Source organism: Rhinoraja longicauda, chromosome 6, assembly GCF_053455715.1.
Source record: "Rhinoraja longicauda isolate Sanriku21f chromosome 6, sRhiLon1.1, whole genome shotgun sequence".
NCBI classification, from domain to species: Eukaryota; Metazoa; Chordata; class Chondrichthyes; order Rajiformes; family Arhynchobatidae; genus Rhinoraja; species Rhinoraja longicauda.
Window position 1 is genome coordinate 39,296,654 of NC_135958.1, and position 72,089 is coordinate 39,368,742.

Here is a 72,089-nt window from a genome sequence, read left to right on the forward strand (position 1 = left end):
CTAATTTACTGGGACAAGCGTAAGATTGCCAACATCATTGCACAGATGCCCTTTCGCTGAAGGATTGTCCCCCCACTCCCCCCCCCCATGTGGTCCTGGATTTTCTTACCACTGTAAATGGAATAAACCATGTGACCACATGAGTGGTCACTGTCGAACCTGGTGTAGTCCCCAAGGCTGCACTCGGTATACATAACAATAATCTGTCTGAAGGATACAGTGTATGGGGTGGTAGCAGGATTCGCAGATACTTGTAGAATCTGACTAGGACCGTGACGAGAACACTCCTGCTATGGCCACATGGATCATATGGAAATGGAGTCAGATTGGAACACTGACAGTCCAGTCTATCTCGGTGTGACTCTTGATCGATCTCTGACCTACAAAGCACATATCACCAAGCTTAAAGGAAAAATCAGTTCCAGAAATGCTCTTCTTAGTAAGCTGAGTACCTAAAAATGGGGAGCAAATTCTAAAACCATTCGATCAACAGCTTTGGCTCCCTGCTTCTCCACTGCCGAGTATGCCTGTGCAGTGTGGGAGCGCTCAGCTCATGCAAGGAAGATTGATCCTGTGCTCAACACAAGCTGTTGCTGCATCAGTGGATGCATGAAACCTACCAAGACTGACAACATCTACCTACTCTATGGCATTGCACCTCCTGGAATCAGAAGACCTGTAGCCAGTCAAAATGAACGCCTCAGACAATCAGAGGATGAAAGACATCCTTTGCTACCTCAGCGTTTGAAATCACACAGAAGTTTCCTTTCTTCTGTCCATCCCCTGGATTGCAGTGCATTGACCAGAAGGCTCAAACTCTGGGAAGAGCGACTAGAGAAATCTCTGGAAGACACTCACATGGCAATCGATCCCTCTGAAAAACTTCCACCAGGTTCCGTCCAACCGTGGATAACCTGGCGCAGTCTCAACAGACTGCAGACAGGCATGGGGAGGAGCAAATCAAACATGCTGAAGTGGGGATACACTGAAGATGCGGCAGACTGCGAGTGCAGACGGGGCCTCCAGACTTTGGAACATCTCCTGAGCTGTGACATATGGTCAAATGCAGTGAAGTATAGGTATAATGACAGTCTTGCAGCGTCACGGGCACACGTTCATCACATAAAACCATAAATTACATATTCATTCTGCAAGAAAATGAAAATAAAAAAATTCTGCAAAAATAAGAAGTGCAAAATATAATTAGGAAATAAAAATAAGACTGAAGCATTGCTAGAGGTGGTCTATGGTCTTCAATTGACCAGGTGGAATTAGAGTTGAGGAGAAGGTTGGAGTCCTGAGGTTCGGAGGTCGTATAGGGAGACCACCGAGGACAAAGGGGGGCCCGGAGTGGAGGGCTGTCGAGAACAAAGGGGGATGGGGGGAGGGGAGGGGAGAACCATTGGGGCAAAACAAAGGGGTACTTGTAACTTTGTCGCCCTTTACATGGCGACTCTTTGGATGCCTTGGTATGCAAATCAAAGCATCTCACTGTGACTTGTCACATGTGACTGTGAAAGTATTCATGTCATCTAATCTAATCTGACAGTTTTAGGGAAAGTAATTGTTCCTGAATCTTTTTTGCTGTGCAACAACAGGCTTCGGTACCTCCTTCCTGATAGTACAAGTGAGTAAAAGCCCTCACCCGGATGGTGAAGATCTTTCATGATAGATGCCGCTGCCCTGAGGTAATGCATCATGTAAATCCATACAATGGTGGGGAGAGCTGTCCCCATGGTGGATCAGGTCGAGTCCACCACTCTGCAGCCTCTTGCCTTCTGCTTCATTGGAATTGCCAGACCAAGCCACAATACAGTCAAAACACATGCAATGAATGGAATGTCAGTAGAAGATTGTTGGGGCATTCTGTGTCGCACTGTATCTCTTTAAACTTCTAAAAAAGTAAAAGTGCTAGCCCAGGGCAAGTCATCCACGTTGTTAACTACCAGGAATTAGAAGCTGCTAACTTCTCCACTGCCAACCCATCAATGAAAAAATGGTGTGTGGTTTCCTGATTTCCCCTTTCTGAAGTCAACAATTAGTCTCTTGGTTTGATTGATGTTAAGTGAGAAGTTGTTGTTGCAGCACCCATTCAGCCAGGTCTTGTATCTTTCTCCTGTGCGCTAACTCATCACCAGTCCTGATTTAACCAATATTAGTGGTGTCATCACTACATTTATAGATGGCATTGAAGTTGTGCTTGGCCACATAATCATGGGTATAAAGAGAGTCTAGCAGGGGGCCAGTGTTGCCTGTGTTGATGACCAGTGAGAAGGAAATGTTGTTACTGATCCACACTGATTGTATTCTGCCAATGAAGAAGTTGAAGATCCATCAACAAATGAAAGTACAGAAGCCCATTTCTTGGAGATTAGTGATGGGTTTGGAGAGATGATTGTGTTGTATTGGTGTTTACTTTTGTGAAAGCCGCACCATACATCAACTTCCATTTCAATGCCTCAGAAAGAAAATCAAGGCTTTCACCTCAGAATAACATGGGACAAGATCATTAAGCACCAGCCAATGGTTGGGGATGCTTTTCTGGCTGGGAGAAAGGAAAGTCACAGATCGACAAAGTTGAACAAGTTCTCAAGAAATTCAGCACCTCCATTGGCAGCTGGGAGAATCCAGCTCCTGACCACTCAGTCTGGAGAAGCTCGGTCAAGGATTGTTGCCGTCAATAGTCAATTTATTTGTCACATACACATAAATGTGCAGTGAAATGAAAAATTACCCGCAGTACAACAATAAGACCAATAAGAATAATCAATAAAAATGTAATAACATATACAATCATAACCAACTGCAAACAAAAGAAACATCCATGACAGTGAGTCTCCTCCAGTCACCTCCTCGCTGTGATGGAAGGCCAGAATGTATTTTTCTCTTCCCTGCCGTCTTCTCCCGCGGTCAGGCTGTTGGAGTTGCCACGTCGGGGCGGTCGGGGCTCCCGACATTGAAGCCCCCGCCGGGCGGAGAAAATCCCGCGGCCTATTTAAGGCCCCGCCAGACGGTGAAAGGTCCGCGGCGGGCCGACCCAAGCCCCGCGATTCGGGGCGGGCGAAGATGCTGCCGCTGCCGGAGCTCCCGATGTCGGCCCCCACCCAGGGGCCTGCGGGCTTCCGACGTCCAGGCGGCCCGCGCCGGAGCCTCCGGAGACGAGTCGCAGCCGCTCCCCCAGCATCCGAAGGCAGTGCACTCCATTTGCCATCTTGCCTCTAGCAAAGTTGCTCACAAAACATGTTGTTCTCACATCGTTGCCAACTGACTGACTTTCTTTCATCTCCCTTCATTTGTGAAGATGTATAAAATACTTTTAGTGTAATTTAGTTTAGTTTAGAGATACAGCGCAAAAACAGGCCCTTTGGCCCGCCGAGTCCACACCAACCAACAGTCCCTGCTTATTAACAATACCCTACACACACTGGGACAATTTACATTTATACCAAGCCAATTAACCTACAAACCTGTACGTCAATTAACGCACAAACCGAAGATTTCGGAGAAAACCCACGCGGTCACAGAGAGAATGTACAAACTCCATCCAGACAGTGCCCATAGTCGGGATCGAACCCGGGTCTCCGGTGCTGCAAGCGCTGTAAGGCAGCAACTCTACTGCTGTGCCACCAAGCCGCCCTTCATTTTGTGTTCAATGGCACAACTCAATTTGGCAGCAAATTGACCATGTTCTCTTTAACCTTCAATCTAGTCCAAATGGGTAGATTTCTGAAGCCTAGTTTTATTTTTAATGAGTTCTCTTTGTACACAATCCCAACAAACTTTCACATCCTTTAAAATGAGGGGTACAATTAGGTTCTTCCACAATAAAAAGAGAAAAAGCTGGAAACACTCATCAGGTCCGGCTGTATCTGTGGAAAAATAAACTTAATGTTTCAGGTTGAAGACCCTTCCTTAGTCTGATGAAACATTAATGCTGTTTTCTCTTTCCACAGATGCTGCCTAATCTGTGTGTTTCCAGCAGTTTCAGATTTTTAGCATTTGCAGGTTTTTTAATTAATTTATTGTTCAATTCCTGCAGCTTGTTTCTCGTGCACATTTCACACATGCCATTAACTGCATCAATGTGGCCTAGCTACGTTTTAAATCCACCCAGTGTTGCTTAAGTTTTGACGTCAATGACCTGCAAGCGTATTGACAGCCCACTTGGGTCCAAGCAGCTCAGTCTGGTAATATCAGGCGCACTACAATAATTCAAAGGGTCAAGGCCAGAGTACATCAGCCATGGATTCATTGAATGGTGCTTCAGGGGTTGATTCCTAGTCCTATTTTCTTATGTTCTTCTGTTTCAATCAAACACAATAAAAATGAATCTTTAATTTCTCCTTTCACAACCATGTGCTTCACACAGGTATTGATTTTGTGGAGTTACAGAGAATTATTGCAGCAGACACAAATATAAATGAGACCAGCAAAGTATTATTCTGTGGTGGTGCCCGGGGATTAGGCCACTCCCTGGGTCATTCCCCTCGGCACTGAGTGGACAGGGCTGGGGAGGGGTCTGGAGCTATGAGGTTTACCTGAAGGGGCTAGAGTTTACTCGTGCGGGAAATTGAAGGGAGTGGATGTTCTGATGCTACATTAAAGTTACTGTTAATCCTTACCTGGCATCTTGCCTGATTCCTGCTGCGTCCAGACCCACTACAATTCACTGAAAAGGGCTTTGGTTAGAGCAAACTTGCTTAACTGAGGAAACAGATGGGGCTGAAAGACATCAAGGGCAATCTGGAGACGGACAACTTTGAGCTGAAAGTAATTCTGGAAACATTTAGTAAAAATTCAGTAGGACTTTTGAAGAGTCCCTCTTTTTGCACAAATGAAATGATTTTTACAATTTTCACCTGTATTTTTTAAATCCCTCTAATAGACAATAGACAATAGACAATAGGTGCAGGAATAGGCCATTCAGCCCTTCGAGCCAGCACCGCCATTCAATGCGATCATGGCTGATCACTCTCAATCAGTACCCCGTTCCTGCCTTCTCCCCATACCCCCTCACTCCGCTATCCTTAAGAGCTCTATCCAGCTCTCTCTTGAAAGCATCCAACGAACTGGCCTCCACTGCCTTCTGAGGCAGAGAATTCCACACCTTCACCACTCTCTGACTGAAAAAGTTCTTCCTCATCTCCGTTCTAAATGGCCTACCCCTTATTCTTAAACTGTGGCCCCTTGTTCTGGACTCCCCCAACATTGGGAACATGTTTCCTGCCTCTAATGTGTCCAATCCCCTAATTATCTTATATGTTTCAATAAGATCCCCCCTCATCCTTCTAAATTCCAGTGTATACAAGCCTAATTGCTCCAGCCTTGCAACATACGACAGTCCCGCCATTCCGGGAATTAACCTAGTGAACCTACGCTGCACGCCCTCAATAGCAAGAATATCCTTCCTCAAATTTGGAGACCAAAACTGCACACAGTACTCCAGGTGCGGTCTCACCAGGGCCCGGTACAACTGTAGAAGGACCTCTTCGCTCCTATACTCAACTCCTCTTGTTATGAAGGCCAACATTCCATTGGCTTTCTTCACTGCCTGCTGTACCTGCATGCTTCCTTTCAGTGACTGATGCACTAGGACACCCAGATCTCGTTGAACATCCCCTCTTCCTAACTTGACACCATTCAGATAATAATCTGCCTTTCTATTCTTACTTCCAAAGTGAATAACCTCACACTCAGCCCTCTCATTCTTTATCATCTTTGGCCTTAGAACTCTCCAAGGTAACTGTACTCTAATTCCATCTTCCTGATCATTCTCAAGTTGGTCCATTGTATTTTCAACTGCACTCGTCCTGCTCTGTGGAACTCCCTCTGTGAACTTTCCATTTTCCCTCCTTTTTAAAACATCTCAAAATCTACAGCATCAGTCCTAATTTATTGTGTGTCTTGATGTTTTTGTTATCTGTAGGGGTAGGGAGAACATTTTCTGATGGATAACAAAAAAATGCAGATACTTTTACAGCATCTGGCAATGACACTAAAGCCGTGATAACACAGCAGTCGACTCCACTATGAATTCAACGTAAAGTTCAGCTCATCAAAACGAGAGTAGTTTGCTTATGATTGTATCCTTGTATCCTTGTATGAAGGAGGTGGACTTGTTTTAGACTTCTCTCACTATCCATTACAGCTGGCAGCTTCCAATGAAACAGCAAACAACAACGCCATCAGCACAACTCCCCTTGGTCCCAATCCACCTCTGGCCATACACAGACAACTAACATTTTACTACTTGCCAGAACAAAGTCAGCAAGTGCAACCCATCTCACGGCAAACTCAATTCACCGGATTCCATGAGAGGAACAAGCTTTATTTACCACAGAGGAGAAATGAAGAGAGGAGAATTTCTTCAAAGTAGACATACCTTGAGGAGAAATGAGGAGAGGAGGAGAACTTCTTTAGATAGTTCCTCTGTCTTTAACTTTAGATAGTTCCTCTGTCCCTCTCTTCCCCTCCCCTTCCTAGTTCTGCCACTGTCTTCCTGTCTCCACCTATATCCTTTCTTTGTCCCGCCCCCCCGACATCAGTCTGAAGAAGGGTCTCGACCCGAAACGTCACCCATTCCTTCTCTCCTAGATGTTGCCTGACCTGCTGAGTTACTCCAGCATTTTGTGATACCTTCAAGTTTTATTTACCGACACTCTTCGTAAGAGCAAGGTCATTTGACCTGCTTGGCCAAATGGCTTCCTTCCATAATAAAGACCAAACATGTTGGAAAAGTACTTATTAGGTCAGGCGGTATTTATGGAAAAAGAAGCAGAGTTAACTTATCAGACAAAGATCTATCATCACAGTTCTGAGAGTGTACAGCATTTACTGTGTTTATTTCAGATTTCTGACATCTGCAGATTATTGTGTTGCATTTCTTGGCCTTTTCTCAGATGGTAATTATCTGTATGATTTTAAGATATGTAATAATGGACTGCAGAATATGTTTGTATCGGCAGTACATCTGCAAATGCAGATAGAATCAGAATCAGAATAACCTTTATTGTCATCCAAAAAAAAACAAGTCTTTTGGACGAAATTCCGTTACCCACAGTCCAACATTAAGAGCAATAAAAATAAGCAATAACACACACAATCACAAACCAACACAAAACAAAAAAAAGAAACATCCATCACAGTGAGTCTCCTCCAGTCACCTCCTCACTGTGATGGAAGGCTAAAATGTCTTTTCTCTTCCCCTGCCGTCTTCCCCCGCGGTCAGGCTGTTAAAGTTGCCACGTCGGGGCGGTTGGGGCCCCCGACATTGAAGCCCCCGCCGGGCGGAGAAAATCCCGCGGCCTATTCCAGGCCGCGCCAGACGGTGAATTCGGGGCGGGTGAAGACGCTGCCGCTGCCGGAGCTCCCGATGTCGGCCCCCACCCAGAGCCTCCGAAGGCAGCCAGCTCCACAGTTGGTAAGTCCGGTCCGCGGATTCCGCGAACCAGAGCCCAGGCGGTCCCAGCTGGAAGCCGCCAGCTCCAGGTGTTTGGCCGATGGTAGGCCGCAGCGGGAACGGATACAAGACCCAGAAAAAAAGGTCGGGTCTCCGTTCGGAAGAGACAATTTTACAGTCCCCCCCACACATAGTTCACAACCACAAAAAACTACATCACATCTGAACACTACAATTAAGACAAAAAACAACAAAAAACACAAAAGACAAACGGACTGCAGGTGAGCCACAGCTGCTGCACAGCGCCGCCACTTCTTGTTCTGGAAATCACTGCACTGCACTCACATAGCAATGTGATTTTAGTGATTCAAATCTAATTATAATGGAGCCAATATTTTTGTTTCTATTGAAACTTCGTTCTCAGCCCATGGTTAAATGAAGTACAGTAAGATTCAATAATCATATTTTCAGAAACCTGATGGTTCAGCTTCTGCCTCACAGGGCGCTCCATTTTACTCAACGGGGTTATGGTTCCCATATTCCATTTAACATACTGGGGCCAGAGATTCTCAGTCCCATTAACAGATTGCAGCTTGGTTTCTGTAATGTTTGGAATTTACTTTCCAAACGCAAAGTAATCTCTGGATCTTGTCCATGTTTGCATCATACTTGACCAAGGTGATAATTTGATCTTTAGCAATGAGGACTGTGTGAAGATGCATGCCCAACACAATTTCAACAAGTACTTGGCACAACCCATCTACAGTGCTTGCTTCATCTCAATAGGATACAAAGTGCTGGAATAACTCGGTGGGTCAGGCAGCAACTCTGGAGAACATGACAGCTATCGTTTTGGTGGGGACCATTGTTCAGAACTGTTTTGGTCTCCAAATTTGCGGAAGGACATTCTTGCTATTGAGGGAATGCAGCGTAGGTTCACTGTTATTTCCCGGAATGGCGGGACTGTCGTATGTTGAACGACTGGAGCGACTGGGCTTGTATATTCTGGAATTTAGAAGGATGAGAGGGGATCTTATTGAAACATAAAAGATTATTAAGGGGTTGGACACACTAGAGGCAGGAAACGTGTTCCCGATGTTGGGGGAGTCCCAAACCAGAGGCCACAGTTTAAGAATAAGGGGTAGGCCATTTAGAACGGAGATGAGGAAAAGTATTTTCACTCAGAGAGTTGTGAAGCTGTGGAATTCTCTGCCTCAGAAGGCAGTGGATGAGTCTCTCCAGTCTTTCAACATACGACAGTCCCGCCATTCCGGGAATTAACCTAGTAAACCTACGCTGCACGCCCTCAATAGCAAGAATATCCTTCTCAAATTTGGAGACCAAAACTGCACACAGTACTCCAGGTGCAGTCTCACTAGGGCCCTGTACAACTGTAGAAAGACCTCTTTGCTCCTATACTCAACTCCTTTTGTTATGAAGGCCAACATTCCATTGGCTTTCTTCACTGCCTGCTGTACCTGCATGCTTCCTTTCAGTGACTGATGCACTAGGACACCCAGATCTCGTTGTATGTCCTTTTCCTAACTTGACACCATTCAGATAATAATCTGCCTTCCTATTCTTACCACCAAAGTGGATAACCTCACACTTATCCACAATAAACTGCATCTGCCATGCATCCGCCCACTCACACTACCTGTCCAAGTCACCCTGCAACCTCATAGCATCTTCCTCACAGTTCACACTGCCACCCAGCTTTGTATCATCTGCAAATTTGCTAATGGTACTTTTAATCCCTTCATCCAAGTCATTAATGTATATTGTAAATAGCTGCGGTCCCAGCACCGAGCCTTGCGGTACCCCACTAGTCACTGCCTGCCACTCTGAAAGGGACCCATTTATCCCCACTTTTTGCTTTCTGTCTGTCAACCAATTTTCTATCCATGTCAGTACCCTACCTCCAATACCATGTGCTCTAATTTTGCCCACTAATCTCCTATGTGGGACCTTGTCGAAGGCTTTCTGAAAGTCGAGGTACACCACATCCACCAGCTCTCCCCTGTCCATTTTCCTAGTTACATCCTCAAAAAATTCCAGAAGATTAGTCAAGCATGATTTCCCCTTCGTAAATCCATGCTGACTCGGAACAATCCTGTTACTGCTATCCAAATGCTCCGCAATTTTGTCTTTTATAATTGGGGACACTGTACAACAATGGAAACATTATTTAATCTAATTTAATCAAAGGGGCATCACAGTGGTGCAGTAGTAGCGTTGCTGCCTTACTGCACTTACAGCGCCCGAGACTCTGGTTTGATCCCAATTATGGGTGCTGTCTGCACGGAGTTTGTACGTTCTGCCCATAACCTCGTGGGTTTTCTTAAAATATCCATGGAGCCTTTGCTTAAATGACTAGGAAGCAAGGACCTGCTTTATAAGCTAGACAACCACAATGAAGAGGTTTGCATCAATCAACATTGGTATGATTCTTTTGGATTATAAAGAGGTAGGTTCAGGAGTAAATCTAGGTAGTTTACATAATGGGGTAACTAGGGGAGGAAATTATGTTATGTATCTAAACGTAGATTCTACCATGAGAGGATTTACTGACATGTTGGTGAAAACATCAATGACAGGATGTAATTTGGGGGGGGGGGGGGGGGGGGGAGCAGCTAGAGCGTGACTTCATCCTGCCCGTGTCACAGAGGAGACATTGTGTGGTTTAAATGCAGCAACAACTGCACTATGGACATCATGGGACTAACAAGGTCAACATATGTGGAACAGGGAAAATATTGTGCAACTACTTCTGCACGGAGGAATGTAATGTCCTCCAAGCAAAAATACCGCAGGTTTTAACTCATTACTTTCTTCAAGAACAAGATAAATGGAACTGGTTGCCATTCACTGACAAGAGGAGATAGTATTTAATGTTGGAGAAAATGTGGAAGAGTCTAGGGATTACATAAATCCATTTTCCTCCTTAATATCTCCCTTATTAGAATATTTAGTGCAAATTAAATGTGTTAGATTGGAAGCAGAGACACTATCACCTTTTGTAGTAGAATGGTTAACAAGGTACAAGCAAGTTAATTACTTAATCAACCAAAGAGTGAATCTCCTGGATTGAATGGATTTACACTCCAAGATCCATCCAGTCAAGGAATATGGGGAGAAGGCAGGAACGGGGTACTGATTGTGGATGATCAGTCATGATCACAGTGAATGGTGGTGCTGGCCCAAATGGCCTACTCATGCACCTATTGTCTATTGTCTCAACATTTCCTCATGTTGAATTTCATATACTATTTTGCACACTCACCTATTCCTTTCAGTTATTCTGCAACTTTGATTCAATTAGATAGCTTGCAGATTTTGCTACATATTCCTTCATCCAAAGTTAATTATCACTTTTTTAAAAGTTTCAAATTCAATGAAGTCATTTTAAGGTCAAAACTAATACGATCTGTATTACTGCAATTAAAAGTTTTGGATAGGGCAGAATATAAATATTACGAGAGCAAACAAAACATTTTGGAACATCAGTCAGCAAAATGTCCTCATTGTGTTAAAAGTGGAGGAAGGAGATTCCTTACAGGCTGCCATAGAACATTAGCATCCACTTTTCAGTAACCCAAACTAAACCCACTGGCATTCTATTGTTTCTCCGCAGATGTAAGAAAAAGATTTTCCGTGTTTGTTGGTCCGAGAATTGTGATCTGGAGTGTGTGCATTTGAATGGCCTGAAGTACAGTCCTCTGATACCCAATTGATCTTTACTGCTTTGGCAGTAGAGAGGCAGGCACTAAATATATTATATTGAAAAAAGGAAGCTAGTTAGTTGCTATACTTTTACATAAATTGGGTCCAGAAAAAAACAACAAATCACAATAAAAAGACATGAGGAATTGCAGACAGGGCTGATTGAAGGTGTGGATCAGGCAGAGGATAAAGTGAAGTTGAGTGTCGCCTATGGATTCCCTCCCCAGATGATGCCTGACCAACTGAGTTACTCCAGCACTTTGTGTATTTAAGTAAATCAGTTAGTTGCCATATCAACACTATGAAATTTTAAAGTTATGGGGCATGCACAGAATATGACCATGTACCTCCTTGACATTTAACCAGAATTTTTAAATTGATCACATTGGAGTTACTCCAGGAATGAACCAGGGATAGACATGCCATTATTCCCCATTCCTTCCTGTGTTATATTACCATTACTTCAATCAACATTACATTCTCTTCATTCCTAGCCCAATATCATCATCATGTACCCTAAAACTCCTGAGTACTCCGAGCAAGGGCTTTTAGTTCTTTGACCGAATGCCAGATTTCTCAGACTCCCAGACCTCCAGCAGGTGAAGGAGAAGTTAGCTCTAGCCTATCTGTCAAGCTGGATGTTCAGTCACTCTTCACATCTATTCCACATCAACAAGGCAAAGCCCTCTGTTTCTTCCTTGGCCACAGGACCAGCCAATTTCTATCTCTGAACATTCTCCTCCACTGACATTTTTACCCTTTAGATTTCATTTTATTAATCTTAAAGATAACAAAACTGTTACACGATTGACAGTTCCCATTGTCCACCGGACATCATGTTATCCTGCAGAACAGCATTTCACATACAATTAGATTGTGGATTATCCAAGTAGTATTAACAATGAATCAATTTCAAATGATACCCTCAAGCCGTTTTTCCCTTCCCCCACCACCCTATTAATACATTTTCACAGTATCTTCCACCACACCAGTCACTCTACTCCTTTCTCCTCCGTATGTTTATCTCTCATCCATCTCATATTTCCCTTTTATCCTCTTTATCCATCCCCCTGAACCCTACCATCCATATTTCTCCCGATGGATTTACGTTTTATTTCTCTTTATCCTTTATCTGACACGCTTTTGTCTCCTTTTCATCTCTTGCCTTTGTCCCCTTCTTTTCCCATCTACCAACGACCCCCCTCTCACCTTTATCCACCTATCACTTGCCCCAACCTTGCCTGTTTTTCCAGCTGTATCCCCCCTACTCCAGCAGTCTGAAGAGTCCTGACCCAAAACATCAGGCCATTCTGCCTGTCCCAATGAGATTCTTCAACACTGTTTTCTTCAGTTGTCCTACACACTTGACTTGCAAATATTATACCTTCCACAATGCTGGAATGAGAAGAAATTTATTTCCAGTTATTGAAGATCACAAATTGACTTTGAGTCAAAGCTTGTGGGTTTGCCGATCATTTTCTGAAAATATTGAGTAATAACCCGTTCCAAATCTACCTATTTTCATATCAAACAGGGCAGAAACTCATGTCAAACTTTACTGGATCAAAGCAAAAAATATTCTTAAAATTTACGAGGTTGAATGAGGTCAGGAGACAAATGTTTCAAAATGAATGGTCATACATCTTAAGTACATTTACCAATTCTCTTTCAGGGAGTTAACGCCTTCACACAAAGCGTGGTGCGTATATGGAATGAGCTACCAGATTACATAATTGAGGCAGGTGCAATAACATTTGAAAGACATTTGTGCATCTAAATGGAAAGGTTTTTCAGGCATATGGACCAGGTGGGTGCAAATGAGAATACGTTGGATGGGGCATCTTGATCCTTGCTGCATGATTCTACAAAATGAACTCAAAAAACCTGGGTTACATTTTTGTCTAAGTTTATGAAGTAGTCTTTAATTGTTAATCTAATCTAAATCTAGATTTTGGGGCGCCACAGCAGTAGAGTTGCTGCTCAACAACTGGATGTTATAATAAAATGAAACCTAAAGGACAAAACACATGGATTTGATCCTGAGTACAGGTGCTGTCTGTATGGAGTTTGTACGTTCTCCCTGTGACCGCATGGGTTTTCTCCAGGTGCTCAGATTTCATCCCACATTCCAAAGATGTACAGATTTGTAAGTTATGTGGTTTCTGTAAAATTGCCCCTAGTGTGTAGGATGTGAATCTAGTTTATCCTAGAACTAATGTATGGGTGATCGTTGTTTGGCATGGACTCGGTGGGCTGAAGGGCCTGTTTCCACGCTGTATCTCTAAACTAAACTAATTAATAAAATGGGCCACTAAGATGGCTTACAATTAGAAATTAGATAAGTTAAAACATTTTGCTTGCTGTCAGTAAAATGTCCACAAAAATATTTGGTCTTGTGTTATAGAGGAGCAAGAAATTAGATCTCAGCAAACCAAAATATTTCAAACATTATTCGGCCCAGGCTGAGATACTAAAATGATTACACACTTAGCAATCTGACACCATAGTTGATATAAAATAGATTTTATGGCTAGGTAGACAAGAGAAAAAAATAGCAATAATCAGAACTGCATTGTAAATATTTGCAAAAAGTAATCTGGTACAAACATGTTTTGTTTCGTAATTGACTAAAGATGTACATAACCCAAAATCCATTCAATATTTATGCTATTAACCCTGAATCTCAATTTACAATTTATCCACATAATTATACATCTTTGGAAACTATACACTTGTTTGAAAATTAAACTTCAGAGGAAAGTAACCATGTTAAACAGTTTGCAAAACTATCCCAATCAGATCTGAGAACATTCAAATGCAGCAATGGATAAAATACTGGTCAATGTGGTTCAGCATATAAAACAGTATTTTTATATTTCCTCATGTACCCTGAAGACTGGCTAGGTAGCTGATTCTTGGGTCTCCTTGATCACACTTCTTCTAGTGGGATCTTGTGATTGAATAGGAATGTCATTGGCCAACACTTTCTTAGTAGCTGTAACAAGCTTGGAATAGCTCTCCGGACTATAATTGCCATTCCGTTTTGAATGCAGCAAAGGAACTCTATCCTTGTTTCTGGACAATAACATCGCAGGACGTCTCTGATTTTCACCATCTTTTATAGAATCTGGCAGTGGTTTCCGTTTGCTTTCTGGAAGCAACATGATGCACAACACAGAGAGGACAGCAAAAGAGGCAAAAACTACATGATGAAGAAAGTAGCCATGTTTATTATGGAGATCCATGATTGGAGATGTTGCTTTGCCAATGCAACCTGTTGCCATGATGAGGCCTAAAGTGGCACCTCTGTGAACACATTTTTAAAAGGAGAAATTAATTAATGAAATATAGGCAGCACAATATACATCTAGGCTGGTGAGTGCTTCTGGAAAATTTGTAGAGTTGATTATTATTAAAAAATATAAATAACCTGGCTAATATTGGCCCAGAATCTTTATAACATAAAAGCTGAGAGTCATTCCTGTTAATTATAGCCAAATGGTGCAGTGCCTTCGGATAAGGAAGAAATATACACATAAAATATGACTGTGCTGAAGTTATCACCAGAGTTGCACCTCTTTGCCATTCGCTTCTCCAAAACAACATTTGCATTCTAGTCCTCTTATTTTTCTAATCTATAAAGGAATTAGAAACATTGAAAATAGATGCACGAGGAGGCCATTTAGCCCTTCGAGCCAGCACCGCCATTCATTGTGATCATGGCTGATCATCTACAATCAGTAACCTGTGCCTGCCTTCTCCCCATATCCCTGGATTCCACTAGCCCCTAGAGCTCTATCTAACTCTTTTAAAAATTCGTCCACTGCCTTCTGTGGCAGTGTATTCCACAAATTCACAACTCTCTGGGTGAAAATGTTTATTCTCAACTCAGTTTTAAATGGCCTACCCTTTATTCTTAGACTGTGAACCCCGGAGGAGAGAGGGGGGGTGGAGGGGGGAAGGAGAGAGGGGGCGAAAGGGAGGGGGAGAGGAGAGGAAGCTGCACCAATGCAGGAGAGGTTTGGGCCCAACGGGTCCATTTGGTCTAGTAACATTTATTTCCCTGATCACTCATGTTATAGATTTTGATTTCTCCCATGCTTACAATGAATTATGGGCAGAAAATATTTTGGAATGACAAAATCAATTGCAGAATGCTGGAATGACAAAATACTAGAAATATTTCAGTAGGTTAAGTAGCACTTGTAGAGGAAACAAAAGTAAAATTTCAGATTGGTGATCTTTCATTATATTACACCAACTTGAAATATTAATGATTTCTTTCCACAGATGCAGTCTGGCCTTAGTGCTGCTTTTTCTGTTTTCATTTCAGATTTCCACATCCTGACGTTCTTTGCTGTTCAATTGATGTTAGACAACATTAGATAATCTGAACAGCAAATTCTGGTGATTAATGTCTTTAACAAAAGATGCTAACTGATAATTGTAGTTTTGGATAACAGAGTATTTTCTGTTTATTTATGCTTGAAACCACGACCATTAATTTACATTGACCAAACAAAGTAACATTTTATGAAATTCTATACCGGCGGCACGGTGGCGCAGCGGTAGAGTTGCTGCCTTACAGCGAATGCAGCGCCGGAGACTCAAGTTCGATCCCGACAATGGGCGCCGTCTGTACGGAGTTTGTACGTTCTCCCCATGACCTGCGAGGGTTTTCTCCGAGATCTTCGGTTTCCTCCCACACTCCAAAGACGTACAGATATGTAGGTTAATTGACTGGGTAATATGTAAAAATTGTCCCTAGTATGTGTAGGATAGTGTTAATGTGCGGAGATCGCTGGGCGGCGCGGACTCGGTGGGCCGAAGGGCCTGTTTCCGCGCTATATCTCTAAATCTAAAATCTAAAAAAAACAATATCCAGGATAAAATCCTTCAATTTCCTCTATTTTCCCCAAGAAATTAATTAAATAATTTCTATTATTCTTTAAGATTCCACTACTAGACCTGTCTGCAGAATATTCAGTGAACTTGATGGATTAAAATATTTTCAAATAAATAACTCATTGGCTCAACAAATGGTACCAGCAAGGCTCAGAAAAAATCCACCCAAACTCTAATAATCAAAAGTGGTCAAACATTTAAAAAAATTAGATAAAACATACAGCTGTGGAAAATTATGAGAAGAGAACCTTGGACTATATTGGTCTCTTTCAAGACAGTTGAAGGACCGTCAGGAGATCAGGACACTTACAAGGGATCAGATAAACCTTGCCATCTAAATGAAATGTTCACTTTGCAAGCCTGTAGTATAAGCCTACCTAACAAAGTAACGATGTATTAGGAATGACACGGCCTTGATCGCTAACCAGGAACTAATTATCAGCTAATCACAAGTTGAAAATGAAAACAAAGAGCACGAGATTTCAACACGAGCACAGAGTCTACCTAGTTAGTAGAATTTAAGCAAGTGCATTTGGCTCAATTTATTGAAGAACATCCTTAAATGGTAACTACTTGGACTAGATTCACTTACGTTTTTTTAATGCAATTTAGTGTATTGCATTAAGTGGGCACAATATGATCTCTGCTTTGGAGAAACAAAATGCAGATTTGGAGACCACTTTGCAGATATTTCTGTTCAGTAAAGGGTGGCTAAGTTCCTGATTGTGTGTGTGTTACTTTAATACTGCATTCCATTCCCTCTCTGACTTCTTATGTCATTCCACAAATACTCAACTTTAGCAGAAAGAACAGCACTTCAAATTCATTCCAGTCTATCAACTATTACATTGCCACTGCTTCTTATAGTAAGAAAGTCAAATTTTGTTTAACATTGTCCATTCTCTTCCTTTTCAAGAATAGGGGTCCCCTGGTTTCCCACACCCCCCTGCCTTTCCACCTTGCCTACTTCCACATTCAATGGTTCATCCTTTGCAAATTCCACCGCCATCTTCCCTTTTCAGTGTTTTGAATGATTATTCCCTTTATAATTCCCTGACCCATTGATTCATCCCCACCATCCACTCTCCGTAAGGTATCTGTAAATACAAGAGATACAACACTTGGGCTTTTCCTCTTTCCTTCCCACATTTCAGCAACCTACATAATCCTTCCAGATGAATCTTCAATTTACTTGCAATTCTTACAATCTGGTGAACTTAATTTGGTGTTCACAATGTAGTCTCCGCTTTCTTTGAGAAACCAAATGCAGATTGGGGGATTGCTTTATGGAGCACCAACTTTCAGTCTGCAGAAGCAACTGAGTATCCTTTTTTCCTTCAGTTCTTCATTGACCACTCTGACCTATAGGGCCATTGCACGGCAGGCGAGGTCACGACCCCTGACCCGTACTGTTGCCACGCAACGCCTTCTAGAGGACAAGCGGTGTACTGGAGGCAAGCACTTACTATGGCTGCCAGTATAGCGGGTCTCCGGTCCCAGCAGCCGTTGAACTGTCGCAGTTTTTTTGCCAGAATTCTGCCAGACTCTGAAACCAAAATTGCCAGTAAACTTGCAACACCTCAGTCCCAACCAAAAATCTTTATTGAATGGCGGTGCTGGCTCGAAGGGCCGAATGCACCTATTGTCTATTGTCAGTCTCCATTTTTTCCATAATGGAGGAGAGGAACACGTCAGCAAGCATTCAAGCATATGGAATTTTGCAACAATTTTCATAATCTTAAGAATTCAAATCTATATAGCATTAGTAAAAATAAAATTTTCAGCCACAAATTAAAAATATTCTGCATAAAGATGCTTAAATTATGCATTTTATTGTGACTTTCAATATATATGTGACACTGAAACAAATTACTATGTTAGAACAGTTGCTACAAATTCAGGGTCTCAAATTTGGTAACATACTTGTGAAAGCTCATAACTAAAATCATAAGACAATAATATAATACAGGTTGAACACCGATTTTCCGACACCCTCGTTTCGAGCCTTTCTAGATTATCCGTTTTTCAGACCATCAGAGGTCACATGATATTGAAATGACAATACGCCTCGAGCTTGCTAATGACACCTCTCCTGTGTCTCTAAAGCACCACGGAGTGCCAGTAATTTAAATAAAACAAATATAAAATGTAAACATTAATTTGAATGGAACGACCTGTTGTCCCATCCCCAGCTCCCACCGTCTCCCTGCCCGTTTACAGCCCTGGCGTCCGACCCCACTCCCGACTCGTAAAATATACCAGTGAGCCCCTCTCACCCGCTGCTGTTTCTTGCGCCAGCAATGGCTTTACCCGCTCCCCGCTCAACTCCTGCCACCTGCTTCTCCTGGTGCTCTGTCCAATCGTCCTCTTCCACCTCCTCCCACTGCCGCCGCCTCCAGCATACTCCACCTTGGAAGCGACAGCAGGTGAGAGGAGGGACCCCCAAGGTAACCTAGTGTAGCATCGTTTAAAATGAAATGACACAAAGTGCTGGAGTAACTCAGCCGACTGAATCAGACTAAGGAAGTTCATCTATTCGATATCCAATATCCCATATCCAAGCCAATGACATCTTTCCTTGTTCTCCAGAGGTCCGGACCCGCTGAATTACTCAAGCACTTTGTGTCCTTTTGTCTATTAACCACCATCTGTGGTCATTAGCAATAGCAGACACCACTATGGTCCGTTCACGGTAAACCCTTGTTGTAATGGACCATAGTGGACCGGGGTGGTGGGGAAAAGAGGCTGAGTAAACAGTGACATGAGGGGGCTTGGCTGGTGCACCTTGCGAGTTGGGAGTGGGGGTCAAAAGCAGAGGCTCTAAACGGCTGGCGATGGGTCAGCTGGTCATTACATTCATATTCACTTTATACCATCAGTTTGGGGAATTTCAATTGAGCTCTCGTAATATTGTCCGGTGGGGCAGACCATCAGCTGTCAGAAAATCAGTGTTCAACCTGTATAATAAAATTAACAATGTAAAATTGTCATACATACCTAACAACTGTTGGGACAACCTCACTGGCAAAAAATATGCTCAATATACTAACGGAACAAGCTGAAACAAGGCCCAGGATGGAAAGAGTCAGATGAACACCTTTAGGCAAGTCTGAAGAAAACAATTTGTTAGTATAATGCCAAATAAATTCAAATACAATAGTATCTTAATGTAGTAACTTTATTAACAATTTTATTCTCAACCAACTATTTTTTTCCTTGCATGGTCTTTATTAAACAATCCACAGCACCTGAGTTGACCATTCAGTGGAAGCATGAATAAACTTTTCTATTTCCCAAGACTCACCAGGCAGTCCCCGTATTTCATAGTGCCCCCAAAATGTATTGCATTAATTCCTGAATGTACTCCAAGTCACTGAACATCCACAATCTACTTGATGAAGAATTTCTCACTTCTGTCTGAATCAGATTAATTTAGCTTAGTTTATTGCCACGTGTACAGAAGTACAGTGAAAAGCTTAAATTGCCTGCTAACCAGTCAGCGGAATGATAATACATTACAATAGAGCTATTCAGTGTACAGATACATGTTAAAAGGGAATAACGTTAATAACGTTTAGTGCAAGATAAAGTCAGTAAAGTCTGATCGAAGATAGTCCAAGAGTCTCCAATGAGGTAGATAGTAGTTCAGAACTGGTCTCTATTTGGGATAGGATGGTTCAGTTGCCTAAACAACTGTCCCTGAATCTGGAAGTGTGTGTTTTCACACTTCCCCCTCTCCCATCAGGCAAATGGTATAGAAGAGGGAGTGACCAGGGTGTGACTCATTCTTTATTATGCTGCTGGTCTTGATGGTCTGTGATGGTCTGGGCTGCATCCACAATTCTCTGCAGTTTCTTATGGTCTTGGATAGAGCTGTTCCCAAACCATACTGTGATGCAATCAACTTGAACGTAATCATGAAGCAATCAACTTGTTTTTACTGATGCTGTCCTGCATTTGAAATGAAATGTAACATGGAGTTTCTTACAAATTCTGAAGAGAAATATTGAGGAAATGATCAGAATTTTTGTTTTCATGTTTATGTTCATTTTCACATTAAGACACTGAAAAGCTGAAAGAAACACAGTAATTATGGACCTGAAGATGACAAATCTGCAGACCTAGTGACCTGTATTCTAACATTTTAAAGATAGCTGTCATGGACATAGAAAGTTCATTAGTAATCCTAAACTTCTGTAGATTCAGGCATAGATTCTATGATTCTATAACTATTTTCCCATGGCTTAGAGAAGTAAATTCAGCTCCATTATTTAAGAGAGGGAAAGTGAATCAAGGACTTACAGATCAGTTAGCTTGATAGAAGGAAAAATGCTGAAATTTATTATTAAAGAATCAAGTAGAATCAACATGGATTTAGGAAAGGGAAATCACGCTTGATAAATCTGTTGGGAATTTTAGGTACTGTTACCAGCAGAGTAGAGAAAGGCGAACCAATTGACTTGACTAAATTAGACTCTCAGAATGCTTTCAATAAAGTACTTCGGGAGATTAATAAAAAATGTGTAGACTGGAGGTTTGACTACTGGACAGAAAATAGTAGGAATTAAAGTAATTCTTTGGTTAGAAGGATGTGACTTGTGAGCTGCATTACAATCTCTTTACGCCTCCATCCCCCACCAGGAAGGTCTCAGGCCCTCCTGTTCTTCGTTGAAGAGAGACCCAAGCAGTTCTTCTAAAACTCTCCACCTCCTGGCAGAACCTGTTCTCATCCTTAACAACTTCTCTTTGACCCCTCTCACTTTCTTCAGTGATCCAAATGTACACTGGCACCATCTCCCAGCTCTTTATCTGCATCGTCGATAGAGGACAGCCTCCTGAATCTGTGCAGAGCTTAATGATTTTAACAACTTTACTACCAACTTCCACCCTGCCTTCAAATTCACCGGGACTATCTTGGACACGTCTCCACCACAGGAGACAGACTATTGACTGATGTCTCTATAAATTCTGACTCCCAAAGTTATAGACTAGACTTCTTCCTACCCAGCCTCTTGCAAAGATGCCATTCCCTACTCTTAATTCTCAGTCTCCGCATCTGCTCCCAAGATGAGACTTTTCACTCTAGGACATCAGAGGTTTATCTTCTTTAGTAAATGTGGTTATCCCCCTGATAGATCTCTCACCCATATCTCCCATGCCCTGTAGTTCTATTTTTGCCTCCTCTCACTCCAGATGGAGCAGGGATAGAGTTAGCCTGGTTCTCACCTTTCACCCCACCAGTCTCTGCATCTAACACATCATTCTTCACCATTTCCGCAATCTTCTGCCATATTCAACGGTGTACACCCATTTATCCCACCCGACGTCTCCTCTACAACTCCCCCCCCAACCCCCCAATCCCATCCTCTGGCTTCACATTTCACTTTCCGCTCTCTTTATCTTGCACCTTTTTGTTTCCTTTTCTTCTCTAGCCTTTGTCCATTCACCTGGATGATAAAAGCCTCCCTCATCTATATCCACCTTGCATTTACCAGGCTTTGTCCTGCCCACTTCTATTTCCAACTACTACAATCAGTCTGAAGGATGGTCAAAACATCACCTATCCAGAAATGCTGCCTGACTAAGCGAGTTACTCCAGCACATTGCGGGTTCGATTTTGAGCTCCATTAAAGCTGCAACGAATTGTGGATGTAGCCGAGACCATCACACAAACCGAACTTCCTTTCCATTGACTCCATTTATACTTCACGCTGCCTCAGCAAGGCTCGCACCTTAGCCACTCCCTCTTCTCCCCTTGGGCAAAAGATATAGAAGTGTAAATATGCACACCTCCAGGTTTAGGGACAGTTTCTTCCCAGCTGTTATCAGGCAACTAAATCATCCTACCACAACCAGAGAGCAGTCCTGAACTACTATCTACCTAATTGGGGACTCCTGGACTATCTTTGATCACTTTACCTTACACTAAATGTTATTCCCAATGGCTCGATTGTAATCATGTATTGTCTTTCCTCTGACAACGAAAGCTGTTCACTGTACTTTGGTACACGTGACAATAAACTAAACAAACAGTTCTAGAATCTGTTCACGAACTATATTGACATGGATGAGTGAATCAAGTGCATTGTATTCAAGTTTGATACAAACAAGAAGACAGTGTTATGTTTGAAGTGGATGTACAAGGGCTTCTCATGATATGGACTGGCTAAATGAATGGACAATGATATAAATAAGAATAATGCTGATGTTAGAAAAAAAAAAGAAAAGTGAAGTATTTATTCAATGATAGATTGAAAAATATTTGTATTCAGAAGGACCTGGAGGAGTCTTCGTATTTGAACGATTTGAAAGTTACATGCAGGTTTTAATGGGTTTCTAGATCTTATTTTCTTTTAAGATAGAAACCCAATTAGAATTTTTAAACTCTTAATTCGATCTCCATGCAATGAGGGTTACAAGTTTGCATCTTAATAGGTTATTGATAATTTTCATTTGCTTTCCAATTTACTACCAATTTTATCCTGCTTGCAGGCTACTGATAACACACAACCATAAGAAATATTCGCCACATGCATTTTCCATGGACAATCATAGGACTGATTAGGAACAAGAACAACTAACTGATTGACTAGATCTTCAGTAACTAAATGAGATTTGTGAAGACATTAATGACCAGGAAGAAATGACAAGTTCCTCAAATCTATGAGACAATAATGTATCATGCAATGCATTCACCAAATGGAACTTCAAAATAATTAACATTTAGCATATCTCAATCACTACTGCCAAGCTGCTGTTGTTACGCTGCCTTGTTTGCCAAATCCTTTGGTACCTTAGTTTGGTTACCAATAACCATATGTCAACTAAGCCAATGCAATGCAAAGATTCCAGAATAGTTAACACGTTGAAAGATATATGTAGCATTACAGAGTATGTATTTTCTACAATCTAAGCAACAACTACTTCCATGTTTACTAACAGCAACCTTAACCCAAATCAAGAATCATTACACACCTTTTCTCTATTATTTTACTGGGATTGAATGAAAATGACCGGGCTATTTTCCATAGCAATTTCTGTAGTTATTACAAGACCTTTCACAGGGCAATAGTGAATTTACTAGCCATCCTAAATAGCCCCTGAACTGAGAGGCAGTTAAGGAATCAACCAATTGTGGGTGGAGAGTCACATTTCCAGATGGGGCAAGGATGCCAGATTTCTTTCCCTTAAGGAAATTAGTGAACCAATTTGTTTTTTCATGACATTCCATAACTCAACTTCTTGCTTAGCGTCATGCCATTCATTTCCCCTAGCTGCCAAGGTGGAAATCAACCTCCGGCTGATAGTTCAGCAACATAACCCTACGGCATACAATGTAGCTCAGTTCTGACTGCAATTTTTCCCAGTGCAAAGACAAGTATCCATACTTACACTGTATTAGAGCAAGCAATAATAGCGATGACAACCCAGTAAAGATTGTCGAGAAGAGCAGAATGCCACGTCGCCCACACTTGTTCACAGTAAAATATAGGAATACCAGGGCTACACCTTCAGCACCAGCAATGACAAAATACTTTAAGTAGAACTTGGGGCTATAACCAACAAGATTTTGGGAAAAGCAATGTTGAATTCCATTGCCAATGAACCTAATAGAAAAATAAATGCAAGATAACAAGTGGATGATTAGACAATAAATAAGCATTTTCATTGCACAAACCAGATAACTTCAAATCTCATGTTAATCATCAAAAACACGGTTGGAGATGACAATTGTCTATAAAAGGAGCGTTCAGGATAATTAAATCAATTAATAACAGAAACACAAAATGTTACACTGTAAGCGATTAAAATATTTTCATTTAAAGCACCATTTCTGGAACAATAGATTCAATGGCACCATCTATAGAATGATAGCCGGTGGATGAAAAGCAGAGAGAAAAGTAAATTGGTGTTTTGTTGATGAACAAGATCTATTTGGTGCCATTTCTCATGGAACGTGTTGTAACCACCCCTTTTGACATCTGGCTTTAAATGCCAATTTTCACTATTATGAGCTCGACAAATCAAGAGAAAGTGCAAGAGACTGGATTGATGAGCAGTTTAGAAGAGTAGAGAGATATGACAAATGGATATATATGGATCTAATAAACTAAGCCACTAAGTCTTTCAAGGTAACTGCAGATGCAAATTAGGTGACAGCTGTATCAACGAGTTACACCTGCAAAATTAATTACTAGCACCTCATCAACATTTTAATTTGCCTCCATTCCACTCAGCTAGCATTTCTTTCCTAAATCCCAGTGGAAATTCTGAAATCCTCCCCTTTATACAATTTAAAATCTACTTCTTTGGTCATTTATCCGCATATCTGGTTTTAGAAACATAGAAAATAGGTACAGGAGTAGGCCATTCGGCCCTTCGAGCCAGCACCGCCATTCAATATGATCATGGCTGATCATCCAAAATCAGTGCCCCGTTCCTGCTTTCTCCCCATATCCCGATGAGGGGTGACGTACCTCTTGTCCGATGGGAGAGGGGAGAAGAGGGAGTGGCCAGGGTGAGACTGGTCCTTGATTATGCTGCTGGCCTTGCCGAGGCAGCGTGAGGTGTAGATGGAGTCAATGGAAGGGAGGTTGGTTTGTGTGATGGTCTGGACTGGCATTTCATCATCTTGATGAAAGCTACCTGGTGTTTTGAGATTTTTTTGTCTCCCAATATTGAAAAGATGCAATTAATTTGCACCTGAGATATCAGGCAAACCATTACAGAAAAAATTAGAACACATTAATGAATAACTTACGTGGTGAATCCTAATATCAAAATGTTCTTCCAAGTAGTTCGTGCAGTGGTCATATCACGAAATGTGTATGAGCGAAATTGTGTAGGCTTTTCAAACACAGAATTCATCTCTGCAGGAATTTTGCAAATGGGATGCATGGGGTTGAAGGCAAAGGTTTCAATTATATTGAATACACTGTATGGCGTAATATGCATGCTCAAATTTTAATAAAAACAGCAAAATTTTAGGCATACTATTTTAAAGAACATAAATATAACAGAAGATTTTTTTTTTTTTTTTTAATATGCACACCAGATTGTCTTCTCTCTTTCTACATATCCTGCATTATAGATTTTGGATGTTGAATTTGTGGCCGTGACTATGACAGATTTGCAGAGTAATTTGTTTTTACTGAAGGGCAGAACTTTAAAGAAAATATATTTCAAGTTTTACATGGGATATTAGTAACTTTAAGATGATTGTACAGAAGTGAAAGGATGTTTTAATTTATATTAAAGCTTGTGTCTTTCAAGCTTCTAAAATACTTTTCAGCAATAAGTTACTTGAAAGTGCTGAGTTACTTGAAAGCACAAGAGTTTGTATTCAATGCGTCCTCGTTTCTTTAGTTCCTTGGAAGGATCACAATAACCTGCCCATAGGATACAAAAATAACTTTATAATCGGATATTATATATGATTCAACTACTCCCATATCTATGGAATGCTTTAGTCTAGGATTGGATAGCGAATACGAGGGTGCTACATTATGCAAAGCAAGCCTTCAAAAGATTAAATGGGAAAAGTCATATGCATTTCGGAGAATTAATCTTTGATGGATCAGCAGTCTACTTGATTTTCAGATTACGTCTACAATTTGATGCAGGTAAAGTTGATCCTTCCGTAGAATTGAAGGAATTGCATGGAATCTTCCAAGCCTACATGACTATATTTTAAAATATATTTTCTTCGTCCTCTGGACTTGTGGTTTGGGATTGAGGAGGACTTCCTTCCATTCTGACTTTGCGAGTTATGAGCTGACTGATAATGCCACAGATCTTTCACAGATCAAACTAGAGGTCCAAATGGGGCACATAAGTGGGCAGTACGTGAGGTGGTGAGCACCTCCTGCCGTTTATGCTCCCAATCTTTGTACCCAAGTTTCTGCTTTCATGTGCAGTCATAGAATCTCAGAAAATGTTATTCAATGCTTGCTATTTTGGTTTTTTTGTGGAAAGATCACTTTACCTGACCAATGGTTACAAAAATAATATCAAAATAAATATTACACTAAACTTAACTGCTCCTGTGCTTCAAAGAGAAGATGTGCAAGTATGTCTATGGATCGAATAGTGAACGCGAAGATGTCAAAGAGTTGGAGATCCTTTATATTTAGTTACGTAGAAAATTTGTCCACAGTTTAGATGGGAAAAGGATTACAAGTTCCAGGGAGGAACAAAGTTGATGTACGAGATGATTTATTTTGCTTTCAACTGTCACTAAACAACTGTCACTGATCAACTCAGAAGGTTTTCTACATCATCTACATACCATTAAACACATTGCATTGGGTGTATAATTCATCTTCCACATTGACACCATTACCAATTGCTATGCCTTGTAGTATTTGCTTACACTTCCCAATCTGTCTGGTTGCAAGGAGCCAACGTGGCGATTCTGGGAACATGGACGGAATGCTGAAAATTTCAAAAACAAGTTAGTTTAAGAAGAATGTTGCATGCCCATTGGAGAAATACTGAATAAACATACTTTCTACCAAAAGGAACAATAATAGAAGAAATCCATGAATATATACATTTTAAAAGAAATTATAAACACAAAGAGCTGGAGTAAGGCAGCGGTCAGGAAGTATCTCTGAAGAACATGGACAGATGACATTTCAGTTCAGGACCCTTCTTTGGGCAGTCTAAAGAAGGCCCCCTATCCAAAACATCACCTATTCCCCAGAGACGCTGCTTGAGCCACTCTTGGATTTTGTGTATTTTTATGTCAACCATCATTTGCAGATCCTTGTTTCTACTCCATTTAAATAAATTATGCTGAGCTGACATTTCATCTTCCCTCTTTTAGATTGAGGCTTTCAACACATGATGTTTAGAATTGTGGTGCCCTCTTATGTCCTTGAATGGATTAGCAAAGAACTGGCATTCAAGTCCCATATTCATGAGTAAATTTTTGAGCTTTGACAACAGCATCAATAACCAGAAAAAGGTAGTAGGAAAAAAAACTGCAGATGGCAGTTTAAATCGAAGGTAGACACAAAATGCTGGAGTAACTCAGCGGGTCAGGCAGCATATCTGGAAAGAAGGAATGGGTGATGTTTCGGGTCGACCATCATTACTGACAATAACCACTATTAATTATCACCCCATTGAATCAATCTTTTCTTCCAAATGATTGTTCATAAAGGTCTCTCACATCATAAGGTACCATAGTGGAGTTTTAAATTGTAGGCTATTTTTTTTTAAATGCTGATACTGTGCATGGGCTAAAGAATTATTAGGCCAACCCTCTTTTCCAATCATTATTTTATGTGGATCAAAAGTAAAATAACCTGCTACACCATTTCTGAAACAGTGACTGGCGAAAAATTCCTCAAGTAAAGGGGTTGAGCATAACACGTTTCCAAATAATAAAATGTAATCTAGGTTGTCAAAAGACTTGCAATAATCTTCCAAACTTCCCTGGATACTGGGGAGTTGTTGAGGTTGGAAAATAGCAACTGCTGCAATTTCGTTGAAAATATTTGTACATGATCCAATGCAGGAGTGAGGCAGGTGAGAGGCTGGAAATTGGTCAGGAAGACAGAATAGGCAAGAGCACAGCAGGGAGCAGGAAAGGATGGACAAGAAAGGCAAATTAACTCAGGGAGTGGATAGGTACATGCGACTGGGACATTGTAGCCATTACAGATACCTGGCTGAGGGAGGGACAGGACTGGCAGCTTAATGTTCCAGGGTATGGGTGCTACAGGCAAGATAAAGGCGAGGTAAAAGTGCTTTATTGATTAAGGAGAACTTGTGTTCTCCAGTAGCCCGAAATGACATAACTGATAGTTCATCCAGTTAAGCTATATGGGTGGAACTGAGAGATAAAAAAGGGATAATTTTGTCGATTATTGGGGGGGGGGGGGGGGGGGGGGGGGGGGGCAGGGAGGCCATCAGTTGCCAGAGAAATTGTTGTTCATTTGTATCAAATGTATTTCATTTTGTTTTGGCCATCCTGCTGTAGGAAAAATGTCATTAAGCTGGAAAGAGTTCAGAGAAGATTTACCAAGATGTTGCTGGTACTCAGGGGTCTGAGCTATATGGAAAGATTGGGCAGGCTACAATTTTATTCCTTGGAGCACAGGAGGTTGGGTGATCTTATAGATGTGCGTAAAATAATGAAGGGATTAGACAGGGTTAATGCACAGAATCTTTTACCCAGAGTAGAGGGAATCAAGAACCATAGGTTTAAGGTGAGGGGGGGAAAGATTTAGTCGGAAGCTGAGCAGCAACTTTGTTTACACAGAGGATGGTGGATATGTGGAACAAGCTACCAGAGGAGGTAGGTGATGCAAGTACTAAAACAGCGTTTAAAAGACACTTGGACTGGTGCATGGATAGGAAAGATTTAGAGGTATATGGGTGAAATGCAACAAATGGGACTAGCTTAGATAGGGGATCTTGTCCAACATGGACAATGGTTCCTGTTTCCGTGCTGTATAACCTGAAGTGATGCAAAGCCATTGAGGGGCAATTGCTTAAATTTGATTACAAGGATACAGTTAATAAATCAGGGTTGGAAAAAAATACAGGTGTATAAATTAAAAAATCAAGGGATTTGTTAAAGGCAAATTGTATTTGATTCCTTGAATTTTAGATTAAGTAATAGAAACTAACACAGATTGCCACCCACATGAATTTCAGATGGTATTTTATAAAGTCCTGCACAATATTTGAGTCAGCAAAATAGAAATAAAAAGTTAGAAACAGTATGGATACGTATTTGGCATAAAGAGCACTGGTAAACAACCATTTTCAGACTGGAAGATGGCAGGTGGAGGTGTGCCCCAAGGTCTGCTTGGAATGTTGGTATTTTACTTCAATAAGCAGGGCAACATTTTCAGTGCTGCGGATAATGAAGCCAGAAAGTGTGGTAAACTTTTAAGGCTTCATAAAACAGATATGCTGACACAATGGCCAAACAAGCAGCATGTGAAATCTAATACAGTCATGTAAAGTGATAGATTTTGAAAGAATGAGAAACATAGGCCCCAAAATTGTGCTGACATCTCAGCCGATCCTCAACTATCTCAGTGCCAATGTAATATTAATTGCCTCCTCTGCAGCACAGCCTCTGCTGATCCCTTCTCATCCCAGCACGAGTGCGGGTCTGTGCGTCAGCTGCAACTGCTAAAAAAGGCTTAACTGCTTGCCCATTGCGTAACTGCAGTTATATCTGCTTTGCTGAAAATGCACACACATTCCAGATTTCCAGCAGTGTTTGGCCCTTTCAAATATCTGGATTAAGAATTGCTGTACAAGGAGCTGCCAGAAGTAAATCAAGGTCAAATGGTACTCTTCTATACTGTAACAATTGTGTGACTCCATGAAGACACCTCTTTTTCCGTTAAGGTTTAAAAAAAAATTGATTGAGCCATTTGGTTTCCAGACATTTTCTTTGCAACTGTTCCACTGATCACATCTCTAAAGCACAAGAGATGGGGTTTTTTCTATATTAAAGGGCATAGCTTAAAGGTTATTGTTGAATATATGACTCCATCACATTGAAATGAAAAAACAAATAACTTCATGTTTCCAAAACAAAAGACTTCAGAAAGCTATCAACCTATTTCCTCCATTTATGTCACTGCCATGTTCACATAAATGAAGATTTGACACCACTGCAAAGATTCTGTATTTGGTATGTTTATATAAAAATATTCAGATGGTGATCATATAGTTCAGAACACTCACCACCAATAGAAGAGTAGTATTAGGAAAGGGGTAGTGACAACACCTTGCAAAATTCTCCAGTTTTTGCATAGTTCAGCTAAACCTGGCAACAGAATCTCTCCAACCACTGTGCAGAACGATGCAGTTACCATGATCACCAGTCGGTGTGGTGGGTCACACATTTCCAACCCTGTAGTAATGACAGATAAAAATGGGAAGAGAAAAAAAATATCAGTAATTGAAACATGATTGTGGAATAGATTTGCTTGGCACTGCCTATTCTTTTCTGCATGTTAATCCTTGCCAAAATTACATGAGGGAAGTGGCAAGCCTTGTAAGTCGTGTGCCATTGCAAAGGAATTCCAATGGGAGGTTAATTAATGCCTTAGAGAGACTACATGTGGCCATAAGGGGGAGCACTAATATAAAATACAGGGGTTGGGACATCATGTTTTAGCTGTACAAGGCATTGGTAAGACCGCATTTGGAGGACTGATTACACTTCTGGTAGTCCCGGTATAGGGAGGATGTAATTAAACTGCAAAAAAAGATTTATGAGGATGTTACAGAGTTAAGAGAATTTGAATTCTAAGGAGAGGCCGTATCTTTTTTTCCCTGGAATGTAGGAGAGTGAAGGGCGATCTTCGAGGTTTACAAAATTATGAGCAATATGGATAACATAATCATTATCCCAGGGAAGGAGAGTCTAAAACTAGAGGGCATAGGTTTGAGATGAGAGAGGAAAGATTTCAGAGACCCGAGGGACATCAGTATTACACGGAAATGGTGGATATATGGAACCAGTTGCCAGTGCAAGTGGTAGAACAGAGTACAATTATGACACTTAAATGACTCTTGGGCAGGTACATGGATACCCCCTGACTCCGCTATCCTTAAGAGCTCTATCAAGCTCTCTCTTGAATGCCGCCTGGGCAAGTAGGACGAAAGGGCCTGTTTCTACACTATACGACTCCATGACATGGCTTGGATAAAAGGGTTATCAGACCAGAGATCATAGAACAGCACAGCAGGCTTGTTCCACAATGTCTATGCCTAACATAATCCAAAACCAACTCGTATCTGCATGCACATAATCCATATCCCTCCATATTTCTGCGCCTTTCCAAAAGTCTCTGAAATGCCACTATCGCATCTCCCTCCGCCACCCCCCCCATTTCAGATACTCACCACAGTCTGTAAAAAGCTTCCCGCACATCTCCTTTAAACTTCACCCCTCTCACCTAAAAGCAATGCCCTTTAGGCTTTGACATTTTCATCCTGGAAAATAGGTTCTTACTATTTACCCCGCCTCATAATTTTATATACTTCTCTCAGGTCTTTCCTCAACCTCCAGCGTTTCAGAAAACACATTCAAGTTTCTCTCATTATAGCGAATACACTCTAATCCAGGCATAATTCTGGTAAATATATTTTGCACCCTCTCCAAAGTCCTATAAAGTTGCAACATGACTTCCTGACTCATACTCAGTGCCCTGACCAGTGAAGGCGTATACTATATCACTCAAGAGAGACACAGAATGCTGGAGTAACTCAGCGGGACAAGCAGCATTTCTGGATAGAAGGAATGGGTGACGTTTCGGGTTGAGACCCTTCTTCAAGTTTGAGTCTGAAGATGGGCCTTGACCCAAAACGTCACCAATTCCTTCTATCCAGAGATGCTGCTTGTCTCGCTGAGTTACTCCAGCATTCTGTGTAAACTGCTGTTCCTTCCTACACATATTATATGACGTCTTTACCACTTTATCTACTTGTGTTGCCACTTTCAACGAGCTATGAACTTGAACCTCGAAATGCCTCTGTACATCAATGCTATTAAGGGTCTTGCCATTAACTATATACTTTCCACTCACGTTCAGCCACCCAAGTGCAACAGCTCAGACTTGCTGGATTAAACTCCATCTGCCATTTCTCCACCTATTTGTGTACTTGATCTATAACCTGCTTCATACTTTGATAAGGTTCCCTTACCGTGCCATCCTTATCCTTCCTCCTTACTGGAACATGTCAGTCCAGAACTCTAATCAGCTGGTCTTTAGACAAGCATGTGCAAACATTCCTTTCAGGCAAACACAAAATGCAACCGATAAAGGCTCAATTAGCAAAAACAACTTGCATTTGTTCAATACCTTTTATGGCCTCAAGACTTCCCAAATGTCTTCATACCCAATGAAGACCATTCAAAGTGTCAGGGCTGATGTAATGTACAGAAACACAGCAGCTAAATGCCAAGGCCCCACAAATAGCAATGAGGCCAATCCAAAGAACATCTCCAAAATATGGAGGTTGAGAGCTAGGCAGGAATATAGAAGGATCAGGATGCTTGCAATGTTCTTCTTCAAACAATACCACAGTACTTTCATTCCCCACTGGGTACACCCAAGACAAAAAATACAGCTTTGGCTTTACATCTCATCCTAAAATGACACCGACTTTGTAATAATGCAATTGCAATATACTGAAGTCTTATCCAGAGCTGAAAATTGCAGATCCTACAAATGTGAAATAAATGAAAATGCTGAACACTTTCAGCAGGTCAGGCAGCATCTGTAGAAAGAGAAACAGAATCAACTTTTCAGGTTGAAGTATTTTCATCCCCTTTGTTTTCTCTCCTTCCCAGTTCTGACAAAGGGTCTTTGACCTGAATCATTGTTTCTCTTCCCATGGATGCTGCTGACCTGTTGTACATTTTAGCATTTTATAATTTTATTTCATCCCAGGTTGCATTTGAGTCTTTGGAGGGAGAGTTGAGCCACAATTCAAATGCATTAACAATGTGCTGGGAATGTTAATAATGAATCAAGGTGACACCGAATCACCAAGGAAAGTTTGGAGTAGAAGGAAGAAAGGGATGAAGCAAATCTCCAGAAATGATATATATCAGCACCAAAGATATACACGTGTTCACGTCATAGGAGTAGAATTAGGCCAGTCGGCCCATCAAGTCTACTCTGGCATTCAATCATGCTGATCTATCTTTCCCTCTCAACCCCATTCTCCTGCTTTCTCCCCATAACCTTTAACATCCTTACTAATTAAGAATCTGTCAATCTCCACTTTAAAAATACCCAATAACTTGGCTGCCACAGCCATCTGTGGCAATGAATTCCAGATTCACTACCCTCTGACTAAAGAAATTCCTTCTCATCTCCTTTCTAAAGGTACTTCCTTTTATTCTGAGGTAGTGCCTTCTGGTCCTAGACTCTCCCACTAGTGGAAACATGCTCTCCAGGTCTTTCACTCTTCAGTAAGTTTCAATGAGGTCCCTCCTCATGCGTCTAAACACTAGAGTACTGCCTAGTGCTGTCAAACAATCATCATACATTAATACAATCATCCATGGGATTATTCTCGTAAACCTCCTCTGGACCCTCTCCAATGCCAGCACATCCTTCCTCAGATATGGAGCCCAAAACTGCTCACAATACTCCACATTTGGGTATTAAGTTATTTTTAAATCATTCAATATCAACTCATAATTAAATGTAGTATTTTACATAACATGACAGCCTAGATGCTTATCCCCCATAATTTGATAAGAAACCACCGAAAAATTTAAAAGGCTGATTTTAAAAATTGCAAAAAATCAGCACTTTTGATACAATTTCAATAAAGTAGCTACATAATGAAATAGTTTGCATATGAAAAATGCGAAGCTTGTATTTTAAGAAAGGCTTATATCCATTTGGTGTTTTTGATGTGCCCATCTACTATGTTGATCTGTACTTACTTGCAACATATGCAGACAAGAAGAGTCCAGCCAATGCTATCCCACTGAACATTCGAAATACAAGAAACATGACAAAATCCACAGAGACTGAGATTCCTACTTGCAGAATAATTGCTCCAACTACGGAAAGAATGAATGTACTTCGACGGCCCAGTCTAAAAGTTAAAATGAAAGTTAATGTCTCATTATTTACAATGATGAAAACAGTTTGAAGTGTCAATAATTTACTGTAGATACAAGATACGGTACAAACATACAAATCTCCAATTTTAGGTAACAAAAAACAACCCTCTTCCCTATCTGGACTTGCACCCATTTCTCCCCTCCCCCTATATTTCTTCCTCTGGCTTCACAATTCTCACCATTTTCATCCTTATCTCACACATTTTGTATTTTCATCTCTGGCCTTTGCAACCCTGTTACCAAATAAAATCCTTATGTATCCTCCTATCACTCACCAGGGTTGGCCCTGCACCTCCTCTCTTTTCTCTCGCTATCACTATCAGACTGAAGAAGAATCCCGGCCCAAATTGTCACCTATCCATGTTCTCCAGAGGTGCTGACTAAATTGCTCCAGCACTGTCCATTTAAACAAATACATTATTTTGTCCCAGCAATTTAAAAAAATCTAACACAAAATACTTTTCAACTTAAAATAGAATTTTCATCCAAAATATATTTAGGTGAACAAATTTAGTTTATAAGTGCCTTGGCAGGGGACAATTTTAATGCTGGCATGAAACAGTGAAGGTATTCCCAGATTCTGGAAAATACTGGAATTACAGCATCACAAAAACAGACAGGTATGTGTAATATATAACAAAGTGCTGGGGTAACTCAGCAGGCCAGTCAGCATCTGTGGTCAACGTTGATAGGCCCAAAATGTATTTAATTCAAATGAGTCTGAAGATGGGTTACAACCCCAGAAATTTCACCTATCCATGTCCTCCAGAGATGTTGCTTGACCTGCTGAGTTACCCCAGCACGTTGTGTTTACTCAAGGCTCCAGCATCTGCAGTTCTTCATGTCTCTAGCTAGGTATGTGTAATGATATACAAAAATATTTTTAGTCTTTTGCAAATCATTAGTCTGTTACTGCTGGATTTTTCATTGCTAATCAACTCTATACTGGGAAGAATAAAAAAGTATTTTCATCCATATAATCATGTTATGCCAAAAAAAAAAAAGTTTTAAGTGATACAATTAAAATATTTTTGAAATGTATAATAATATTAAAAAAACAAATTACTGAATGCTTCCAAGACCATGAATTAAAAAATCTTACCCATCTACAACAGTTCCAAGGGTCAAGAATCCAACAGTCCATCCAATGGAGTAGCCCACTTGCTCCAAGGGAATTTTCCAGTAGTCTTTGCAAACCAAATTCCACTTTAAAAGAAAGTTAAATATATCTCATCTCAGGAATTCTTAGTATATATTTTGTCAGCGTCTCTCTTTTGCTCAAAAGCTCACCAACATTGATAATCTTCATTTTACCAAGTCTGATGGGATTATATTTACCAATAAACACAGAATAAGCTCTCTCTCCTCTGACCTATGGGGTTGAAGATGAGCTGTTTCCACTTCTGTTCTGTGGATTCCAAGGATGGCTGAAAAGGCCAATGGGAGATCCAAAGACATGTCACCAGTGGGGCAGGAGTTCGTTGATGGAGTGGTTACGTTGCATGGGAGTTGGTACGTACATATATTTTTACCAAGCTTGTTGAAGCTCTATGGAGATACAGGGTTTTAAGCATCAACCTGGATGCTTCCCCTCTATTTTGATCAGCCACTGGGCATGGATTCCCATAAATTGATCAACTCTCTCCCCCCCCCCCCCACCCCCCCCTCTGTGTACACCAACACTTTGAAGATCCCTGATATTTACTGCATTTGTCCAGCCAGAATTAGATGATCCAAAATGTAGCAGTCACAAGTGGAAGATCATGTCCATCGTGCATTGAGAAGTAATGGTTGAGGATCCCATTGATAGCATTTTCTGTGGTAGACAGTAGGGAGACGCCTCAGGTTTCCTTTCTGGAAATTGGTCACAATTACGATGTCTCTGTCATTATTCTCCTCTCACAAGATGTGGGGAAACGAGGCTGTGAGTGTGTCTCTTAAGTTCCTCCCCAAGTTTGAACTTCAGCGGGGATACCATCTTTTTTTAATATTTAGTCCCCGAGGAAAGCAGATAAAAGGGACTAACTCAAATTTAGAATCCAATACATTAGTTCATAATAGAAAAGGGACAGAAGATAGAAAAGGGAGGAGATTGCAGCAATCAATTGTCACAGATCTTTCTTTATTTATATTGTAAAAAGGGATGATGGGAGAAAGTTGTGTTCAAAACTAGAGTGGATTGAGTTCAGAATCAGAAATGTAAAGTGAAGTTATAGTTAAGTGTTAAAACTATACAATATCATTGGAGCACAGAATCTACATTAGTGCATAAAAGGACACAAAGCACTGGAGTAACTCAGCAGGTCAGGCAGCATCTCTGGATAACATGGATTGGTGATGTTCAGGGTCAAGAGCCTTCTTCAGACTTGCTGTGGGGAGAGGGGGAAAGAAGAAAGCTGGAAAAGCACCCTTGGTTCCAGAGCCTTAATGTTATTTTTATTTTGCCGAACCAACAGAGAACACATAATAATTATACAACAATATACCTCCGACCCACTGATTATACCCCTCCCATGCCTCTGAAGCACCATGGACTGCTAGAAACTTATAAAAAACAAATATTGAATGTAAATTAATTTTACAGCAAAACTTGCATTTCTTGCACAGGCAGCCCGGGTGCCAGTTAACGAGGTGCCCTTGGAAGTCCCGTGGGGTCGAGGCGCTGCTTTCTCAGTATGATCACTGGGCCGACCCCCACCAACCCGAGATTTTGCTGAATCTGCCAAAAGTACGGTAGAGTAGGCAAGCCCGCCACCACCGCCGTTCGACATGGGCCTCTGAGGGGAGTCAAAAGGTACCGGAACGGACCACCTAGGCCACTGGAGGGCTGAGACATCGACTCAAAGTCAGCCTCGGAAGTCGGCCATGGCTCCAGCAGGGCTGGAGTTTCAGAGTCCTGGTCGTAGGGGGCAGATTCAATCCACAGTCAGTTTTCCCATATAAGGTCCTAACATGCTATTGTTCAAGGTTTTTAGTTGGTGTGGTGTTTATTGTTTATGTTCTTTATACATTTGTGTTTTTGTCTCCTGAAGACGAGCTGGAACATTCTGCGGTCTAGGGCTACTGATTACTACTAGCTTTAGCAAGCTCAGCATTTTTGTGATTACGTAGCCTCAAGCAGGTGTGGGAAAGAAAGTGAGAGAGCCTCTAGCATGTGCCTAGCACACAATGCTGCAAAGCTTATGCAGAATATAGTGGCTGAAACAAAGGAAAAGGACAGATCTCCACATTGAGTTTGAGTTCAGCCGCCTCACCCGGCCTAGACGCCACATTGTCAGGAGGACTTCCAAGGTGATTTCAAGTTCGCTCTCATGATTTTGTCTGGATTAAAGGAGGTTCCAAACCACCAGTTGCCAGTAAATCAGTGGTGGACCTGTAGGTGAGGGTTTTTTTTTGACACGCACACAGCAAGAACAGAAGATGCGAGCCAAGTTGCAGATTGTGAAGTCAGGATAGGAAAGTAGCAGGAAGGGGAGGGCCATTGTGGTGGGAAGAAATAGGTGGGAGTCCAGCCAGGGTACAAGGAATGGAAGGGAGAGAAAAGTGGGGGGGGGTGTTTAGTTAGTTACCTAAATTTGGAGAATTCAACATTCACACCGATGATTTGGAAGCTACCTAAGTAGAATAGGAGGTGATGTTCCTCCAGTTTGCATGTGGCCTCTCTCTGGCAATGGAGGACCAGAACAGAAAGGTCAGCATAGGAATGGGAAGGGGAGTTAAAATGGTTAGCAACCGGAAGATCCAGCTGGCCTTAGCAGACCAAGTTCAGCGACATGGCAGTAGAATCTACCCTTGGTCTCGCCAATGTACAGGAGGCTACATCAGGATATGGTGAGAGGAGGTTAAATTTTCCTGTTATGTTCCTCTCACGATTGATGAAAGACACCAAGGCTAGAAGAGACAACCGTGCACCATTCATCTAATGGCAAGATAAGTGCAATTTGAAATCAAATTTGTTGTTTAGATTTAGATGCAAACACTACTGATACAATAACCAACGTAATTATTTTTTAAAAGTTCATGCATAGGACCCACATTAAGCTAGACAAAGAATGTTTTCACTTAAGGTCTAGAACTCTGGCTTCCATGATAGTTTTATTTGAAGAAAAGAGGGAAGTTGAAATGATGGATGTTGATGAAGTGACTGTTTGAGTTCAGCAATGGTGAAAAAGACAAATTGAAATTGGAAACTTTCATTGGCACAGTAATATGGAAGGGTTGAGCATGAGAAACGGGAGATGAGAAAACAAAAGTGGACGAGGGAAAAACGCGGAAAATCAAGAAAGGTAGTAACCAGTCACCGAGGGAACCAAAAAAATATAAAGGCAATGTCTTTTGTAGATCCTCAGGATGGAGGTAGAAGCTAGAGAGATGAGATTAGTCTGGGATATAAAGGCTTTATGCTAACAAAAAACTGCTGGAGGAATTTGGTGGATCAGTGGAGGCAAACGGATGGTCTACATTTTGGGTCTTATATTAAGGGTGAATCATGGCCGTTGCAAAGTAAAAGTTGCCAGAACCAACATTCAACTATACAAATTGGCTTCTACCTTCCAAACAGTTTTGCATTTGATGGTGAAGACACAGGAAACTGCAGGTGCTGGAATCTGGAGCAAAACACAAAACGCTGAAGGATCTCAGCAATCAGACAGCATTTGTGGATGCAAGACGATGACACAAAGTGCTGGAGTAACTTAGCAGGCGAAGCAGCGAATCTGAAGAACAGTGATAGACGACGTTTCGGGTTGGGACCCTTTTGTTTTGTTTTAAAGAGATACAGCATGGAAATAGGCTCTTTGGCCTACTAAGTCCACACCAACCAGGAATTACCCACTCACACTATTTCTATGTTATCCACTTGTGCAATTTACAGTCCAATTAACATACAAACCAGTCTTTGGAATGTGGTGGGAAGACTGTTTTGATGGGGGGGGGGGGGGGGGGGGGGGGGGGGACCAGAAGAGAGGTGGGGGGCTGGACAAAACCTGACAAGTGATATGTGGATACAAGCATATAAGCGATTGGGGGGGGTGGGGGGGGTGATTGGCAGATGGTAGGACAAAGGTGAGAGATGAAAAGACAGAACATGTGAGATAAGGATATAACCATAGAAATGGTGTGAATTGTGAAGTCAGGAGGAATATAGGGGGGAGGGGGGAGGGGAATTTGTTGGTAGGTACATTGTGTAACATTAGAGAATTCAATGTTCATGTAGGTTAGTTACATTCTTGACTTTACTTTCCCCACTTAATTTCCCTTGCCCTGTCTCTCACAGCTCTGGACTTCACTCACCCAAACTTGAAATGGACCTCAACTTTACTTTAGCAGTTCCTTGTGTTTCCATTTATGGAGAGAATGGACAGGCACCATTTCAGGTCTGGACCTGGGCAAAGATTCCACCCTGAAAAGTCTCTGTCCATTCCTTCCCCAGATGCTGCCTGACCAGCTGAGTTCCTGTTGTACTTTGTGTTTTGCATCTGATAGTGTCAGGATAAGATCTCCAGAGTGTTAGATTGCAGGGGGGGGGGGGGGGGGGGGTGATTATGAACGAATGAATGGAGAAAATTAGATAAAAGCCGAAGCCATACCTTCAGTTGCCAACGAAAAGATTGCCCGAGTTCTATATATATTTAGTACATTATTTCTGTTAAAGTGTTGTGTAAATACACATTGTTGCTGGCGCGGTGTTGGTGTAACTCCAGTTTTTTTTAATGCACATAATAAATCTTCTGTGATATAAAGTTGGATTCAATGTTCCAACTATTTTGCATAGCAGTCAAAGTGCTGGTGTAAACAAGGATGTCTACATCCTGGTGCGAAATGTATGTGTAAATAACGCAAGAAATGTTCAAAATTTGCATACCCAAAAAACTCGCTGGACAACTCTGTAAAAAGTAATAACAATCGCAGAGCCCTTTCGCCATTGGGTCGTAGTTTAGAAACCGAAGTCAAAGCAATGTAAAATGTATTGACGCAGACAGTGTAGAATTAACAATCCTGGATAAAAGTACCGCCGCTCAAAAATAAATAACCCGTTTGATGGATATTTACACATTAAGCATTAAACAGTGTGAGCGTATCGACATAGCCAAACCCATAATGTCCCCAAAATGCACTTGACTGTGCGGCATTGGGGTCGGTTCGAATATGTATTGAATGAAATTGTAGTTGCAGGAAACAGCGTGCCAGTAACAGGCTATGTTTACAGTCCGGGGCGTGTTTCATGATCGCATCTTGAAGCGAATTGTGTTTTCATTACAAAATGGGTCAGAAACATTTATTGAGAATAAACGCACGCACTTGCACCATTTAAAACTCGAAGCGATACATTGACCACTTGAAACTCAGCAATAAAGACTAACTTCGAATAAGACACAAAATGCTGGAGTAACTCAGCGGGACAGGCAGCATCTCTGGAGAGAAGGGACTGGGTGACGTTTCGGGTCGAGACCCTTCTTCAGACCCAAAACGTCACCTATTCTTTCTGTCCCGCTGAGTTACTCCAGCATTTTGTGTCGATCTTCGGTGTAAACCAGCATCTGTAGTTACTTCCGACAAACTCAAGGTATTTATTCACAAAAAACTGGAGTAACTCAGCGGGTCAGGCAGCATCTCAGGAGAGAAGGAATGGGTGACGTTTCGGGTCGAGACCCTTCTTCAGACTGAAGAAACTTCCTTTCCATCACCGCGGTTACTCGCATCGTTTGAAGTTCACGGGGCAACGTTAAAAATGTATAGAACAATGACAGGGTGGGGGAATTGAAGGCACTTCGGGAAATCATTGTGCTGTTGCAGCCGCTGAAGGAGCGAGCACTGAGAGTTGCTTCAGACTATAGGTGGAGCTCATAAATTCACAAGTGATAGATGGGTGCACAACTAGGCCATTCAGTCCACTCCGCTGACCTATCTCTCCATCCGAACCCCCCATTCTTCTGCCTTCTCACCATAACCCCCGATACCCGTACTAATCAAGAATCTATCTGCCTTAAAAAATATATCCAATGACTTGACCTCCACAGCCTTCAAATGGCAAAGAATTCCACAGATTCACCACCCTCTGACGAAAGAAATTCCTCATCTCCTTCGTGAAGAGACATCAAAAGGATGTTCCTGTGTGAAGGAATGGCTTTAGTCGGAGGGTGGTGAATGTGTGGAATTCATGACATGAGCTCGGGTCCTAGACTCTGAGCTCGGCGCCAGCCCGCGGCCGCTCGCTCACTCACTCACTCACTCACCTGCACGACGACGTTGGTCTGCAGGCCGGCGCGCGGCTCGAAGTGCCAGCCCCGGGTGCACGCGACGCTGCCGTTGGGGAGCAGCTGGTTCGCGCCATAACGGAGGAGGCGGCAACGGCTCCAGGCCGCGGCCTCCCCGCCACCACCACCGCCACCGCCGCCATCATCGGCGTCGTCGTCCGTTTTCAGCGGCAGGCTGTAGTTGAGCAGTTGTATTCCCGACACGTTCCTTAGTATTTCGGGGAGGAGCTGCGGGTCGGGCAGACAATGGTGGTCCGGAGTGAGCGTGAAAAACACGCTGCTGAAGAAACTCAGAGCCAACAGCAGGTTGGGGAGGCAGGCGAGGGCGGCCAGCGTTTTGTGACAGCGGCCGAAGCCTCCGACGTGAGGGATGATCTTGTCGAACTCCATTCCTTCCGCGGATTATTCCTTTTCTCACGAGTTTCTGTACAAATGAGATTTATGCGCGAAGTCGGTGAGTCACTGGCGGTGACGAGTCGTTTGTCTTTTAAAGTGAGGCGGAAACGTAACCGTTTAGAATCCTTAGTTCACGTTAAATAAAGAGTCGTTTGCGGGCCGGTGCAATGTCTGTCTTGTCAGCTCCCGCATTCCAGCTCATTCTCGTCTGAAAAAAAACCCAAACGGTATTTCCTCAGCAACGACACCTCTGCCCCACCCGGCTCGGTCAAAGTTGTATTTTCTAGTGAGCACCAGAGTGATGACCGCAGGGTTAGTGTTGTGCTGAGCTGGCTTCTCCGCACTTTCACTGCCCCCCGGCCCGAAAGATCTGTTTCCCTCCACAGAGGCCGCCCGACCCTCTGAGTTACTCCACCAACTCCTTTAGATTTCGTCAGTCTCTCTTGGTTACAAAGATCTTCTGAATCGGTTGAAGTGCTGGACAAACATCACAGGAAGCCCTTAACCAACATCACCTTTTGATACTGGCTGAAGCCAATGAATGTCGTTAGTTACAATAGTAGGATCAAACAAGATCTTGTCTTTTTCATTGATAAGTACCCCACCAAAACTCGCACCCATTTCTTCTCTTCCGCCTATATTCCTTTCTCTGGGTTCACAATTCATACCTCCTCCATTCTTATCTCACACCTTTTCTATTTTTAATCTTTGGCTTTTATCCAACTGCTAATCGCCCGCCCCGCCCCAGTATCCACTTTTCAGGTGCCAAGGTATTTCCTCTACCCATAATAATTAGTCTGAAGGAGGATCCAGACACAAAACTTCACTTGTTCACGTTGTCCAAAGATGCTGCCTATCTCGCCCAGTTACTAAAGCACTTTGTCTTTTTTTTTTTGTAAATCAGCATATGCAGTTCCTGATATCTATATGATGTGCTGGAATCATTTGATTGTGTTTTGAATATAATGATTGAGGCTCTACAGGACTCCAACCTAGCGAACATCAAAGATTTGTCACCCTTTGAATAAGGAAATTTGTCTTCATTTCACTTATTTTAGCTCATATAAATTACCCCCTTTTCTGCCAGGGAAACATTTTCCTTGCACCTATACTGTGGAGGCCCTTAAAATAGTATCATAGAGACAAGGTCATCTCATTTTTCAAAAAACTTTGGGGAAACAAAAAAAGGGCTACATTAAGCTGCTGATTTTTTATGGTGTCTAAAAGATCTGATTATATTGGGCGTTATGAGAACAGCGCTGAAAGCCCTAGATCTATAGGGGGATTGCACGGTAGGTCATAAGGTCAAAGGGCGTGACGCACGGAGTCGTTCAAGCCTTCTGGAGTACAAGGCAGCATCCGTCATACACTCGTAACGCACGCAACACGTGAGTTACTCCAGCATTTTGTCTACGTTCGATTTAAACCAGCATCTGCACTTCTTTCCTACACATTTTGTCCGTTCCACTGCAAAATCTCCTCAAGGTATGTCTACTTTGAAGAAGTTCTCCTCTCTCCGACGAGAGTTCAACAACATCCTCTCTCACTGCTCCCCCTCTGTGATTCCGCTATATTATTTTGTCAGGCCAAACCCTTGGCCATCCTTTTCTCCTTAACTTCATCCAGCCTGGCTTCACTCCCTGTCTCCATTGCCTTCCAATTCCAGCATTTAAGTGAGCTAATTTAAATCCCTCCACCACTGGTATCCATAACCTTAAAGGCTTTGCAGGAATATCTTTTGAAATGTAACCAGAGCCATTGCAATTGGTCTCCTGTGTACCAAAGCAAGAAAAAGGAACTGTAAAAGAAAAGTAAGCTCTTTTTCATTAGTCCCGAAGGAAAGACACAAAGTGCTGCAGTAACTCAGCAGGTCAGGCAGCAACCCGGGAGAACATGGACAGGTGATGTTTTGAGCCAGGACCCTTCTTCAGATCAGTCTGAAGAAGGGTTCCAATTTGAAATGTCGCCTATTCACGTTCTTCAGGGATGCTACCTGACCTGCAGAATTATTCTGCCATACGTGTCTTTCTCTGGTATAAACCAATCAATGAGTAAGGGTAGGGAGAATGTAGGAAAGAAGTTGCTGGAGGTTATGGAGAAAATACCAGAGCTCAGAGCCAGAGCTCAGAACCAGAACAGAGAGAACCATATTCCATAAGTCATTTCCAGAAAGGTGGAAACAAAATAGAAAAATGAAATTAAAAAAGGTCTGCTTCTCAAGGAGAGAAATATTGAGGAAAATATCCTGACTATTTTCAGCTATGAGATGAATTATTTACTTTGATACGAAGAATGAATACAAAAACAGATTTATTTAGAAAAATGATAACATTCTGCTAAATATCACTGTAAAGAGTTACAAGAGTGCTGATGCATAAAGCATAGAAAATTAAAATGCTGTCTATCAAACGGTATTTTGGTCTTTATTTCCAAAAGGAAAAAGAAGAAAAACAGAATTTGAAACCAAAAATAAAGAATCGTGAGAACACTCAGCAGTCAAAGTAGCATTTCATAGAATCATAGAGGAATATAACACCAAAGAGGCCCTTTGGCCCATCATGTCCTGCCGATCATCAACAACCTAGCTATATTAAGGGTCTGAACCCGAAAAGTCACCCATTCCTTCTCTCCTGAGATGCTGCCTGACCCGCTAAATTACTCCAACATTTTGTGTCTACCTTCAATTTGAACCAGCATCTGCAGTTATTTTCCTACATATCTTGCTGCTCCACTGCGAATTCTCCACAAGGTATGTCTACTTTCAAGAAGTTCTCCTCCTCTCTACGACGAGAGTTTAGTAAAATGCTCTCTCACTGCTCCCCCCCTGTGATTCCTCCTGCCCTCCAACTCTATGACCACGTTTTGACCCAGACTCGCTACCACAGTCACGTCTGAGTTACTCCAGCATTTTGTGTCTACCTTCAATTAGAACCAGCATCTGCAGTTATTTTCCTATACATATTAATCTCATCTACAGTACTTCATTTATTGTTTTTTATGCCTTGGCGATTCAAATGTTCATCCAGCCCTGTCTCATGTCTCTCTGACAATGACCAACATTGTATCGTCCATGGGGAAAGTCTCCCATTTTCATTAGTTCTTGCTACCTCTAATTGCAGAAACTTGTATTCGATAAGAATAGAAACATAGAAAATAGGTGCAGGAGGAGGCCATTCGGCCCTTCGAGCCAGCACCGCCATTCATTGTGATCATGGCTGAGGAATTGTGGATTATACTGGGGTGGTGAGATTGACATGGTTCAACAGGCAATGTTCAACATTCAAGAGAGAGCTAGGTAGAGCTCTTAAGGATAGCGGAGTCAGGGGGTATGGTGAGAAGGCAGGAACGGGGTACTGATTGAGAATGATCAGCCATGATCACCTTGAATGGTGGTGCTGGCTCGAAGGGCCGAATGGCCTACTCCTGCACCTATTGTCTACACATGTGGTATTTAGCATGAGGTTTGCAGCTGTACTAAGTTTATTGGGATGGTTAAGCAGCCTAATGTGATTAAACACTGTAATTATGTGGTGCCATTCATAAAGATTTTTGGTTGGGACTGAGGTGTTGCAAGTTTACTGGCGATTTTGGTTTCAGAGTCTCTGGCAGAATTCTGGCGAAAAACTGCGACAGTTCAACGGCTGCTGGGACCGGAGACCCGCTATACTGGCAGCCATAGTAAGTGCTTGCCTCCAGTACACCGCTTGTCCTCTAGAAGGCGTTGCGTGGCAACAGTATGGGTCAGGGGTCGTGACCTCGCCTGCCGTGCAATGGCCCTATAGGTCAGAGTGGTCAATGTAGAACTGAAGGAAAAAGGATACTCAGTTGCTTCTGCAGACTGAAAGTTGGTGCTCCATAAAGCAATCCCCCAATCTGCATTTGGTTTCTCAAAGAAAGCGGAGACTACATTGTGAACACCAAATTAAGTTCACCAGATTGTAAGAATTGCAAGTAAATTGAAGATTCATCTGGAAGGATTATGTAGGTTGCTGAAATGTGGGAAGGAAAGAGGAAAAGCCCAAGTGTTGTATCTCTTGTATTTACAGATACCTTACGGAGAGTGGATGGTGGGGATGAATCAATGGGCCAGGGAGTTATAAAGGGAATAATCATTCAAAACACTGAAAAGGGAAGATGGCGGTGGAATTTGCAAAGGATGAACCATTGAATATGGAAGTAGGCAAGGTGGAAAGGCAGGGGGGTGTGGGATGCCAGGGGACCCCTATTCTTGAAAAGGAAGAGAATGGACAATGTTAAACAAAATTTGACTTTCTTACTATAAGAAGCAGTGGCAATGTAATAGTTGATAGACTGGAATGAATTTGAAGTGCTGTTCTTTCTGTTAAAGTTGAGTATTTGTGGAATGGTATAAGAAGTCAGAGAGGGAATGGAATGCAGTATTAAAGTAACACACACACAATCGGGAACTTAGTCACCCTTTACTGAACAGAAATATCTGCAAAGTGGTCACCAAATCTGCATTTTGTTTCTCCAAAGCAGAGATCATATTGTGCCCACTTAATGCAATACACTAAATTGCAAAAAAAATGCATGTGAACTACAGTCTCATCTGGCAGGACTATTTGCATCCCTGGATGGTGGAATGGAAAAAGGGAAATGCTGCAACTCATGCAGTTGTATTGGGAGATGGAAGATGGTGGACATTGAATTGTGAAACAAGGATTTGTAAAGGGAACAGTTCTTTCGTGATATGGGATTGAGGGGAGGTCGGAAGAGAGATTATGTTTGGTGGCATCTTGTTGAAATTGAGGATCCATTTGTAGAGGTGAATGCTGACTAGAAGTTCCATGAGTTTGGAGATGAGCTTGGTTAGGATAATGGTATTGAAAGCAGAGCTATAGTCGATGAATAGGAGACTGCCGTAGGTGCCCTTTTTATTCAGGTGTTCCGGGAATGAGTCTAGGACCTGGGAGATGGCATCAGCTATGAACCTGTTGTGGCGGTAGATGAACTGCAGTGGATCAAGGTTGCTTGGTGGGCTGGAGTTAATGTGTGCCATAACCAGCCTCGAAGCACTTATTGATGGCTGATTGCAAGGCTACTGGATGGTCATCATAAAGGCATGAAATCTTGTTTTTCTTTGGTTGATAGTGGTCATTTTGAAGCAGATGGGCACCTTAGAATGGAGTGTGATAGTAAAATGTGAGAAAAGGGGATATTCTTATCATTGTTCAGATTTGGGGAAAAGAGGACGAGAGCAGAAAAGTGGGTAACAGAGCAGATACAATGGAGGGCTTTGGCAAACATGGTATCAAGGAAGGCATAGTTAAGAAAATAATGAGGACTGTTGTTGAGAGTCCCATTAGCAGAACTGATAGGATACAACTGAAAAGATTGGGAGAATGGAAAAGGAATCCATGAGAAGAGATGGTGTAAGTGGTGTAGTCAATATTTCATCTATCCTAGACCATTAACATCAGTAACCACAGTAATTACAGGTAACCGCAGCAGGGGTTCCACTGGGTCTCCCCCTTCCCCCTCTAGCCAGGCGACCCCAAGTACTCCCCACATTGGTCCTCATGCCCTGCTAACCCACCACCCCCTCACCATACATCCCCTCCCCCTCCAGCTGCCCCCCTGCCTCCATCCGATCCCAACCCCCACCATTGCCGGGTGTTCACCATCCCCCCTGACCTCCCCCTTTCAGACACCGAACGGTCTGTCCTCAGCAGAGGCCTTACCTTTGTTCCCCTCCGCCCCCACATCAACGAGTTCTGCGTCCGCCATGACGTGGAGCTCTTCTGTCTCCGCCTCTGAGCCTTTTTCCATGGGAAGGAGTCCTCACCCCCCACTGATGACCCCTTCCCCCGTCTCCAACGGACCCCCTCCTCTTCGACCCCCCCCCCCCGTTTGGCCAACTACCCTCACTAGAACCTTTTATCTCCAACTGCCGGCGTGACATAAACGCCTCAAATTCTCCACTCCCCTGACTAACTCCAACCTCTCCCCTCCTGAACGTGCAGCCCTCCACTCACTCCGCAACAACCCGGACTCAATCATTAAACCCGCTGACAAGGGAGGGGCTGTGGTAGTCTGGCGTGCTGACCTCTACCGTACCGAGGCCAGACGACAACTCTCAAACACCTCTTCCTACCTATCCCTGGACCATGACCCCACCGATAAACACCAGATCTTTATCATCAGCACCATCACGGACCTCATCATCTCCGGCGATCTACCCCCCAATGCCTCCAAACTCATAGTTCCCCAGCCCCGCACGGCCCGATTCTACCTCCTACCCAAAATCCACAAACAGAACTGTCCCGGCAGACCCATTGTCTCTGCCTGCTCATGCCCCACCGAACTTATCTCTACCTACCTTGACTCCATCCTATCCTGGTTAAATCCCTCCCCACCTACGTCCAAGGCACCTCACACGCTCTCCATCTCCTCGATAACTTCCGGTTCCCAGGCCCCCACTCCCTCATCTTCACCATGGATGTCCAGTCACTCTACACTTCCATCCCCCACAAGGATGGTCTCGAAGCCCTCCGTTTCTTCCTCGACCGTAGAACCAGCCAATCCCCATCGACCAACACTCTCCTCCGCCTAGCAGAGCTGGTTCTTACCCTCAACAACTTCTCCTTTGACTCCTCCCACTTCCTCCAAACCAGAGGCGTAGCTATGGGCACTCGCATGGGCCCTAGCTACGCCTGCCTCTTTGTCGGGTACGTCGAACAATCCCTGTTCCAGACGTACACTGGCCCCATCCCCGAACTCTACCTCCGCTACATCGACGACTGCATGGTGCTACCTCTTGCACCCATGCAGAACTCACTGACTTCATACACTTCACCTCCAATTTCCATCCTGCCCTTAAATATACCTGGACTATCTCCAACATCTCCCTCCCGTTTCCGGACCTCACCATCTCCATCACAGGAGACAGACTAGTGACGGACATTTACTATAAATCCACTAACTCGTACAGCTATCTGGACTACACTTCTTCCCACCCGGTCCCCTACAAAAAGTCTATCCCCTACTCCCAATTCCTCCGTCTACGCCGCATCTGCGCCCGGGATGAGGTGTTTCACACTAGGGCTTCCGAAATGTCCTCCTTCTTCAGGAAACGGGGCTTCCCCTCCTCCATTATAGATGAGGCTCTCACTAGGGTCTCTTCTACATCCCGCAGCTCCGCTCTTGCTCCCCCTCCCCCCACTCGCAACAAGGACAAAATCCCCCTCGTTCTCACCTTCCACCCCACCAGCCAGCGGATCCAACATATCATCCACCAACATTTCCGTCACCTACAACGGGACCCCACCACTGGCCATATTTTCCCATCCCCTCCCCTCTCTGCGTTCCGCAGAGACCGTTCCCTCCGTAACTCCCTGGTCCACTCGTCCCTTCCTACCCAAACCACCCCAACCCCGGGCACTTTACCCTGCAACCGCACGAGATGCAACACCTGCCCCTTTACCTCCACCCGCAACTCCATCCAAGGACGCAAACAGTCTTTCCAGGTGAGACAAAGGTTCACCTGCACCTCCTCCAACCTCATCTATTGCATCCGCTGCTCTAGATGTCAACTCATTTACATCGGCGAAACCAAGCGCAGGCTCGGCGATCGCTTCGCTGAACAGCTGCGCTCGGTCCGCATTAACCAAACTGATCTCCCGGTGGCCGAGCACTTCAACTCCCCCTCCGATTCCCAGTCTGACCTTTCTGTCATGGGCCTCCTCCAGTGCCATAGTGAGGCCCACCGGAAATTGGAGGAACAGCACCTCATATTTCGCCTGGGCAGTTTGCAGCCCAGTGGTATGAACATCGACTTCTTCAACTTTAGATAGTTCCTCTGTCCCTCCCTTCCCCTCCTCCTTCCCAGATCTCCCTCTATCTTCCTGTCTCCACCTATATCCTTCCTTTGTCCCGCCCCCCCTGACATCAGTCTGAAGAAAGGTCCTTTGTAGTGCAGGGGGCACTCCTGAGGATCTTCTTCGACACTGTGGTGACATCAGCCATTTTCTATGGAGTGTTCTGCTGGAGCAGCAGCATCTCAACTGCTGACAGGAAGAGACTTGATAAACTGATCAAGAAGGCCAGCTCTGTCCTGGGATACCCCCTCGACTCAGTGCAGGCGGTGGGAGAGAGGAGGATGTTGGCAAAGCTATCATCACTGCTGGACAACGACTCCCACCCCATGCAGGACACTCACTGCACTGAGCAGCTCCTTCAGTGATAGACCACTTCACCCCAAGTGTGTGAAGGAGAGATATCGAAGGTCCTTCCTTCCTGCTGCCGTCAGACTGCACAACCAGCACTGCTCCCAGTAGACCAGTAAATAAAGATAATTACCATTATTTTATTTTTTAATGAATGCTTATTTATTTTTGCTATCCGCTTTGCTGCTGTAACCCTGCAAATTTCCCCGTTGTGGGGCGAATAAAGGATTATTATTATTATTAACACAGTGCTGAGTAATTCAGTGGGTCAGGCAGCATCTCTGGAGGACATAGATAGGCAACATTTCAGGTCGGGACCCTTCTCCCTGGATGACCACCGAGGTACGTGCAATGCTGAGAGCACGAAATGCTGTATTTAAATCCGGCGACATGGTGGCACTCAGATCAGCAAGAGCCAGCCTGAACCGAGTCATCAGGCTAGCAAAGCGTGCCCATGGTCAGGAAATCCAGAGTTTCTTTCATGACCCTATGAACACCAGGCGCATGTGGCAGGGAATCCAAACCATCACAGGCTATAAGACTGCTCCAACACCCTGTGAAGACAGCACAAGTTTTCTCAATGAACTCAATAAATATTTTGGACGGTTCGAGGCACTCAACAACACACCTTCGAGGAAAGCTATTCCTCACCATGATGAAAAGGCACAGCAGTCTCAACACAGCAGATGTCCAGAGGACCCTAAGAAGAGTCAGCGCACGGAAGGCGGCAGGCCCTGATAACAAACCAGGCCGGGTGCTCAGGGAATGTGCTGATCAGCTGGCACATGTCCTCACTGACATTTCGCTGAACCAGGCTATTGTCCCATCGTGCTTTAAGACTGCTACCATCATACCAGTGCCAAAAAAAATCCACAATCACATGTCTCAACGATTACCGCCCTGTAGCACTCACTCCCATAATGATGAAGTGCTTCGAGAGGCTGGTCAAGGACCATATCATCTCCAGACTCCCCCCCACACTTGACCCATTCCAGTTTGCTTACCGGCCAAACCGCTCCACAGAGGACGCCATATCCTCTGCACTCCACCTGAGCCTGGCACATCTGGAGGAGAAGAACACATATGTGCGAATGCTGTTCTTGGACTTCAGTTCAGCATTCAACACGATCATCCCTCAGCACTTGGTAAGCAAATTGGGTCCACTGGGCGTTAGCACCCCCTTGTGTAACTGGCTACTGGACTTCCTCACTGACAGACCCCAGTCAGTGCGGGTTGGAAACAACATCTCCAATATTATCTCTCTGAGAACACGTATAGTACAAAGCGAATTTACAGATAACTGCTTTAGGTGTCAAATAGGTCAGGAGGACACATTATTGGCAACAATGCTGAATACAAGATTCAACTGTCAGCTCCTTATGCCACTAAACAAAAATCAGATTCATTTCTGGTTTTAGGAGGGAGAGACAGATTGCATTTTGCCATGATCTTTGGCAAAGATTCTCCTCGAGTATTGGGCTGTGTCCTGAGTCCACTGCTGTTTACCCCGATGACCCACGACTATTGTGCCAGGTTCAGTACAAACCACATCATGAAGTTCGCGGATGACACAACAGTGGTGGGCCTTATCCGGGACGACAATGAAGGAGGATGAAACAACTGGTGGACTGGTGCAACACGAGTAATCTGGTCCTGAATGTCACCAAAATAAACGAGATCATCGTTGACTTCAGGAGAAAACGGCACAGGCACACACCACTCCACAACAGTGGCACCGCAGTGGAGGTAGTCAGTGGCACTAAGTTCCTGGGGGTGCAGATCACAGACAGCCTGACCTAGTCCCTAAACACTGCATCTCTAGTCAAGAGAGCCCAGCAGCATTTGCACTTTCTGCGCCGGATGAGAAGAGCACATCTCCCCCATCCCACCCTCACCATTTTCTATAGGGACACTATAGAGAGCATACTGACCAACTGGATCTCTGTCTGGTTTGGGGACTGCAAAGCCTCAGACTGGAAGTCCGTGCAGAGAGTGGTGAGGGCAGCTGAGAAAATCATCGGGACTTCACTTTCTTCCATCCAGGACATTGCACACAATCGCTGCTTGTCCACGGCCAAAAATATCATTAAAGACCCCACCCATCTCCATCATGGACTGTACACCCTGCTGCCCTCTGGTCAAAGGTACTGCAGCATACGGAGCAGAACAGTCAGGTTCTGCAATAGCTTCTTATCATCATATCATATCATATATATACAGCCGGAAACAGGCCTTTTCGGCCCTCCAAGTCCGTGCCGCCCAGCGATCCCCGTACATTAACACTATCCTATACCCACTAGGGACAATTCTTACATTTACAATTCTTACATTTACCCAGCCAATTCTTCCCGCGAGCCATCAGACTCTTGAATTCACAATGATCCGCCTCCAAAGACGTACAGGTATGTAGGTTAATTGGCTGGGTAAATGTAAAAATTGTCCCTAGTGGGTGTAGGATAGTGTTAATGTACGGGGATCGCTGGGCGGCACGGACTTGGAGGGCCGAAAAGGCCTGTTTCCGGCTGTATATATATGATATGATATGATATGATAATTTTATGTGCGAGTTACTTATTTATTTATTTTTCTTTAATCAATTTTTATTATTTGGTGTTACATTGTGAACCTGTTGCACGGAATTTCGTTCAAATATGCACTCGCCTGTATAGTTTTGAATGACAATAAAGTTATATTCATTCATTCTTCAGACTGATTGTGGTTGAGGGGAGGTTAAGGGAGAAAGCTGGGAAAGAGGTGGGGCAGGACAAAGCCTGGCAAGTGATGGGTGGATACATACGAGGGAGGGTTTTTTGATTAGCAGACAGATGGACAAAGACTAGAGATAAAAGGGAAGCAAAAGAGTAACAAAAAATGGACTAAAGGAGATTAAAAGGAGACAGAAGGGTGTAGATAAGGAGAGGAGTGAAACCTGAAGCTTAAAGAAGGGACACAGATGAAGAGGATGCCTAGGTGTGGGAATGGAGGTGGGAGAGTGAGAGAATGGGTGCAAGACAAAGAATGGGGTGGGTGTCATCAGCTAAAGTTGGTAATTCAACGTTCACGTAAGGTGTAAGGTTGTTAGCTAACCAAGAGGAATACAAGGTACAGTTTCTCCAGTTTGCATGAGGCCTCACTTTGGCAATGGAGAAGGCCCTGGATTAAAAGTTTGGTATGCGAATGGGAGAGGAGTTATAATGGTTAGCAACTAGGAGATCCAGCAGGCCTGGGTGGACTAAGCGTAAATATTTGGCAAAATGGTCACTTAGTCTTGCCAATGTGAAGGAGACTACATCAGGAGCACCAAATGAAGATGAGGTGTGAGAATGTACATATGAATCTCTGTCTTACCTGGATGGACTGCTGGGTCTCTTGAGGGAGGCGAGGGAGGTAGTGAAGGGGTTTCATCTCTTTTCCTTTCCTCTACTTCTTCCCCTCCCTCATCCCCGTCTCTATCCTAATACTGGAGAGCACCCATTCACATTTTACTCTTATCAACACCATTCTGTCCTTTAGTCTCCTTTTCATCTCTAGTCTTTGTCCACCCATCTGCCAATCACCCGCTCCCCCTCACCTGTATTCACCAATCATTTGCCAAGCTGCTCTGGACCTGCCCTCATTACATTTCTTGGTTACTTCTTGAAAAGTTACACATTGAGACAATGCACAAAACTATGCTGCCTATCCTTAATCAACCCCTATCCTTTCAAATACATGTATATCTTAGGTCTCAGAATCCTCTCCAGCAACTTTGCTGCCACAGATATTAGGCTTTTTGGTCTAGTTCCCATGGTTTTTTTTCAAATAGAAGCACATTGGCCAGTCTTCCAGCATCTCCGATGTCCAACAACGACTCATACATTTCAGCCAGGGCTCTTGCAATTTCTTGTATGTACCTGATCAGCTTTAGATTTGTCAACTTTCATAGGCTTGAGAACATTCACTACCTCATCTACTTTAATAGAATAGTGAAAGACTTGAATAGAGTGGATGTGGAGAGGATGTTTCTACTGAGAGAGTCTAGGACTAGAGGTCATAACTTCAGAATTAAAGGACGTTCTTTTACGAAAGAGATGGGGAAATTTTTATTTAGTCAGGGTGGCAAATCTGTGGAATTCTTTGCCACAGAAGACTGTGGAGGTCAAGTCAGTGGATATTTTTAAGACAAGAGATACATATATTCTTGATTAGTACGGGCGTCAGAGGATTTGGGGCGAAGGCAGGAGAATGGGGTTAGGAGATGGAGATAGATCAGCCATGATTGAATGGTGGAGTGGACTTGATTTAAAATTTTAAGTTTTAAAGTTAAAATCCCCTATGACAACTTTATTAGTCTTTCAGCTGTCTGCAATCTCCCGACATATTTGGTCCTTTAATTTGAGGGCCTCTACTAGTGCAATCCTAACAAAGTGATCGTCCTTTTTATTTGCCAGCTCCATTCCTATAGCCTCATTGGACAATCCTTCAATCATGTCATCTCAAATTACTGCCATGATGTCCTCCTTCATCAATAAAGCAACTCTCCTCTTTTAGCCCCACTTCTAGAATCACCTGCAGCACCAGAACCCTGGAACACTGCCAGTCCTGTCCCTCACTTTGGCAGGTTTGTGCAATGGCCATTACATCCCTATTCAATCTGAGTACATCCATCTGAAGAAGGTTCTCGACCCAAAATGTCATCTATCCATATTCTCCAAAGATGCTGCTTGACTTGCTGAGTTCAACATTGTGTCCTTTATGTATTAACCAGCATCTGCAGTTCTTTGTTTCTCCATCCCATGTGTCAGATCTTTTACATGAAATAAGTGCAATTTAATCTAACAGATCTTCCTTGCTCCTTGCTATGCTCATGCCTGTCCTGATTAATGAGCTTGGCGTCATTGACTTCTGTATCGACTTCCAGCCTCCCATCTGCTTCACCACTTGTCCCCCTACCAATCTAGTTTAAACTCTCCCCAAATCACACTTGCAAAGTTGTTCGGAGACATCCTGGACACTGGAACCAGGGAGGCAACACTGTATCCTGGAATCCTATTTGTGGCCAAAGAATTTCTTGTCCATCCCCTAACTCATGAGACTCATATTACAATTGCTCTATCCGACTTCACCCTTCCCTGTGCCCCAGAACCAGGCCTCGTGTCACAGATCTGGCTGCTGCTCTGCTCTCCTCTTATCAGTCAGCCGCTCCCTGCAACAATATCTAAAAGACTATACTGTCTGAGAGCAATGCTCACAGGAGATTACTGCACTCCCTGCCTAGTCCCTTTCACAGCTATAATTTCTACATGGTGAAACCAAAATGTATAAAAATGGCCTTTAATAAAATCTGACAATGTGCAGTTTAACGTGATTTTTTTCTATTACATATCTCAAATTGTGGAGTACAGAGGCAAATAAATAAATGATGGGCCTGTCCCAAACATTATGGAGGGCATTGTATTTCAGCTCATCAGTTGCTGTGGTTTCACCTCAAACCTTTGCACTTTAATGATTACTAGAGTCAACTTTGAGCAGCAAAGGCGTTCAAAATTCTGTATGGATTGTATTGCAATATAACCTGGATTTCTCATAGCATTTTCTGTTGATTTGTAAAGAAACTACTTATTGTTCTTCAGACATGGTGTTATTTCAAACCTGCTCAATAATGAAAAAACCTTCACGCTCAATTTCGTTTTATTTTGAAACATGTTGCCACAATCCCAGTTGAGTCAGTCATAAATACAAACTTTTTCATGGAGCTATAGGTCTTATGCCTGCAATTACCACCCGAGGTCACCCCATGGTTAAGACTATTGGTCCAAATACAGAGGAGGACATATTCCTGGTCATAATTTAATCCAGGTTGTATTTCAGCAGCTTTCCCATCCCCTAGCACAGCATTATAAAATTGAAGCAATGGGCGAGTTAAATTTAATTGAACAATGAGTTTATTATGATTTGTAATTTATCAGTTAAAAAGTTAGCTGCATCTATAAACTTGGCACCACCAATTCTAATCTCCACTCCTCGTCATCATTTGTCAACATTTTGGCTGAGCAATTTTAAAGTTTCACCAGCATAAGGATTGCAATACATCATGATTTTAAAAAAAAATCAGGGCAATAAATGTTGCCTCACCAACAGCAAATACTCCTCAACAAAGAAACAACTCTCTCCATTCCGAGTTATACACTCTAAATTTAATTGCACGATATGAAATCTGCCTAAGATTTTCTAGAAAGTTGTTAAATAATCCTATTGGGTATTAAAATCAATAGGCTCTTTTGTTATTGAACTGAATTATTTTGTTAATTCTTAAGTCTATGTCAACTTTAACTTCTTTCTAATGCAAATTCCAATTTCAAAAAAGATAATTACAACAAATTTTGATAGAACTGTTCCACTGAAAGCAGAAATATTATACTAATAAAGAAATTGCACGTACATCATTCCTTACATGATCCATTTACAATTTTAATTTCCAGTGCTCCAATTGTACATAGACAAAAAACCGCTGCACAAACTCAGCAGATTGAGCATCTGTGGAAGGAACTGGACAGGTGATGTTTCAGGTCTCAAAACATGGTCTGATCATCTTTCCACTGATGCTGCCAAGCCCACTGAGTTCTTCCAGCAGTTCATTTTGGTTCAAGGCTCCAGCATTTGTAGTCTCTGTGTGAGTACATTTATAAGGCTGGTACCAATAAAAGGGCTACAAAATGTAATACATTTAAAAACAAAAAATAATAGTTGTTGATAATTTGAAATGAAAAGATAAAGCTGGGATTACTTCTGTGGTTGTATCTGTGGAATGGAAAATAGATTTAATACTTTAAATCACTGCCTTTTCCCCTTGAAGCTGCCTGACCTGCCAAATACCTCCAGTATGTTGTGTTTTCACTTGAAGAGTTTAAGCAGTCTACCAAGTATCAGTTTCAAGATTTATCAATCTAATAAACAGCTTGCAGATTAGAAACTCTTAGGCATTCAACTATTTTGAGTTAATTCTTTAAAAAATAGACTGGTTAAAACAGGGCAAAGGAGAAAAAAAATTAGGGGGGACGTTAAGTGAAAAAGATGGGAAAGGCAGATCAAACGAAAATAGTCGCAACACTGATTTATTTTCATTTATTTACGAACATAATTTTTGAGGGACAACAGTATCTCTCTTCTCTCTGTACATGCAACTGTAGAAAATAACATTTGTTTTGCAAGAACTCATACAGCTAGTGACAGTACTGCAGCAGCGCACTGCCAAACAATATGTACACGTAACCTAAATTGTACAAAAAAATTACATCGTTACATCACCGATGGCATGTTTGCCACTGCTTTCTTTAAAAAAAAAAAACATTCTACACAGTTTACTATTACAAAGAGGAGAGTGTGAACTTAATATTATTTACAGTTATGTACAAGGTCTCATATAGATGCAAGAACATTTACACATCTGAGACTTCACTCCATATACCACAGATGTCAGAATAAGAAAAAAAAGGTTTATCGCCCTTTGCTTCGAGGTGTGCAAAATTTTTGGACTATCATTGTTGGTCACCTTAAAATATTAGTCTGGGTAATTGACACAGTGCTGGGCTTTTTTTAAATTTCAAAGTACTCTAGTAGTGTTCTTTAAGCTTGGAACCAGGTCCTAATTTTGAGGGGCCAAGTAAAGAATATAATATTCTAATTTTACATTTAAAAAAATATTTCTAAAGCTGTTTATCCATTGTCTATAGGTGATATTAACAACTTTGTGACATTTGCTGGTTTTGAAGGATACATACACATATGGCTCTGCAATCCACACATTTACAAAACTTAAGTTGCTTATATAAATACAGACAAAAATATTAGTGTTTTGTAATATCACAGAAGATTCATTATTTCTTTCTGTAATGATTCAGTAATTCTCAGAAGCGATCATGAGATACCAGAAAGTGGTAACATTAAAACAACCAAAAATCTTTCCACCTTGCTTTTTAATTTTATACCAAACTGACTTCAAACTTCCTGCAACATAAAATAATTAATGCCATTCTTCAGTCTATAACCCACGTTATTGCAACTACTAGGATTTGAACAATTCGCAATAGACCACTGCAACAGAATGCATGTTTATTTTGTATTTAAATGTCAAAAATAGTTGTTTTAAATGTGATCTTGCAACTATAGGCACGGATATAAATAGGACTTGAAATTTTACTTAAGCTTATATAATCTATTATGAGGGGAATAGCTAATAATTATGGGAAAATTAAGGTAATGAATAAAGAAAGTAATACTACAGCTTAGTTGAATATGATAGTGGTATTTCTCACTTTACCTTTCTTAAATCAAGATAAAATAGTAAAATCCTTTTGAATATTGCCTTTTGTAATAGGAAAATGGCAGTACCGTGACAGAGACCCATTGTTTAAAACTGAGTGACCATGACAGGAAATACAAGCTTTTTGCACATCTCTGCAAGGAACAATTTTCCATTCTTTATGAACAGGTATCATTTTAGTGATATAGTAGGGCTCAAACAATTTTTGTAATTAGCATAAATTTTGTAATTATTCTTTGTTACATTGCATCATTCTCATTCTGTGCCCAACCTTAAATATATTATTGTGATAGTGACATTATACATTCCCTACAAGCACTGTGACACTGCATGCAATATTCACAGACCAATGGTACAAAAGACTTCAGATTTAAGAATGTCACAAATTGTTAGATAATTCCAAAATGGAATACAGTGCACACCAGAAGGAAGGGGGGGGGGGGAGACACATTCTTCTTAGGAAAGTTCAACTGTTCATAGGGAAACAGGAAGGAACACTAAAGGAGCTATTTCAGGTTTCTGCAATAAGTAGTGGCTGATATGTGAATTAACTTGCCAGATTCCTGCAAATTCTGTCAGTTTGTAAGCAAGCAATAAAATAGTGTGTTTTTTTTAAAAAGAGGTGATGCCAAAAAAAAGTGCTGGATTTTAGGCACTACGCTATTAAATCTTTGACACATACTCAACTCCTCAAAAAGGGAAAGATTATTTAGAAAAAGGGTAAGTAGTGAAGCATACATAAATCTAAACATTGCTAAATTAAATATTGTGGGATTGACCAATTATTTGATCCACAATCTGGAGTCATTCATCAGATGCATTTTTCTGGGACTGGTATGGGAATACCACAAATTATGGAAATGTCACAATCAGACCAATATTTACTGAAGTCCTGCAACCCTTAGTTTAGTTGCACTGCATCCCATGGCTATAAAAGATATTTTAATAAATCGTCAGTCTATTGAGTATCATTCATCTGTTTGTTAGTAATTAAATATGGATATATCTCCACTGTTTGAGCCCTACCTTCAAAGATCCAGTTGACAAAAATGGTATACAATGCACGCAGTTCAACTGCTAACATTACAAAGAAAACGTGTGCCTGATTTACAATACATTTACTCTCCAAAAAATAGTACAACTAATCAAAATACAGTACAGAACAGGAACCGGACTCTGAAGTTAGTGTAAACAATCAGATTTTTTTGCTGAACTTTTATATTCATTTTTCTATTCAATAATAATTACCCAGATAAAATTTCAACAATTTCCAGGCACCAACTGAAGGACATTCTGCATATGTAGGTTTCTGAAAACTTACCAATGAGCCATCATAGTAATCAGGTAGTTCAAAACACATAATTGTACTATTTTCATAGTAAGAAATAAAATAATGCCCTTGCTAAACCTAAAAAGGTTGGAATTTACAATACCGCATACCAAAAAGCCAATGTGCATAGCGCTCAATGCAGCTTTCCATTAAAGGATCCTTTGACAGAAATAACCAGGTCCATATTAAGTTACCATAATGTGAGCACCTTTGAGGATTCTGTCTTCTACAAAACTGAATGATTAAACTGCTATGACTTAAAACATTAACAAAACGCCATAGAATGTGCTACTCTTCACTTTGAATAAACTGAAATAATTGGCCAGTCTTGAAATCTGCAAAATATCAAACAGATTTTTAAAAGAATAAATGCAATTTAAATATGTGAAGGATAATTGGTGTCTTGGTACACTTTTGCAACAGTTGAAAAATAGTCATGAACCCACTGATTATAATGTTAGCTCACCTATTTAAAAACAATTACGATAATTAAAATGCAACTGTAATAAAACAGCCTACAGCTATTGTATAACAGTGCAGTAGCAGCAGTGGTGAACTTAATGGAGGACAACATATATCTGATAGTTGCTTTGCTATTTTATATAGTTGTCGAGTACTTTTGAATGAACATTAAGCTGTTCTTCAAACTTCTTATTGGATACACATTTTAATTTCTATCGTAAATATTTAGTTTAATTGCAAAAGAAAGCCCACTCAATTGTGGATTCAGTGGAGTCAGAATTTGAGAAGTAGGCCTGGTGATTTTATACAACACTATTCTGTGAAATCTTATATTTAGATATTTAATGCCAAGTGACTAGATGAGAGGGTCCAACCTAGCTTGTGCTTCATAGAAACATATTCTTCACTGACCAACATCTATGGATTTTGCCTCTTCTGTTTTAACCATTAAAACAATCCAGCTATTGATCGCTCTTTGCATCAGAAAGTGCTTTTTTATTTTCATCCTAAACTTGCCTTTTACCAGTTTGTAAGATTAAGATTTACGATCTGGCTGTTATAATTCCATTCAAGAATTCACAGGGTGTGAAGAATGCAAGATTATTTTTAGATTTGGATGGGAACAAGTCATTTAACCTGAGTCAGAAGACAATTTTTACCTAATGAAAGCCAAAAATCTGAAGAATTTTACGTTGCCATCAGCTGTCTGAAATTGTGCCCCATTTTAATGTTTGAATTCCTATTGATATCAGCAAATAGAGATATGTCTTTGAAGAATGCTGATAGTAATTTACCAAATAACTGCACACTTGTTCTAGTTTTTTAAAAATAATGCTTCTTGATGATACAGTTTAGTGTCAATAAAATTTCCAAGGGAAAAAAACACCATTTACCATTGTTTTAGAGAGCATTTTAACTAGGACTGGTATTCTGATTTCTCGATATTTATTCTGTAAACAGCAATAAACAAAAGTGTAAATGGCCTAAATAGTGACAAATTTACTATTGGGTATGAATACAAACCAAATATTCTACACGTCTCAAAAGGCAGAAGTGGCATTACAAATGCCCAATGCCTACTTTTCACAAGTAAACTAACATGGCATTTGTCCTCAAAGTAATTTGTATACTGAATCAGAATCAGTGCTTCCTTTTAAATTTACTGTGCAGTAGTTTTACCTTTATGTAAACATGAAAAGATTTAGCAAATCAACTACACAATTGAATAATAAAAAGTTGAAGGAGCTACTCCACACTAGCAAATAGGTATAAAATTTTAAGTAACCAAATACATTTTTTTGCAGCCAAAACAAAAATCGATTCCACTGCGAAAATGTGACTTTCCAAGATTAAGCAATAAAACAATGAGCATTTCAATTTATTTGGCCCATTTTCCCAAATTGAAATGAAAGTGCCATCTAAAAAAAACCTGTACATTTGAGGATTTTTTTACATTTAGCTCTGAAGAATGATATTACAGTTTGAGTACTTATTTACAACTGTGCAGTAATGTGTGGCAACATAAATTATCTAAAGGCAGCCATTGCCATCACAGTACATTGGTTAATGTGTATAAAAAACTGTACAGAATTTAAGGGATTCCTTAAAAAACCCCATTTAGTATTGGCTCTGTAGTGTCAAGTGGTGCTCTCTACTTGAGAAGCAATGAATGCCCCAAAAAAATAACGGGATGGGTGGGGAAAGAGAAAAGAAGTAAAACACACTCAGTGGCCCTACCAAAATAAAACTGTGCTTCAACAGGGTTTGTCTGGACTTACTCGTTTGCAACAGTACAGATTGCAGTAGAGTCTGAGTCTCATGACCACTGTTGTATTCACAGTTCATGTAAAAGCCATTTGGGTATAATAGGCTGAATATTATTTTTTTCTAAAATAAAATGACTTAAAGCTCCAAAATCTTACCAGTTTGTCTTATAATAATTCAGAATGTACTTAAAAGTTCAACTTGTGACCTGATAACCCTGATCAATGAAGTTTGACCACACTATACACATTTGATCACCCAATTCAACGTGTCTGTTAATAAACAGATATATGCAATACTGTTACTCATTTTCCAACAAATCTTTAAAGTGAAGCTAAAATTATTGTTAATGCCAACATACATCACTAAATTGTCATTGCCTTCCTATCGCAAAAAAAAGTACATGATCAAGGGCATTGTGATGGCAGTTACCAGTTATGCTGAGTCCTACTGTTCTGCACTTCAATGTGGGCACACAACCTTTGGCCTGCAGCTTTCCGGTTGGTGTGCAGGCTGTAATTGCTTAAGTTTCATTATATCTGAACCACGACCTGTCTTGACATCCTTCTTCCCTGCAGAAGTGATATCTAAAATCTGTGAAAAGTGCAATTATAGTTTCAATGATGCTTCCTCCTCATGAAACAGGGAATCATTAGCAAGCAGCACTTAAGGATTTTAAAGAAAAAAAACCTTAAACTAATGTTCCTTTGGGAAGTATCCCACTTGTGCCACAAACGGTTATCAACCACATGCTATCACCGTCATGCTGGCAGAAGCACAAAGTCATCATTCACATCCACCATTGGCACATAGAAGGAAGGGACCTCAGTGACACACAGGGACTTGTGTCCAGCTGGGTCAAGCTCCTGCACTTTTAGCTGCCATTCCATTCGTTGTACTGCATTCAATGCAGCTGCTTCATGCTGCTGCCGCATTAGCAAACAGGTCTGTCAAGGAAAAAAATATTCAAAGAATTAGTAACTAAATATTTTTCAGCAAAAGGAAGTTCATCCCATCTTGTCATTATTTGAAAATAGAATCTTGGCTATAATAAACTGCATTGGAATTAATCGTTCAATCATAACTGCATTATTTTCCTGGTAAGTTATTTAGTGGTGGACTTTTAACCTCCAATGAAGTATTTTATTAGCTTGCTTTCAACATATTTTTGTCCAGCTGAGTTTCACATGTTTGCTCTGTAAACAGGGGAGGTTTCCCCGATGGGTTCCCCAAACAATCAGAATAATCTTTTTGGTCATTTGCAAGGAAACATACCATCAACATTTCACTTGCAATGCTTTTGTATTCCCCCTTTCATCTTTCAGAGAAATAACAAATTTCATCTGTATGCTTCCCAGTTCATTCTGGAAATGTGAGTGAAGCAAGGATCAAACTTGCCCCCCTCCAAATTGATAATGCCATAGCAATGCTCCATGTTCTTTATAAATTGAACACCTTTAAAAATACAACTCTTCCCAAAGTTAATGCTTGAAAACAAAAAGGTTTTTCAATATTTACCTTCATTTTAGGGGCGTAAATCACAAATTCTATATATCTGTATGGTTGCCTTCACTAATGCAAATATATTTCTCAAATCAATGGCTGAAAATTGAATAAAAGTCTTTTGTTTAGTAGTCACTAGCTTTCAAGAGCTATCTTATGACCCACTAATGCAGGGATTAGTTGCAGCACTGTTGTGGAACTGAGTTAGTACATCAGGACATAAAATAACCAAGGCATGTGAATCAAATTTTCATTTGTTCAGTTGATTTGATGAATTTATCAAATTCGGACTAGGTGATTAGGCTGGTCCAGATTAAAGGTTGTAATAAAGAATATGAGATTATGTACAAATAACCCCCTCCATCCGTAGAATGCTGAATATTTAAAAAGGATTATTACAAATTAACCATTCTTTATTTAGAGTGATCTAACACCACTTAATTTTCTTTATTGTGTTGTTTTCAACAGGTATGCATTTAATTCTTCATTTATTTAAATAACTTTCTGTAGAAGTTATTTAATTGAGTTTAGAATTCTTAATTCCAAAATGATTATTCTGTACTATCTAATCGACTGGTGTATTAAGGATTTCTAAAGTCAGAGAAACCTACTAGTGTAACTAACATGAGAATACTCATTGAAGAGAATAGAAAGTTACATTATATGTTGCATAAATTCAATTTTTTATGTTGCAATTGATGCTATATTATCAACCTTAAAATTCATAAATAAATGAAACATTTGTAATTGAATGCCAGCATTGTGCATCATACCTTCTTCTGATGGTCATTGAGCATAAATCTTAATCAAATCAATTTTCTTTGTTCAACAAGCTAAAACCCCACTTCAAATTGTAGTGTGCTTAAAATGTTAAATGTTCACAAGGACCAGCTGTAGATTTGCGGACTTAAAAAGCATAGAACGAGGTCATTTTTGCATAAATTGTTTTTGCAGATTTTACTGATGGCTTTACATTATAAAGATTTAAAAAATACCAAAGGTACATTTGTAGAAATCAGTATTTGAAATCATATGGTCCAACTAATTTTGTAATTTTTTTGTACTTATTTCCAAAAATCATGGTATATTATACAGCACAAAAATAGTTACCTTCATTCGGTCATATTTATCATCGACATCCTGTAGCCATGAAATAAACTGTCGGGCATTAAATCGATCCCTCACTGATGTCTTATTTTCATCCCCCTATATGAAAGCACCAGAAAAATTACAGAAGCCAGGGAATATTTAGTTCATGAATTAATGATAAAACGTTCAATAGACAATATTCTGTTAAAGATACAAAGTGCTGGTGTAACTAAGCGGATCAGGCAGCATCTCTGGAGAAGATGGATAGGTGATGTTTTGTGTCGAGACCCTTCAGACTGAGATCCTTGTACCTCAATATTCAGTTATACTTAGTGCCCTCCATAATGTTTGGGACAAAGACATATCATTTATTTATTTGCCTCTGTGCTCCACAATTTGAGATTTGCAATAGAAAATCGCATGTGGTTAAAGTGCACATTGTCAGATTTTATTAAAGGCCATTTTTATACATTTTGGTTTCACCATGTAGAAATTACAGCTGTGTTTATACATAGTCCCCCCATTTCAAGACACCATAATGTTTGGGACACATGGCTTCACAGGTGTTTGTAATTGCTCATGTGTTTTTAATTGCCTCCTTAATGCAGGTATAAGAGAGCTCTCAGCACCTAGTCTTTCCTCCAGACTTTCCATCATCTTTGGAAACTTTTATTGCTGTTTATCAACATGAGAACCAAAGTTGTGCCAATGAAAATCAAAGAAGTCATTATGAGACTGAGAAACAAGAATAAAACTGTTAGAGACACCAGCCAAACCTTAGGCTTACCAAAATCAATTGTTTGGAACATCATTAAGAAGAAAGAGAGCAATGGTGAGCTTACTAATCGCAAAGGGACTGGCAGGCCAAGGAAGAGCTCCACAGCTGATGACAGAAGAATTCTCTCTATAATAAAGAAAAATCCCCAAATACCTGTCCGACAGATTAGAAACACTATTCAGGAGTCTGGTGTGGATTTGTCACTGACCACTGTCCGCAGAAGACATGAACATAAATACAGAGGCTACACTGCAAGATGCAAATTATTGGTTGGCTGCAAAAATAGGATGGCCAGATTACAGTTTGCCAAGAAGTACTTGAAAGAGCAACCACAATTCCGGAAAAAGGTTGTGTGGATAGATGAGACGAAGATTAACTTATATCTGAGTGATGGCAAGAGCAAAGTATGGAGGACAGAAGGAACTGCCCAAGATCCAAAGCATACCACCTCATCTGTGAAACACGGTGGTGGGGGTGTTATGGCCTGGGCATGTATGGCTGCTGAAGGTACTGGCCCACTTATCTTCATTGATGAAACAACTGCCGACGGTAGTAGCATAATGAATTCTGAAGTGTATAGACACATCCTATCTGCTCAAGTTCAAATAAATGCCTCAATTGGCCGGCAGTTCATTCTACAGCAAGATAATGATCCCAAACATACTGCTAAAGCAACAAAGGAGTTTTTCAAAGCTAAAAAATGGTAAATTCTTGAGTGGCCAAATCAATCACCCGATCTGAACCCAATTCAGTATGCCTTTTAATACTGAAGAGAAAACTGAAGGGGCCTAGCCCCCAAAACAAGCATAAGCTAAAGATGGCTGCATTACAGGCCTGGCAGAGCATCACCAGAGAAGACACTCAGCAACTGGTGATGTCCATGAATCGCAGACTTCAAGCAGTCATTGCATGCAAAGGATATGCAACAAAATACTAAACAAGACTACTTTAATTTACATGACATTGCTGTGTCCCAAACATTATGGTGCCCTGAAATGGGGGGACTATGTGTAAACACTGCTGTAATTTCTACATGGTGAAACCAAAATGTATAAAAATGGCCTTTGATAAAATCTGACCATGTGCACTTTAACCACATGTGATTTTTTCTATTACAAATCTCAAATTGTGGAGTACAGAGGCAAATAAATAAATGATGGGTCTTTGTCCCAAACATTATGGAGGGCACTGTAATGATTTAAATTGCCAATTGTTCCAGTAGAAAGAAATCATTAAGATCAAAAGTACACTGTTATGGATATAAAGTATTATTTCAGTTTTTGCTCATAATGCAAAATGCTACACCAAGTGAGAAGACATGTCAATTTATAAAGTGAAATTTCAATGAGTAGAATAAGTCACAAAATAGAAATTTAAAAAAGAGTAATAGTCTTTATTTTGTTTACTGACCTGATTTTCTGATGGCATGTTGTACACCTCAGAATCAAGCAACATTGTGCAAGCACTGAATGGCACTGCTTGGTTTGCTATTGTTCTTGCTGCTCGACAATGCACTCGTAGAATTTCTTGTTCACATGAAACTATTAGCTTTTCCTGATGATGAAAGAAAATAATCTTTGCCTCAAACTCTTTAAAAAAATAATTTATCAATTAATCTGTTAATAGCTAACCTATAGATTCTAGCTCCAAAAATGTGAAGAAGAATTAATTAATACGGTTAACAACAAATGTAACTGAAAATCCCTATTTAATCCCTGGGACTAATTTATTTTTATAGATACTGATTTGTAGATCTCAACTCATTCAATTAAAGATATTAAAACAAATCATTTCAACGGAAGAACACGTTGAGCTTTCCTCCAATGGTAAATGCATCACACGTGTAGTGTGCTGGCTGTCCACAGGACAAGTCATTCGTTCAAGCTCTCAGCATGGTGACCGAGTGTGCACTGAGGCACACAGATAGCAGGAAACAGGGAATCATAATTTTGCATTTTATCTTTTCTCTGGACTTATCAGTTTTTGATGCTGGTACTATGTATCTGAACAGAATATTTAAAAAAACTCTCATCTGAATAAACAGATATTTCACATTTAATAAAATGCATGGTTGGTAGGTTGAGGAAAGAGGCCAAATGAATGAATTGTGAACAAAAAATAACAGACAATGAAAAATAGCAATAACACAAAAAGAACACACCTAAAATTATATAATTTCTTCTGTACTTGAACATTCAAAATTGGTAGCACAAACAACAGAGAATTTTACATTTCAGATACACCATTTTGGTGGTGCAATTGTACATAGGTTAGAACTTCTGGGTTATGTACTGTTTTTTAAATTTAATCTCTCATTTGCAGAAAGCACCCAAAACATACATTATTCTCTCAGCAACATATTAAATTGTGTGCTTTTTGTTCCAGAATGGAGCTTCAAGGCACCACCTTCAGAAGAGGAGAAAGTTTCTTCCAAATGAACCAAGGCAGGTGTTAAGAGTAATAAAAAGAACTTAAAGGACCAATTCTCCATAACGCTGAAGAAACAATGCAACTAGAAACCATACATCTCTTCCTTCTTGCAAGGTTAAGAATGCAGCATTTATCCACTTGCCATACGTGTTCTGTTTTCAGGTAGGAAGTAACTCTGAATATGTTGCTGAGACAGGAACGAATCTTAGGTTTATGATTTGTCCAATTCTTGTGCCTTTTTGAGCCCACTAAATTGTTAGGAACACCCCAATTTAAGTGGGATGAGGAGTAGGTTTGAGTGGCAAGTTGCGGGAGGAAGTGAGATGGACTCAGTTTAATTTTGAGATATCGCGCAGACCAATGATCTCTGGCCCACTGAGTCCGCGCCGACCAATGATCCCTGCACATTAACACCATCCTCCACACACTAGGGACAATTTTGCAATCATACCGAAGTCAATTAACCTACAAACCTGTATGTCTTTGGAGAGTGGGAATAAACAAGAACACCTGGAGAAAACCCAGACACGGCGGCACGGTAGCACAGCGGTAGAGTTGCTGCTTTACGGCGAATGCAGCGCCGGAGACTCAGGTTCGATCCTGACTACGGGTGCTGTACTGTAAGGAGTTTGTACGTTCTCCCCGTGACCTGCGTGGGTTTTCTCCGAGATCTTCGGTTTCCTCCCACACTCCAAAGACGTACAGGTAGGTAGGTTAATTGATTGGGTAAATGTAAAAATTGTCCCTAGTGTGTGTAGCATAGTGTTAGTGTGCGGGGATCACTGGGCGGTGCGGACTTGGTGGGCCGAAAAGGCCTGTTTCCGCGCTGTATCTGAAATATGAAAAATAATATAATACATCACGAAAAGAATGTATAAACTCTGTACAGGCAGCACCCATGGTCAGGATAGAACCCAGGTCTCTAGTGCTGGAGTAACTCAGCGGGACAGGCAGCAACTCCACCACTGCGCCACCATTGAGAACCATATAGAAGGCAATATAATGAACTGAGCAGTTCAGAAACAGAGAATATGGTTTGTGGAATGGGTTAATTCTGTTCTTCAGCATGCAAAATTGGTAGCGATGGCCTATACACATACATCATATAAAAGAATATAATTTACCCTTTCAATGCTATGTTGAAGACGCAATTTGCCACGCACAGCCTCTTGCTGCCTGAAAAGCTCCTTCAAAGGCTCACACAAGGATGGCGGTGGTGCAATCTAAGAAATTGAAACAATAAGTTATTTAAAACCCAAAACTTCTACATCCAAGTACGAAAACAGTAGATTTTTTTTAAAGTAGTCCACAAATATTACCAAATGTTTTCAAATATAACCTAAATGTTTGCGTAGGAAGGAACTGCAGATGCTGGTTTAAAACAAAGGTAGACACAAAATGCTGGAGTAACTCAGCGGGACAGGCAGCTTCTCTGGAGAGAAGGAATGGAAGATAGAGGGTCTTTACCCAAAACATCACCCATTCGTTCTCTCCAGAGATGCTGCCTGTCCTGCTGAGTTACTCCACTTTGTGTCTACCTAAACGTTAAGCTTCAGCTATGCAGAAAAATGGAACTGCATCACACCAAATGTCATACATCATGTATAATTTGTTTTCTCAAAATGGTGTTATTTAGAAAAAGATTAAAAGATTTATCAGATAAATTTATTCTACATCTAAATCATAACAATAGCAATTACAGGTAATTCAGCAGATGTCTATCACATGGCTAATATAGAATAATGTAGCATATTTACCATAACTTGACATTCAGTTTTCCTGTAAATTCCAGAGTATTAACAAAGTAGCAAATCCAGTTCTGTTCAATATTTCACTAAAAATGGTTCAAGTCAAGTCAAGTCAAGTCAATTTTATTTGTATAGCACATTTAAAAACAACCCACGTTGACCAAAGTGCTGTACATCTGGTTAGGTTCCAATGGGAAAAAAAAAAGAAACATACAGTAGCACGCAAACAGTTCACAGCGCCTCCTCAATGAGCCTCAAACGCTAGGGAGTAGAAATAGGTTTTGAGCCTGGACTTAAAGGAGTCGATGGAGGGGGGCAGTTCTGATGGGGAGAGGGATGCTGTTCCACAGTCTAGGAGCTGCAACCGCAAAAGCGCGGTCACCCCTGAGCTTAAGCCTAGACCGCGGGATAGTGAGCAGCCCCAAGTCGGCCGACCTGAGGGACCTGGAGTTAGAGAGGGGGGTTAGAAGATTTTTGATGTGGGGGGGGGGGGGGGGGGGTGTCCATTTAGGGCTTTATACGTGAATAGGAGGAGCTTGAAGTTGATTCTGTACCGTACAGGGAGCCAGTGGAGAGAGGCCAGAATCGGCGTGATGTGGTCCCTTTTACGGGTACCCGTCAGGAGTCTCGCTGCGGCGTTTTGGACCAGTTGCAGGCGGGACAGGGAAGATTGGCTGATCCCAGTGTATAGGGAGTTGCAGTAGTCTAGGCGGGAGGAAATGAAAGCGTGAATGATTTTTTCTGTGTCGTCGAATTGGAGGAAAGGTTTGATTTTAGCTATGGTTCGAAGTTGGAAGAAGCTGGCTTTTACCACAGCGTTGACTTGCTTATCAAATTTTAATGCAGAGTCAAATATCATGCCGAGGCTTTTGACATGCGGTTTGACTAGGCAGGATAGACTTCCAAGACTGCCTGTTATCAATTTGATGGAGTCGGGGGGGCCGAATAGGATGACCTCAGACTTGCTCTCATTTAATTGGAGGAAGTTCTGTGCCATCCAACATTTTATGTCCTCAAGGCAGTGTGAGAGGCTGTTTAAATTTGACTGGTTGTTGGGTTTCAGGGGGAGGTAAAGCTGAGTGTCATCGGCATAGCAGTGGAAAGAAATGCTGTGCCTTTGAATGATTTGGCCAAGGGGGAGCATGTATAGAGAGAAGAGAATGGGGCCTAGGATGGAGCCTTGTGGAACTCCGCAGGAGAGGCTAGCTGGAGCAGAGGAATAACTGCCTATGTTGATGGCGAAACTCCTATCTTTGAGGTACGAAGCGAACCAGCTCAGGGCAGTGCCATCAATGCCAACCGCGTACCGGAGACGGTCAATAAGGATGGTGTGGTCCACTGTATCGAACGCTGCGCTGAGGTCGAGAAGGAGCAGGATTGCACAGTCGCCGGTGTCGATGGCGAGAAGCAGTTCGTTGTGTACCTTCAACAAGGCAGACTCTGTGCTGTGGTGGGCTCTGAAACCTGACTGGAAACTTTCCAGGATGGTGTTTTGGTGCAGGTAGGGCACTAATTGGTTTAGAATTGCCTTTTTAAGGACTTTTGACAGGAATGGCAGTTTGGAAATGGGTCTGTAGTTGCTAGGCAAGGTGGGGTCTAGGTTAGGTTTTTTTCAGTAGGGGCTGGACCACCGCGTGCTTGAAACTGGTTGGAACAGTGCCAGTGGCCAGAGAACTGTTGATAATAGAGAGGATGCTGGGACCGGCTATTGCAATGACATCCTTCAGAAGGGCAGTGGGGGCAGGATCAAGGGGGCAGGTTGCTGGTTTCATAGCGGAGACAAGCTTTGCAAGGGAGGATAGAGTGACGGGTTGGAAGCAGTCCAATTTAGATGAACAGACTAGTGAGACAGCTAGTCACGGGTGGGAGGGGAAATGTTCATTCTAATGTTCTCAACTGTGTTGGTGAAAAATTTAGCGAATTCTTCGCACTTAGCAGGGGACCCAACTAAGCTGGTACTGGGGGCGGGACATATGACAGAGGTAATTGTTCTAAATAGGACCTTGGAGTTATGAGAGTTTTTGGAAATAAGGTCGGAGAAGTATTGTGCTCTAGCAGACTTTACTGCTTCCTGGTATTTGAGAAGATTGTTTCTCAGAATTTCGAAGGAAATTTGAAGCTTGTCACATTTCCACCTCCTTTCTGAAATCCAGGATGGAAGAGCAAGTGATATTAAATAAAGAGGCGAGATCCTCAGTGCTGAGATGGGGGGGAGAGGCCTCAATAGTGCAGATGTTGGGGGCAGCTGTGAGAGCCTCGGAGAATTTACTGGCAGTCAATGAATTTATGTCGCGGGAGTAGCGAACAGGGAGATGAGATTTTGCGGGAGATAAAGGCAGAGATGCGTCAAAAATGATAGCGCTGTGGTCCGATAGACAGGCTTCAGTAGTTTCAATGTTGTTGATTGGGAATCCGGACGATAACACTAGGTCGAGAGTATGGCCTAACTTGTGAGTGGGTCCCGTGGTGTGAAGAGTCAGATTGAAGGACTCAACCAGGTGCATAAATTCACTCACAAGAGGCTTAGTGGGACAGCAAACATGAATATTAAAGTCACCAAGAATCATGATCCGGTCAAATTTGGGCAAAATGCGAGAAATCAGATCAGCAAATTGGGTGATGAAGTCCTTATGCATTTTTGGTGGGCGATACACAAGAACAATTAAGAGGGGATAGGCTAGGCCTACTTTAATTAGTTGCACCTCGAAACTGGAGAAATGATCAGCGTTCAGGAGGCGGCAGTTGAAATGTTTCTTAAACACAGTGGCTAAGCCCCCACCGCGTCCGGAGAGCCTAGGCGAGGTGAAGAAGTTACAGTTATCAGGACAGAGTTCCACGAGTGGAGCAAGCTCACCAGGGTTAAGCCAGGTTTCTGTGAGCAGTAAGAAGTCCAATCCACGGGTGATGAAGAAGTCGTTGAGGATGAAGGTCTTGTTCTGTAGGGATCTTGCGTTGATCAGGGCCACTTTAGCAGGGACAGCAGGTGAGCTTCGGTCTGGTAGCGGCTCCCACGCCAGCGGGCGGAGGTTCAGGGAGACCACGCCGCTGCGCTTCACAGATGGCCTTGCTGGGAGCCCACGGGCCGGCAGTCCAGGGACCGGGATGATCAGTCGAAGAGCGGCATACCTGAGCTCGAGGGAGCGCCGGTGGATGGAGCAGTAAGGTCGACCAGGTCCGACTTCGCAGCGC

At 41.8% G+C, this 72,089-nt stretch overlaps 2 protein-coding genes across 4 annotated transcripts in view; both read right to left on the reverse strand.

Moving 5' to 3' along the window:
• Window positions 1–13,656: 13,656 nt before the first annotated feature.
• Window positions 13,657–41,302, reverse strand: slc22a31 (solute carrier family 22 member 31). 2 transcript variants are annotated; one of them, XM_078401790.1, is made up of 9 exons: window positions 40,892–41,302; window positions 34,759–34,862; window positions 33,474–33,628; window positions 29,747–29,915; window positions 26,316–26,461; window positions 24,789–24,897; window positions 23,420–23,634; window positions 19,025–19,136; window positions 13,657–14,428 (listed from the first exon to the last, which is right to left on the reverse strand). In XM_078401790.1, the coding sequence occupies exons 1-9, from the start codon at window positions 41,300–41,302 to the stop codon at window positions 14,023–14,025; spliced, it is 1,827 nt and encodes a 608-aa protein (XP_078257916.1). In that variant the 3' UTR covers window positions 13,657–14,022. The 2 variants fall into 2 exon arrangements, with proteins under 2 accessions (XP_078257916.1, XP_078257918.1); XM_078401792.1 differs by lacking the exon at window positions 34,759–34,862 and having other exon boundaries at window positions 40,892–41,176.
• A 15,074-nt stretch (window positions 41,303–56,376) lies between these two features.
• The window catches only part of ankrd11 (ankyrin repeat domain 11), a 132,801-nt gene continuing 117,088 nt past the window's right edge, over window positions 56,377–72,089 (reverse strand). For both annotated transcript variants that reach the window (XM_078400844.1, XM_078400845.1), the window contains exons 10-13: window positions 68,277–68,375; window positions 66,133–66,276; window positions 63,966–64,061; window positions 56,377–62,299 (exon numbers count right to left, since the gene is read on the reverse strand). In XM_078400844.1, coding sequence (XP_078256970.1) covers window positions 62,114–62,299; window positions 63,966–64,061; window positions 66,133–66,276; window positions 68,277–68,375 — 525 coding nt within the window. In that variant the 3' untranslated portion in view covers window positions 56,377–62,113. The remainder of the gene's footprint in view (window positions 62,300–63,965; window positions 64,062–66,132; window positions 66,277–68,276; window positions 68,376–72,089) is intronic.

What these genes read in the sequence shown, in the direction of transcription:
- slc22a31 (XM_078401790.1), bottom strand. Translation starts at nt 41,302, where the DNA reads ATGGAGTTCGACAAGATCATCCCTCACGTCGGAGGCTTCGGCCGCTGT. An exon ending in CCAATGCAATGTGTTTAATG is followed by an intron (nt 24,898 to 26,315) that starts GTATGTAGATGA and finishes AAATTCCTGCAG; the next exon opens with AGATGAATTCTGTGTTTGAA. An exon ending in GTTGTCCCAACAGTTGTTAG is followed by an intron (nt 14,429 to 19,024) that starts GTATGTATGACA and finishes ATGTGTTCACAG; the next exon opens with AGGTGCCACTTTAGGCCTCA.